Source organism: Amblyraja radiata, chromosome 6 (genome assembly GCF_010909765.2).
Source record: "Amblyraja radiata isolate CabotCenter1 chromosome 6, sAmbRad1.1.pri, whole genome shotgun sequence".
Lineage (NCBI taxonomy): Eukaryota > Metazoa > Chordata > Chondrichthyes > Rajiformes > Rajidae > Amblyraja > Amblyraja radiata.
The window spans coordinates 15,191,807-15,263,895 of NC_045961.1; the positions used below are offsets into that span (position 1 = coordinate 15,191,807).

Here is a 72,089-nt window from a genome sequence, read left to right on the forward strand (position 1 = left end):
CGGGACAGGCAGCATCTCTGGAGAAAAGGAATGGGTAATGTTTTGGGTCGAGACCCTTCTTCAGACTGAGAGTCAGGGGAGAGGGAGACACGGTCCCGCTGAGTAACTCCAGCACTTTGTACCTGTCCGTTTTCTCCAGAGATGCTGCCTGACCCGTTGAGTTACTCTAGCACGTTGTGTCTATCGTCGGTGTAAACCAGCATCTGCAGTTCCTTCCGACACATTCGCACCCCGTCGGATAGCTGTCGGGATTGTGATCAAACTGGAACAATTTGGCTGTATCAAGCAACTTGAAACATCATCACATTTCCAAAGTGTCGGGATGGTTTTCCCTTCGAAGTGTTATACACTTACAACGGAGATACAAGGAGCTGCAGATGCTGGATTCTTCATCAAACACAAAGTGTTGGAGGAACTCGGCGGCTCACGTTTCTTCCGACCCGAAACATTGCTCATTCCGTCCCGAGATGCTGCTGCCTGGCCCACTAGACTTCATCCAGCACTTTGAGTTGGACACAGACAAGTTCTATTTCTTTTTAAAGTCGAACTTATAACTTATTCGGATTTGAATGCCTGCCGTTCTATAAAACCACTTGGACTTTCAGGAATATTACTTTTTTAATAATAAAATTCGCTTTCAAAAACAACAGTGCCGGAGATGCCTGGGGTTCCTGGTGAACCTCGGAGCTTCACTCGGAAGGAAGTAGCGGCGTCAAAGCTCCTCTTATGAATGGGGAAGGCACTGCGCTTGCGGTTCCCACTGACTCCCCGACACCTAGACTGTGTTCCTGGAGGAAACAAGGTCGGCGTTCACTCCTGCACACAACCACGCACTGGGAAAGCAAGTAAGTATCTCCGTAGCAAAGTAAAAGCAGTTCCCTTCTATACGCATTTCTAATAAGGGAAATATTTCAGATGTGTTTTACAGCACCTAGTAACCTAGCTAATAAAATGTATTTTTGGTTTCTCATAGTATGCCGTTTGCCATCATCCAACTTGCACTCGCAGCTCTGCTTATTTATGGTAAGGTGCATTTATTTATCAATTCTACTTATCGTTGTGTTCTGCGGTTCCAGCCACCTTCGTTGAATTATCAGCTGAGTTCATAGGAAACGCATTCAAAGTGGGGCAAAAAGCCTCCGTTCCTTTCTCTCAGCCCAAACCGCCAATGTCGCATATTTCAGGCAGCAAACTCATGGAATATTCACATAAAACGAAGTACAAAAACAAGAATGGAAGGTGTTAAAAAAACTGCATCCGAAGCTTCCTCAGATTGATAATTTCCGTTTTATAAATAATCGATGACTGATATGGATTCATTTACGAGTGATCTGATTTACAGTGAAATGCTGGCAGATCACCACGGCCAACCAATGCATAATGTTTACTTTAGAGATACAATGTGGACACAGGCCATTCATTCATTATTTATGAGCAGATTTACAGGAACTACAATTACTTTACCTGATTAATTATCTGATTTGAACTTCTGAAGAAGGGTCTCTCCCCGAAACGTCACCCGTTCCTTCTCTCCACAGATGCTGCCTGTCCCGCTGAGTTATTCCAGCATTTTGTAGCTATCTTCGGTTTAAACCAGCATCTTTCTACAGTCCCTTCCAACACATGATTTGAACTGTGCTGTGAAGCGGGACCGGCATTTTAAACAAATTAGACTGAAAATCTTGAACTAGCAGCTAATAATGTGTATTTTTTAAGCAAAAGTCAAAATTGTTGTGTGTTTAGTGAACCAGTAAATATATTCAAGGCTGAAACGTACGGAATTTTGGCCAACTGGATAGTGTAATGATCCGGCAGGAATTAGAAGTAAGATCAAAGAAGACCAACCAACATCTCATAAAAAGGGGAACAGCCTCAAATGGGCAGAATTCTTACTTCTGGTGCTGATTTTCTTGTGAGCTTCATGCTTCTTCTTGTGGGCTTGTGTTTCTTGTGGACTTAGTGATTTGGTTTATAGTGAAATGTTGGCAAGGACAAGCGAGCTCTACTGCCAACCTATGTATAGTGTTTACTGCAGTTTAGTTTAGAGATACAGTGTGGAGACAGGCTCTTTGGCCCACCCAGACCGTGCCGACCAGTGATCACTTGTTCTATCCTACACACGAGGGACAATTTACAGAAGACAATTAACCTGAAAAGCTGCACGTCTTTGGAGTGTGGGAGGAAACCGGAGCACCCGGAGATAATCCACTCGGTCACGGGGAGAACATACACACTCCGTACTAACAGCATGGTGTAGTCAGAATCGAATCCGGGTCTCTGGTAGCAACTCTGCCTGTAGCTCATCAGTATGGCAGCAACTACTGTTGTGTCATCGTGCCGCCAATATAAACCAATGCTGGGAGATTGAAAACAATTGAATCCAGAGAAGTAGAAACAAGGAACGAGGAGGGGCGGGGGAAGAAAGCTGGAAGAGGAGGGAGGGGGGGGCAGGACAAAACCTGGGCAAGAACAGCAAGTAAAAGCCTGGATACAGATAAGGGAGGTTGATAGGCAGATGGTTGGACAAAGGCCAGAAATGAAATGACAGAAGGATCGGAGAGTTGTGAATTGTACGATAGCAAGGGGAGGAGGAGGGCAGGGGGGGGGAGGGGAGGGGGTGGGGGGGGGGGGGGGGGGGTTGAAGAAAGGGATGGTGGATGGTGATTGCCTAAAATTTGAGAATTCAACATTCATATCATTAGGCTGCAGGCTGCCATAGAGTGATACAATGTGGAAGCAGGCCCTTTGGCCCAACTTGCCCACACCGGCCAACATGTCCCAGCTGGCAACATTTGGTCCATATTCCTCCAGACCTGTCCTATCCATGTACCTGTCTAAATGTTTCTTAAATGTTGGGATAGTCCCAGCCTCAACTACCTCCTGTGGCAGCTTGTTTCATACACCCACCACCCTTTGCCCAAGAGGAATATGAAGGTCTGTTCCTCCAGTTTGTTCATGGCCTCAACCTGGGAATGGAGGAACTCTGCAAGTCCTTGACTCACTCAGCCCTTCCCTCCCCAGGTACTTTCTCCTGCAACCACAGGAGATGTAACATCTGTCTCCTTCTCTTTCAGGGACTCCAGCAGTCCTTCCAGGGGCGACAGAGGTTCATGCTCTCCTGCACTAACCTCATCTACTGCATCTGGTGTTCCCAATGTAGCCTCATGTGCATGGCGAGACCAAACATGGTGACTGTTTGGCTGAACACTTGTGCTCGGTCCACCAAGGCCTACTGGATTTCCCAGTTGCTAATTATGTTAACTCCCCTTGCATTCTCGTAACAATATTTCACAAGTTCACAAGTTATAGGAGTCGAATTTGGCCATTCAGCCCATATAGTCTACTCGGCCATTCAATCTCTACCATCTAATCCAATTTCCTCCCTTTTCCCCATAACGCTTGACACCAGTTCTAATCGAGAACTTGTCTATCTCTGCCTTAAAAATATCTGACTTGGTCTCCACAGATTAACTACCCTCTGACTAAAGAAGTTCCTCCTCATCTCCTTTTTAACAGAACACCCTTTAATTCTGGGGCTTTGACCTCTGGTCCTAGACTCTCCCATCAGTGGAAACATCCTTTCCACATCCACTGTATCTACCTTTCTGTTCTGAGCCTCGTCCATTGCCAGAGTGAGGCCACAAGCAAACTGCAGGAAAATAATCTAATATTCTGCTTCAGGAGTTTACAACCCAATGGTAAAAATATTCAACTCTCTAATTTCAGAAAACTACCAAACTTTCCACCTGGACTTGCATCTATTTCTCCCCATCCCCTTTCACCTACATTCCTTCCCTTAGCTTTACAATTCACAACTCTTCAATCCTTTTGTTTTACACCTTCTCTCTTTTCATCTCTGGCCTTTGTCAAACCATCTGCCTACCAACCCCACCCACCACCAGTATCCACTTATTATTTGCAGGCTTTGTCCTGCCCCTCCTCTCTTCCAGTTTTCTCCGCCCGACTCCCACAATCAGTTTGAAGAAGGACCCCAGCCAGAAATATGGAGGAACAGCATCTCATATTTCGCTTGGGCAACTTACCACAAAAGTGGTATGAATATTGATTTCTCTAACTTCAAGTAACCCTGGCATTCCCTCTCTCTCTCTATCCCTCCCCCACCCAAATCAGACCAGCTTCTTGTTTTCACCCAACAAACAGCTGTTTCCTTTATGGCCTGTTTCCTTTATCATCATTACTTTTTTGCATATCTTTCATTCATGGTCTTTGTCTCTCTACATCATCGTCTATATCTCTTGTTTCCCTTATCCCTCACTAGTCTGAAGAAGGGTCTCGACCCAAAACATCACCCATTCCTTCTTGCCAGAGATGCTGCCTGTCCCGCTGAGTTACTCCAGCTTTTTGTGTCTATCTTCGGTTTAAACCAGCATCTGCAGTTCCTTCCTACACGTATCACCTCTCCATGTTCTCCAGAGCTGTTTTAATGCACAAAGTTAGCATTTGCAACAGTTTCCTCGTTCAAATCACTTCACTTGTGTCATGTAATGGGCTGTTTCCATGCCAAAACACCCTTGTGGCCACAACCGCTAGTTCAACGTCACGTTTGAGAATGATAAACATATGGCCTTCAGCCCACATAATTTGTACCAAACATGATGAATAAATTGATCTCATCAGCCAGTACATGATCCATATACCTCTATTCCCTGCATTTCCATCTGCCTATCTAAAAGACTCTTCAATGTCACTACCACATCTGCCTCCACCACCATCTCTGGCAATGTTCCAAGCCCTCACTCCACTCTATGTAAAAATAATCTTGCCCCACACATCTCCATTAAACTTTCCCCCTCTGATTTTGTAGCTATACCCACTAGTGTTGGACATTTCCACCCTGGGGAAAATGGTTCTGACTGTCTATGCTATCTGTGCCACTCATAATTTGATATACTTCTATCGTGCTCTCTCAACCACCGATGTTTCAGAGAAAACAATCTAAATCTATCCTCTCCCTGTATCTGAAACCCTCTAATCCAAGCAGCATTCAGGTAAATCTCCTCTGCACCCTCGCCAAAGCCTCCACATCTTTCCTATAATGTGACAACTAAAACTGCATGCAATATTCCTTATACCAAAGTCCTAAAGAGCTGCAACACGACTCTTATACACAATCCCCCTAGTAATGAAGGCACATTTACCATATGCCCTCTTTACCATTCTATACACTTGTGCTGCCACCTTCAGTGAGCTATGAACTTGGACTCCAAGATCCCTTTGCACATTAATGCTGTAAAAGGTTTTGTCATTAACTGTATACTTCCCCCTTGTATTTAACCTGAGAAAATGCAACACCTCACAATTGCTCAGGTTATGCACCATCTGCCATTTCTCTGCACATTTCTGCAGCTGATCTATATCCCGCTTGGTCTTCTGGCAGCTTTCCTCACTGCCTGCAACTCCTCCAATTTTGGTGTCGGCAGCAATCTGACTTACCAACCCGTCTACATTTATGCCGAGGTCATTTACCATGTATCACAAACAGCAGAGGTCCCAGCGTAGTTCCCTGCGGAGCTCCACTGGTCACAGACCACCAACTATAATATCTACCTTTGAACACAACCATCATAAGCCAGTTATGAATCCATACAACCAAGTCATAGTAAATCCAACACACCTTAATCATCCACCTCTGTCTTCTGTAATTCTGACGGCTGACAGAATTCTTCATGAAGTGCTCGTTTTAGGGAATTGAAGAACAATGCGGACATAATACAGACAATGTTAGAGGAGGGCATACAGTCACATATTAGGCAACATTTAAGCTCTCCAACGATTCACAGCCCTCTGAATATTCACCACTTTTTGGTTGTAGCAATTCAACCTCCTATCGAGCCTAAACGCCCTTCCCCTGCACTGAATTCTGAAATACTTCCAATGCTTTTACTTGCTGCCATTTCATGGAAATATATAAGCCTCTGCTCAAATGATATATCATCTATAATTACTTTTGTCAATTGTGAATCGGAAACTTTTCTTGATACCACTGCAAGTCTTAAATAAATATTTTTTGCCTGGAAATTAGGTTGCAGATTAATCATGATATTGATCTGCAAAAACATACTTGAAGGTTAGCATGTTCCTATACATAACTAGAGTACATGCTTAAATTATAACAGCCATACTTTTTCCTCAAGATACTGGTGACAGAAACATCCCAACAAACCCCTCAGCATACTTACCTCATTCATACCTCATTGAAACTTATAGTGAAAGGCTTGGATAGAGTGGATGTGGAGAGGATGTTTCCTCTAGTGGGAGAGTCTAGGACTGGAGGTTATAGCCTCAGAATTAAAGGACTTTCCTTTAGGAAGGAGATGAGGTGGAATTTCTTAAGTCAGAGGGTGGTGAATCTGTGGAATTCGTTGCCACAGGCGGCTGTGGAGGAGGCCAAGTCAATGGATACTTTTAAGGCAGAGAAAGATAGATTCTTGATTAGTACGGGTGTCAAGGGTTATGGGGAGAAGGCAGGAGAATGGGGTTAGGAGGGAGAGATAGATCAGCTATGATTGCATGGGGGAGTAGACTTGATGGGCTGAATGGCCCAATTCTGCTCCTATCACTTATGACCTTATGACCTTAAACACCAACATGCTGGAGCAGAACAAATTGAATTTAAAGAACAAGCTGCTGGAAGAATTAATGGATGGGGCAGTGGAGGGCAATTGTTCACTGATGCTGCTTAGCCCACTGCGTTCCTCCAGCAGTTTCCTCCAACTTCAAGCAACCGCTGTCTCTTGTGTCGCCAGTCACTAATTACAGTGTCTTACCACACCTTTGTTAATTGACTATCAACCCAAACTTTGAAGAGTGCTCTTCATTATCCACAACACCCCCTATCTTGGTATCATCTGCATACTTACTAATCCAATTTACCACCCCTTCATCCAGATCAAGTTCTGCAGGGATCTGTGCTGGGAACGCTATTGTTTGTGATATATATAAATGACTTGGACATAAACCTAGATGGGTTGGTTAGTAAGCTTGCAGATGACACCAAGATTGCTGGGATCATGGACTGTGGGGAAGGCTGTCAAAAATATACAGCGGGACATAGGTCAGCTATGGAAATGGGCGGGGAAATGGCAGATGGAGTTTAATCCAAGCACATGTGAAGGGTTGCACTTTGGGAGGTCAAATGTAGGGACAATATGTACAATTAATGGCATGACCCTTAACAGCTTTGATGAACAGAGAGATCTTGGGGTTCAGTGCGTAACTCCCTGAAAATAACAACACAAGTAGATGGAGTGGTAAAGAAGGCAACTTATCAAATGCATTGATAAGGTAGGCAGTCAGAACCTTTTTCCCAGGATGGGAAAATCAAATACTAGAGGGCATAGCTTTAAGTGGGAGGGGCAAAGTTTAAGGTAGATGTGCGGAACAAGTTTTTTTACACAGTGGACAGTGAGTGCCTAAAATGCACTGCCAGAGATCGTGGTTGACTGAGTAGGACCCGTTGGGCCCTGTCCTCCAATGCGGGGGGGTGGGTGGGGTGGTGGCAGGCGCATCATCACAAGGGAAGGCTTGTCCCCGAACACATCAGCGCTCACCTCTGAGACAGGCGCCCTCGGGAGCCAATCACCCCCATCACCCGTTACCCTAACGTAACCCGTTCGCCCATCACAAAATTCCACCCCTCACCCATAGCCCCCAACTGAGCAGACGCGGCTCATTTCCCCTCATCCCCCCCAACACTCCCTCCCCCTCCTCTTCACCCTTCATCGTCTCTCCCCTCACCTCCTCCCCTCCCTCCTTCACCTCTCCCTCCCTCTCCTTTCACCTACCCTCAGTCACTCCCTACCCTCAATCACTCCCTACTGCCCTCCATAACCCCTCTCCCCTCCCTACACCCCTGACCCATTGGGCCCCGTTTCCCCAACGCAATATTCCCCCATTCACCCATTCCCCCAATGCAACCCGTTCCCCCAACGCAATCAATCCTTCCCACGTGGTGGTGGGGGGGGGGGGGGGGGGGGGGGGGGGGGGGCAGTCAGTACTATCTTGTTACTAATGACCATGGGAAAAAGTGGAGTAAGATTCTGATTTTTTTTTCGCATTATTGTCTACCGTTTTGGCGTAGTTCGTTGATCTGACAGACAGACAGACAGACAGACAGACAGACAGACAGACAGACAGACAGACAGACAGACAGACAGACAGACAGACAGACAGACAGACAGACAGACAGACAGACAGACAGACAGACAGACAGACAGACAAACAAGACAAGACTTTTAATAGTAGGTAGATATACACCAAGCTGCAGTGAAATTCTTTGTCCACATGAAGCATATTCCAGGTTCTGGCTCTCCAAAGCCCTGTAAGAATATGTTCTCACTTGTATCTCGGTAGCAATTGAATGTATACCATATCATATCCCATTTGCTTGTTCTAATGGCATGATAATTTTTATCACTTACGTAGAGCGCTCTCTCTTAACCAGCTCTTAGAAAATAGAGCAGGGCGAGTGACTGTGGTATCAGTGGGTGAGTACTATAGGACCAGCGACCACAGTTTTATTACATTTAAAGTAGTTATGGAAAAGGATAAGGGTGGTCAACAAGTTAAGGTTGTAAATTGAGGCAAGGCCAACATTGATGGTATTTCATAGGAATTTGCAAAAGTTGATTCGAGTAGGTTTGCGGGCAGAGGCAGGATGGGAAGTGGGATGCGTTGAAAAGTGTGATAGTGGGAGTTCAGGTTATGTATGATCCTGTTGGAGTGAAGGGAATGGCAGGCAGAAGTAATGAACCCTGGATCACAAGGGGAAATTAGGCTCTGGTCAGGAAAAAGAAGGCATGGGATCATATGTGTCCTTGGAGGAGTACATGGAATTGAGGGGTACACTAAAGAAGGAAGTCAAGAGAACAAAAAGAGCGCATAGAAACATAGAAACATGGAAAATAGGTGCAGGAGTAGGCCATTCGGCCCTTCGAGCCTGCACCGCCATTCAATATGTTCATGGCTGATCATCCAACTCAGTATCCTGTGCCTGCCTTCTCTCCATACCCCCTGATCCCTTTAGCCAAAAGGGCCACATCTAACTCCCTCTTAAATATAGCCAATGAACTGGCCTCAACTACTTTCTGTGGCAGAGAATTCCACAGATTCACCACTCTCTGTGTGAAAAATGGTTTTCTCATCTCTGACAGATAGGATTAATGGCTCAATGGTACCATGGTAGTTTATTTTCACATGCTTCTAAGTACAGTAAATCTTCTTTATCATGGACAATGGGTGTGGGAGGTGGTGTCCGTTACGCCGATTGTCGCGGTGGAGGTCACCCAAGTGAGACAGGGGCTTAACTGAGCAAGGCATTATCTTTGTATGTAGTTGAAATAAAGAACTACAGATGGTGGTTAATACACAAAAGGACACAAAGAACTGAGTAGGTCAGGCAGCATCGCTGGAGAAAATGTATAGGTGTCACCAGTTTCCTTCTTCAGACCAGTTCAGCCTGCTGAGTTACTCCAGCACTTTGTGTGGTTTCACCGTAAAACTAGGCGCCGTGCCGCTGGTCTGCTGATCATGGAATCCAAGTTTATAGCTCACTGGAGGTGGCAACACATGTACATGGAGTAGTAAGGAAAGCATATGGTATGCTTGCCTTCATTGCCAGGGCACTAAGTACAAAAGTCAGAAAGTCATGATGCAGCTCCGTAGGACCTAATTTGAAATATTGCGTGCAGTTAAGGTCACCTCATTACAGGAAAGATGTGGAAGCTTTGGATAGGGTGGGGAAAAAGTTTACCAGAATGCTGCCTGGATTAGGTCAAGAAGGACAGGCTGCAGGTTTCATCGCAAATCCTAAAGGACAGCTGGCGAAATTACCAAAATACTGTTAAAGAGGCCAAAAGATATTACCTGTCTAATATAATAGTGTCTAAGCGTCACGACCCACGTGTGTTATTCAAAACTATTGATTCTGTTTTAAATGCCCCACAGCCTGTCTGCTTGGAAGCATCGTCCGAATTGTGCAATGACTTCCTGCACTTCTTTATCAATAAGGTTGTTTCTATAAGGGCTCTCATCTCAGCTCCTGCCTCTGACCCCTCTGTTCCAGCCCCATGCCTGGTGGCATTCGATAAGTTTGTGCCTCTGACATTGTCGGGTCTAGAGGATGTGGTTAGGCATATTAAGCCGTCGGGTTCCCCTTGTGATGCTGCCCCTCCTCTTCTTTTTAAAGAGGTTTTCCCGAGTATAGGGCAGTCGGTTCTCGCCATCATAAACAGTAGCTTGTGTTCTGGGGTTGTCCCCATAAATTTTAAACATGCAGTAGTGCAACCACTACTTAAGAAACCAGGCCTGGATCAAACTGTTCTGGCCAATTTTAGGCCGATCTCCAAGTTGCCTTTTATCTCTAAGATCATGGAGAAAGTAGTTTATGCTCAGCTGAAACTCTTCCTGGATGAGCACAATATTCGGGAGGTTTTCCAGTCTGGATTCAAGGCTATACATAGCACAGAGTCGGCTCTGCTAAGGGTCTTCAACGACATCCTCCTGGCAAACGACTCTGGTAATTATGTGGTTCTTGTCTTGCTGGACCTATCTGCCGCCTTCGATACAGTGGACCATGGAATTTTAATTTCCCGATTACAGCACCAAGTGGGCATTTGTGGCAGTGCCCTGGGATGGTTCAGGTCCTATCTGGCAGACAGAACCATGCGTGTAAGCCTTGCTGGCTTTGAATCCTCCTCCACTCCCTTGGTATATGGGGTTCCACAGGGCTCAATTTTAGGGCCCCTGCTCTTCTCTTTATACCTACTTCCTCTGGGCTCAATTTTAAGAAGGCATGGCATCTCCTTTCACTTTTACGCAGATGATAGCCAGTTATATATGCCACTCAGGAAAGAAGACGACTATTCTCTAAAATCACTTCTGTCTTGTCTTGAGGACATTAAGTCCTGGATGGCCTTAAACGTTCTGGGACTTAATGAAGAGAAGACAGAGGTGATTTTGTTTGGCCCCAATGGCTGCCATGAACCTCCCTTTGTTGACTTGGGTCCACTGGCATTGTCTGTAAAGCCAACCGTTTTGAACCTGGGTTTTAGGATGGATGGTGATTTTAAACTAGATAACCAAATAGGCGCGGTGGTTAAGTCCAGCTTCTTTCACCTAAGGAAGCTGGCAAAGGTGAAGCCCATTCTCGAGCGGCAGCATTTTGAAACAGTAATCCATGCCTTTATTACATCTAGGCTGGATTACTGTAACGCACTCTACTCTGGAGTCGCACGAGCTTCATTGGCTCGTCTCCAGCTTGTTCAAAATGCTGCCGCTCGCCTTTTGACCGGAACTCGAAAGAGGGAGCACATTACGCCAATTTTGGCCTCCCTTCTCTGGCTTCCAGTGCACTTTCGAGTTCATTTCAAAATTATTTTATTTGTTTTTAAATCGTTGAATGGGCTCGCCCCGCCTTACCTCTCTGAGCTGCTCCACCTATATGCTCCTGCCCGGTGCCTCAGGTCAGCTGATCAGCTGCTCCTTGAGGTACCAAGGTCTAAGCGGAAGCTCAGAGGGGATAGAGCCTTTTCTGTTGCTGCTCCGGCACTCTGGAACACCTTGCCGTTGCACATCAGACAGGCCCCCTCACTGTCCATCTTCAAATCCTCCCTAAAAACATATTTTTATTCTTTGGCTTTCGACACTGGCTGAGGCATTGCTCCTGTTCTTAGTGCTTTTAATGTCTTTTAATTTTTAGTGTGTTTTTTATAGTCCTTCGTTTTACGGTTTTTAATGGTTTGTAATAGCTTTTTGTCCATGAGTTCTCATGTACAGCACTTTGTGGCAACTGCAGTTGTTTAAAGTGCTTTATAAATAAAGTTATAAATAAAGTTATTATTATTAGAGGGTTTCAGTTGCAGGGTGAGGCTGGATAGACTTGGATTGTTTTCTCCGGAACATCGGAGGTTGAGGGGAGACTTGATAGAAGTATATAAAATTATGAGAGGCATAGACGGGGTAGACAGTCAGAACCTTATTTCCAGGGTGGAAATATCCAACATCAGAGAGCATAGCTATAAGGTGAGAGCAGGAAGTTTAATGGAAATGTGCAGTGCAAGTTGTTCTTTACATAGTTCTTTACAGTGGAGGCCTGGAAGGCATTGCTGGGGGTGGAGGTGGAGGCAGAAGCAGTGCACACACATACATTGATGGCACCGAAATGGAGCTGGTCGATTGCTTCAAGTTCTTAGGAATTAATACCACCAGCAATTTTTCCTGGACCAGCCACATTGATTCTATGGCCAAGAAAGCACACCTATGCATTTACCTACTTAGAAGACTTAGGAAGTTTAGCATGTCCCCATCAACCCTCACCAACGTCTACAGATACGCCATAGAAAGCATCGTATCAGGATGCATCACAACATGGTTTGGGAAAAGCTCAATCAAAAACTGTAAGGAATTGCAGAGGGTTGTGGACATAACAATTTCTCTGCCCTTTTGTATCCCACCGTACACCTTCGCAGCTTTCCTCACAGTCCGTAATGCCAACAATCTTGGTGTCATCTGCAAACTTCAAAGAGTTGAAGGTTCATTTTATGTTCAATATGAGATTCCGATCTACCTAAAAAAGAAAAAATAACTAATATTGGGAGGGCTGTTGTGGATGTAGGGCGAATAAAAAAAGATTAATGTAGGGATAATGTAAATGGGCAATTTATGATCAGTATGGACTCGGTAGGACGAAGAGCCTGTTTCTGTGCTGTATCTCTCTACGTGCAGGAAGGAACTGCAGATGCTGGTTTAAACTGAAGATAGACACGAAAGGCTAGAGTACCTCAGCGGGTCAGACAGCACCTTTGGAGTGAAGGAATATGTGACGTTTTGAGTTGAGACCCTTCTTCAGATGGAATAGGTGAAGTTTCGGGTCAAAGCCCTTCTTCAGACTGAAGAAGGGTCTCATCCTGAAACGTCATCTATTCCTTTTCTCCAGAGATGCTGTCTTCTGTATCATTCTATGACTATGATTCTATGTTTTAAATAATTTGATTGTATTTTGTCACGTGGTCAATGACGGCTGTGTTTTCGCTTTGGCAGGGGTGGTTGCTGCACCATTCCTGGCTGATCAAGAAGCCCATCATTTCATCCGAAGCAAAAGGCAGACGGACGCTATGCAAGGATACTGGGATCCAAATAGTGCAAATAATGTGTGGGGCGTCACCCCAGCAGAGCAGGTAAAACTTCCATCTGCCACTTCTCCGTCCACTCTCCGAACCTATCCAAGTCCTTCTGCAGAGTCCCTGCTTTCTCTACATTACCTGCCCCTCCACCTATTTTCATATCATCCACAAACTTGCCCACAAAGCCTTCAATCCCTTCATACAAATCATTAATATACAACGTGAAGAGCAGCGGCCCCAGCACCGAGCCCTGTAGAACTCCACTAGGCAGCCAACCAGTAAAAACCCCCAATATTGCCACTCTTTGTCTTCTGCCATCCACCCAACCTGTTAGTATCCATGTTAGTACCTGCCCTTTGATACCATGGGCTCTTATCTTCCTTGGCATCCTCCCATGTGGCAAATTATCAAAGACTTTCTGAAAATCTAGGTAAATCTAGGTGTTAGTCCTCAAGCTTGCTTTATGCCTCTTGGTAACAGTACAGGATGCCACAGACTGTTACATCAGAGTGAGGCAGAGGTGTGTGAATGAAAATGGGAAGCTATGTGAAGTTCATGGATACCCCAACGGACTGAGTATATGTGCTTCGCAAAGTGTTCTCCCAATCCGTATTTGTTTCTCCGACATAGATTGGTTTTGAGGGCGGGCAGGTGGCACTAGTGGAGCTGGAACATGTTGGCCGGTGTGGGCATGTTGGGCCGAAGAGCCTGTTTCCATGCTGTATGACTCTATTGTAGATCAGTCACTGTATTCCCAGTCCATGTCGGATGTTCATAGAGACCTTTCCTGGAGGAACTTATCTGACGCATGCGTGTCACCCGGGGGAGGGTCTGGCGGGCAGCTCTTTGTTCGGACACTAGGGCTTTGTAGCCTTGCAACCTCGTGGTCATTAAACTGGATTTGAACTTAAATAACTTGTTCCTATTTCCACAACTTCATACATGGTGTCAGAAATCTTATTCCAGAACTTTAACGGCCTGAGTTTTCTTCAACCAGGATTTGTTTTTTCAAGCGAGGCAAATAACTAGCCTACTAGACGGCAAAGCTAGCAGCCTTTCAGTCAACATGGCAAATGCATTCCAGAGGCCGAACCCACTCATCTTCGACGGTAACATCGGAGAGAAATGGCAGATCTTTGAGCAAGAATATGACACTTTCATCACGGCGGCACACACTTACAAGTCAGCCCGCACTGGAGCATACATTCTCCTCAACCTTGTGGGACCGGAGGCCATTGAACCTGAACGGTCTTTTGTGTATGTGGAGGAGGTGAGAGACCCCGGAGAGGGAGGAAACATCCTCACTCCTGCAGAATCCAGAGGATCCTGAATGCCTCAAGAAGAAATTTTGGGAGATATGCAGCCCTCAAACCGATCTTACTATGGAACGACTCAAGTTCAACACACGTAATCAAAAAGCTGGTGAGACAATCGAATCATATGTCAGTGTTTTAAGGATAGAAGCAAAAAGCTGCAAATTTGGGTATCTCTATGAGGAGCTTATTAGAGATAGACTGGTCTGTGGTATCAATAATGACGATTTGAGGAAGGTGTTACTGCGTGATAGTAATTTGATATTAGTTAAGGCTGTTTCCATCTGTCAAATTCATGAGATGACTGAAGAGCATAACTAAATGTGAGCTACTTCACAGAGATCTGTCACAAATATCGATGCAGTCCAGGCTAGGTTCAGGAGAGAACACAAGCCTGAGATAATGATGAAAATCCAGTCAGAAAAAACTGGGTCATGGTATATTGCTTACTGCAACAACTGTGGAGGTAGTCATGCAGCTAAAAGAGAAAAATGTCCAGAATGCAGGAATTGGGTGTCATCACTCCTATTACAGAGCCAACTGATTGGGTGTCATCTATGGTTGCTACCAACAAAAAGAACAAACAGAAAATCAGAATAGGCATTGATCCAAGAGACCTGAACACTGCTCTTAAAAGGCCACACCACCCTATGCGCACGGTGGAAGAAGTGGCTGCACACATGTCAAATGCAACGATATTTTCTGTCCTAGATGCTGAACTTCTTTTGGCAGATTTCACTTGACTATACATCTTCAATGCTAACCACTTTCAGCACTTCTTTTGGTTGCTACAGGTTTTTAAGAATGCCATTTGGACTCGCCTCTGCCAGTGAGGTGTTCCTGCGCTCCATGGAACAGGTTTTTGTAGGATATCCCTGCACGATCATTGTCGACGACATAATAATTGTAGGTGAGAACATGGAAGAACACAACGCTAATTTGGGAAAAGTGCTCGACCGTGCCAGAGAGGTAAACTTGAAGCTCAATCCTCTCAAATGCAAGTTGCATCTGAACCAGCTCAGCTATGTTGGACACGTTTTCACAAGTGACGGCCTCAAAGCTGACCCTTCCAAAACAGCAATCAGTGAAATGCCAGTGCCAGCAGATGTCCCTGCTCTACAAAGATTTCTGGGAATGGTCAATTACCTTGGAAAATGTATTCCAAACTTCAATCGGCTGTCGGCTGCTCTGCGACAACTTACACACAAAGACACTGAATGGACATGAGCAGCAGCAGCAAAATGCTTTTGAGGCACTAAAGCGGCATATGGCCTGCCCAGCTGTTCTATCTTACTTTGATGTCAGCAAGCCGGTGACACTTACATGTGATGCTTTACAGTATGGTCTCAGTACACCATGTTTGCAGGAAGGATAGCCCGTAGTGTATGCTTCACGGACACTGACTGACACTGAAACCAGATATGCTCAAATTGAAAAAGAGCTGTTGGCGGAGATTTTTGCGTGTACCAAGTTCAACGACTACATCTATGGCAAGCCAGTGACCATAGAAACAGACCACCAGCCAGTGGTCACTATACTGAACAAACCCATACATGTGGCACCAGCAAGACTTCAAAGGATGATGTTAAGACTTCAGAAGTACAGCATCACCATTTACAAATGTGGAAAACCACTGCACCTGGCGGACAAGATCCACAGTTCAGCATGCTGATGAGCAGGACAGTTTTGATGTCACGACAGTCAACTAGTTAAATGTAGTGTTTGTGTTTTTTTAAGCTTGGTTTTAAATGTGTATATGTGGGGGGCGGGGGGGGGGAGGGGGAAACCGTTTTAAATCTCTTCCCTGTACGGGAGACCCGACCTTTTCCCTGTCGGGTCTCCGTTGTCGTTGGGGCCTAGCACCGTGGAGCGGCCTCCAACCTGAACGACCCGGGGGCTCGGGAGTCTGCGGAGCTGTGGAGCTGCGGACTACTCACCATCGTGGGGCTGGCCGGCCTCGGTGCGTGGGGAGCGGTGGTGACTCGCTGCTGCGACTCGACTCCTGGGGCTCGGAGGCTCCAGCAACGCAGCCGCAGGTCCGGTGGACTGGGACATCGGGAGCTCGCGGGTCCGGGGGGAGAGAGAGAGACCGCTTCCCGGAGCTCCCGCAACGCGACTTCTCCAGCCCGTGTCGCGGGGTTGGAACGACCTGGAGCGGGGTCATACATCACCCGGCACGGCTTCATGGCCGTGGGACTCACCATCGCACGCTGGGGCTCCGACCTTGTACTTTCAGACCGGGAGCGGGGCCGTAAATCGCCCCGCGCGGCCTAAAATGGCCGTGGGACTTATCATCACCCGCCTGGGGCTTGGACATCGGGAGAGACATGGAGAGCAGGGGAGAGAAAAGACGTTGCCTCCATCACAGTGGGTTCACTGTGATGGATGTTTGTGTGAACTTAATTGTGTGTATGTCTGTAGGACATTGTCTTTGTTTGTATGGCTGTGGAAACAAAATTTCGTTTGAGTCTCACTGGGGCTCAAATGACAATAAATTGTATTGTATTGTATTGTTGTATTGTATTGTACATATCCTCTTCTCGCTTCGAGGAGTTAGTGTTACACACAGCTGATGGCACAACCCTGCAGACACTCAGCACTAATATCAGACATGGATGGCCCAGCAAACAGCGCGTGCTTCCGCATGCTGTTCACCCTTATGTTCCTTTCAGAGATGAGCTAACTATTGAAGACTGGGTCATCATGAAGGGTCACAAAACAGTCATTCCTTTCTCAATAAAAAAGGCGTACGTCGGCATTATGCACAGATGGCATCCTGGGGCAAAAGCTACTATAAGAAGAGCAAGGGGCATTGTTATCTGGCCTACAATGACAGACGATATCAACTAGGATACAGTCATGATCTGTGTGTAACAGCACAAAGTCACACACACAGAAAGAACCACTTCTGCCGCATCCAGTTCCAGACCTGCCTTGGTCCACGGTGGCAACAGACATTTTTGAATGGCACAGTCAGCAGTACTTGGTGCTGGTGGACTCATATTCTGGCTGGTATGAGATTGACCTGCTTCGTGACGCTACTTCAGCAGCAGCCATTTTTAAACTTAAGAGACACTTTTCAGTTCATGGAACACCACACACCCTCATATCAGACAATGCCAGACAGTTCACAAGCCAGCGCTTTAAAGACTTCGCTACACAGTGGGACTTCACTCATGTTACCAGCAGCCCAGAGTATCCCCAATCTAATGGGTTAGCTGAAAGAGCAGTCCGCAGCGCTAAACAACTCATGGAGGAGTCTCACAGAAACAGAACTGATGTTTTTCTAAACCTCCTCAATCAGAGAAACGTGCAACGTGATACAAAGCTTGGATCTCCAGCACAAAGACTATTGTCAAGGCAAACATGTACTTCGCTCCCAGTCTCAAGGACACTGCTTGAACCACATCGTAAGACTCTGGAAGTACAAACCCAGCTTCTAAACAAAAGAATGTCACAGAAAGTGTGCTATGACCAATCAAGTCGACTACTTCAGCCTTTGATGGAAGGACAGGTTGTCAAGTTACAAGGCTACTACCGAACGGGCATGGTAAAGGAGATATGCCAGGAGCCCAGGTCTTACCTTATTCATTCAGAAGGAAAGCTGTACAGGAGGAATTGCAGACACATTTTGCCTGTAGTCGAGCCTGCCCCAGCACAGCTAAATCCATGTGACACTGACACTGATCACCAGGATACTGGACTTGGGTCAGAAGACGATAACACACTCACAAGAGATGGACGAGAAATAATGGACACTGAGCAGTTTCAGGTTCAGGTGCCTGTACTTGTGGCCAAATTGCCTTTGAACACCACGGAGGGTCTGCTATAGTTACTAGTTATTATGTTATTTTATCTTTATATGGGGCGTGAGCTAAGGAAAGGGGATGTAGATCAGACACTGTATTCACAGTCCATGTCGGGTGTTCGTAGACACCTTTCCTGGACGAACTTATCTGGCGCATGCGTGTCACTCGGGAGAGGTTCTGGTGTGGAAGTTAATCTGGCGGGCAGCTCTTTGTTTGGATACGGGGGCTTTGGCTGCAGCCTTGCAACCTCGTGGCCATTAAACTGGATTTGAAGTTAAATAACATTGTTTTTGCCACAACTTCATACATTTGTGACTCTGGAGGAGATCAGATTATGAACACTAAATATAGTGCACCAAATCGAAAGACATTCAAGGGGGGGAGGTAGCCATTGGGAATGGAAGAGTGAACCAGAGAGTTGTGAAGGTGATCAGTCCTTTCAAAATGTCGTAAAGGGAGGAGAAGGGAAGATGTGACTGGTGGTGGATACATTTGTACACCTCACTTTGGAAAGACACACTTTAAGACATGATTTAAGGGCATCAAAGTCAGGCAAGTGAGGAATCTACATGGGTTTTTATTTTCTTCATGAGGCGTAATCTCTCTCCACAGAATATGCCTCATTTACAGTATCTTGGTTTAGAGATCAGGATACGTTTGCAGATCCACGGCAAGTTCTTTGTATGTATTTACTTCTGGAATTTAAATAGATTGCATCATATGGCTCATCAGCAAAGTAGAGTAGATTTCCTATTCCTTGCTAATCGGGATCAACATTCTCCCTGATACTTTCAGGATTATTTAGAGTTAAATGGGAAGTCTCCCATTCCTTAGGGAATATTTATCCCTCCAGGGTTGACTGGGGAGACAGCATATTTAGTCAATTATCAGGTTGGCGCAGATACATTGGACTGTTTTCTGGACTGAGTCTACCAGCTATTTAATTTAAGGTAGACAAAAATGCTGGAGAAACTCAGCAGGTGAGGCAGCATCTATGGAGCGATGGAATAGGTGATGTTTCGGATTGAGAGACTGATGTCGGGGGGGGGGGAAATAAAAGAAGATGCGGAGACAGTAGGCTGTGGGAGAGCAGGGAAGGGGAGGGGAAGTAGGGAGAAAGCAAGGACTACCTGAAAATGGAGGTCAATGTTCATACCGCTGGGGTGTAAACTACCCAAGCGAAATATGAGGTGCTGTTCCTCCAATTTGCGATGGGCCTCACTCTGGCCATGGAGGAGGCCCAGGACAGAAAGGTCGGATTTGGAATGGGAGGGGGCGTTGAAGTGCTGAGCCACCGGGAGATCAGGTTGGTTATTGCGAACTGAGCAGAGGTGTTGGGCGAAGCGATCGCCAAGCCTGCGCTTGGTCTCACCGATGTAGAGCAGTTGACACCTGGAACAGCGGATGCAGTAGATGAGGTTGGAGGAGGTGCAGGTGAACCTCTGCCGCACCTGGAAAGACTGCTTGGGTCCTTGGATGGAGTCGAGGGGGGAGGTAAAGCGACAAGTGTAGCATTTCCTGCGGTTGCAAGGGAAAGTACCAGGGGAGGGGACAGTTTGGGTGGGATAGGACGAATTGACCAGGGAGTTATGGAGGGAATGGTCTCTGCTGAAAGCAGAAAGGGGAGGAAATGGGAAGATGTGGCCAGTGGTGGGATCCCGTTGGAAGACCTTCCTTCCCTCTAGCTATTTAATTTATGTCCATCAAGTTGCAACTCCTACCGAATGTATATTTGCAACTGACTGGTAGTTTGCAAAGGCAGTTGACCTCCATTCCCTCTGAGCCACACAACCATGTCACCCAGGGGTTGGGGAAATTTCGCAAAACTGCAAGTTGTAAATCATGCATGGTTTAAATATATATTTTTCTTAATGTCTTTCCATTCTGTATGAGTTATATGTTATGCATATTTTAACTGTATGTTTAATGTAATTTAGGCAAGTGAATACTGGACATCGTTGAGAGATTCAGCACAATACTACATAGGTTTGAGTTCGGTTGGTTTTGCATCAGATCCTTCCGTTGTTCAGTGAGTACTAAACAGCTTGTTTGATATATATTGTGCAGATGGTGCAAAAAAGGAACTGCAATGAAAAAATATGTGGAACAAGTGTCCTTTTAATTGTGTGATGCTTCCATAGAACGTAGAATATATATATATTTCTTTGGAGGTCCGTGTCATAACCCATTAAATAGTGATTGCACCTTTCTTATTCCTGAGTTCTAACCACATTGTCTCACCAGACGAGTACTCCAGAGGTCCCCTCCAAGGGAGGTTATCCACTTTGGCGGCAAAAACAAGGGGGAAGATTATTATCTCAATTGGGTTAGGTTAGGCAAGGGGGAGGTACAGAGAGACCTGGGTGTCCTTGTACACCGGTCACTGAAAGTTGGCGTGCAGGTACAGCAGGCAGTGAAGAAAGCTAATGGAATGTTGGCCTTCATAACAAGAGGATTTCAGTATAGGAGTAAAGAGGTTCTTCTGCAGTTGTATAGGGCTCTGGTGAGACCACATCTGGAGTATTGTGTACAGTTTTGGTCTCCTATTTTGAGGAAGGACATCCTTGTGATTGAGGCAGTGCAGCGTAGGTTCACGAGATTGATCTCAGGGATGGTGGGATTGTCATATGAGGAAAGATTGAAAAGACTAGGCTTGTATTCACTGGAGTTTAGAAGGATGAGGGGGTATCTTATAGAAACATATAAAATTATAAAAGGACTGGACAAGCTAGATGCAGGAAAAATGTTCCCAATGTTGGGCGAGTCCAGAACCAGGGGCCACAGTCTTAGAATAAAGGGGAGGCCATTTAAGACTGAGGTGAGAAAAAACCTTTTCACCCAGTGTTGTGAATTTGTGGAATTCCCTGCCTCAGAGGGCAGTGGAGGCCAAATCACTGGATGGATTTAAGAGAGAGTTAGATAGAGCTCTAGGGGCAAGTGGAATCAAGGGATATGGGGAGAAGGCTGGCACGGGTTATTGATTGCGGGCGATCAGCCATGATCACAATGAATGGCGGTGCTGGCTCGAAGGGCTGAATGGCCTCCTCCTGCACCTATTTTCCAGGCTTCCAAGTGGTTTTGTGGCATTCTTCCTGATCATCTCCACTGCCTCTTTTACATCATTATGCAATCTCCAATACCAAAAAGCAGAGAAATTGGAGGATGTCCAGTTGGAGCACAGGGGAGGGGGAGAAAGTGGGGGCTGTGGGGGAGAAAGAGAAGGTGGGATATGCCTATCCAGGAGGAATGTGAGCTGATGCTTCTCCAGTTTGTGTGCGGCCTCACTCTGACAATGCAGGCGGCCCAGGACAGAAAGGTCCGTGTGGGAATGGGAAGGGGAGTTAAAATGGTTCAGAACCGGGAGATCCTACAGGCCTTAGTGGACCGAGTGAAAGTGTTCAGCGAAACGGTCACACAGTCAATGTACAGGAGGCCACATTGGGAACACCGGATGCAGTAGATGAGGTTAAAGGAGGTGCATGTGAACGTCTGTCTCACCTGGAAGGACTGCTGGGGTTCCTGGATGAAGGCGAGGGAGGAGATATAAAGTCAGGTGTTGCATCTCCTGCTTTGCATGGGAAGTTCTTGGGGAAGGGCTGGTTTGGGTGGGATGGGATGAGTCAACCAGGAAGTTGCGGTGGGAGCAGTCTCTGTGGAAGATGCAAAGGGCTGGAGATGGGAAGATGTGACTGGTGGTGACGGAAATGTCAGAGGATAATGTGTTGGATGCAGAGGCCGATGGGATGAAAGATGAGGACCAGGGGTACTCTATCCTTATTCCATCTTGGGGGAGGGGTGGGTGAGAGCAGAACCACAGGACACAGAGGAGACACAGGTGAGGGAGCCTTCTAGGACAGAAGGGGAACACCACGTTGACTAAAGGAAGGTGACATCTCGGGTGTCCTAGAATGGAAAGCCTCAACTTGGGAGCAGAGGGGTGGAGCAGAGACAGAAGAATTGAGAGCCGGAAATGGTGCCTTGCAATGGGCAGGGTGGGAGGAAGTGTAGTCCAGATAACTATGGTAGTTGGTAGGTTCATAATAGATAGCCTGTCCCCTGCGATGGGGACAGAGATATCAAGGATGGGCAGAGAGGTGTCAGAGATAATCCAAGTGAATTTGAGGACAGGGTGGAAGTTAATAGTGAAGTTAGTTCTACACAGGTGCAGGAGGCAGCCCCCATGCTGTCGTTGATACAGCAGTGAAAGAGTTGGGGGATAGGGCCAGTGTATGCCTGAAGCAAGGAGTGTTCGATGCAACTGACAAAAAGGCACGCCAAGCTGGGGCCCTATGCGTGCCCCCATGGCTACACCATTAACGGGGAGAAAGTGAGAGGAGACAAATGAGAAGTTGCTGAGCGTGATGACAAGTTCCACTAGACAGAGGAGAATGTTAGCAGAGGGAAATGGATTGTGTCTGTTTGAGGTATAACCGGAGGGCCTGAGACTTTCAAGTATCAAGTATCAAGTATCCTTTATTGTCATTCAGACTTTTCAGTCTGAACTAAATTTCGTGCCTTGCAGACATAACATAGAATAAAATAGCAAAACACACAATAAACACAGATTTATCATCCACCACAGTGAGTCCACCAGGCACCTCCTCACTGTGATGGAAGGCAAAAGTCTTAAGTCCTTGTCTCTTCCCTCCTTGTTCCCCCTCTGCGCTGAGGCGATCCAGGCCTCCAATGTTGTGACCCCGCCGGGTGATGGTAAGCAAGTCCCGCGGCTGAATCCGAGCTCCGCGAACGGGCCAGTTCAAACTCCGCGGCCCGGGGCGGTCGAAGCTGCCGAAGCTGCCGCCCTCCAGTCCAGTGGACGAAGCTGTTGTTGTGGGAGCTCCGGAAAAACAGGTCACCAACCTGTGACCTGCGAGCTCCCGACGATGTCGTCCACTGGGCCCGCGGCCGAGCCTCCAAGGCTCCGAAGTCGGGTCGCCACCGCTGCAATGCCGCCACAGCCCCGATGTCGGTTCACCGCCGCCGCAACGCCGCCACAACCCCGAAGTTGGGCCGCTGCCGCCGCAACGCCACCACAGCCCCGCAGTCGGCCAGCCTTCGGTTGGTAAGTCCTGGCTGGCTCTGCCTCCGGAGCCTCGAGTTCGGTCCCAGTTGGAGGCCGCCAGCTCCGCCATTAGGCCTCAGCGCAGACGGAAACGGAGACGTGGGATACGACAAGTAAAGGTCGTATCAAGACCAAAATATGTTTCTCCCATCCCCCCCCCCCCCCCCCCCCCAACACATACACAACCTAAATAAACTAAAATTAACTAGAACAGGACAAAAGAAAACATACAAACAAAAAAAAAACACAGACGGACTGCAGGCGAGCTGCAGCTGCTAGGGCAGCGCCACCACTTCCTGGTCGGGGATGGAGGTATAAAGGGACTGGACGTCCATGGTAAAGATGGGGTCCTAGAAATGGAAAGATATTGAAGAGGGGAAGGGCATGTGAGGTGTCTTGGATGTAGGTAGAAAGGGACTGGACAAGGGGGAATAGGATGGAATCAATACATGCAGAGATGAGTTCAATGGAGCAGGAGCAGTCTGCCAGGGCAGTCTTGTTGTGGATTTGGGGTAGATAGAAGCGGGCAGTGCGGGGCTGGGGCATCAAGACCCTTCTTCAGACTGATGTCAGGGGAGGGGGCGGGACAAAGATAGAATGGTGTCGGAGACAGTAAAGGGCCTGTCCCACTTTCATGACCTAATTCACAACCTTTTTTAATCGTGGACATTTTTCATCATGCTAGAAAAACGCCCCGACCTACTTGATGTCACGAGCACCTATGACTAGCATCATGGCCTGCTACAACCTATCTATGACCTCCTACGACCTCCTACCACCTTGTGACAACCATGCTGCGAGTATGAGTCAAGGCCAAACTCGGCAGAGATCGTGAATTAGGTCGTGAAAGTGGGACAGGCCCTTTAGACCAGTGGGAGAACTGGGAAAGGGAAAGGGATGGAGATAGAAAGCAAGGGCTATCTGAAGTTAGAGAAGTTAATGTTCATACCGCTGGAGTGTAAACTACCCAAGCAAAATATGAGATGCTGTTTCTCCAATTTGCGCTGGGCCTCACTCTGACAATGGAGGAGGCCCAGGACAGAAAAGTCAGATTGGGAATGGGAGGGGTTGAAGTGCTGAAACGATGAGATGCATAGATAGGGTAGACAGTCAAAACCTTTTTCACCCAAGATGAAAAAATCAAATACTAGACGGTATAGCTTGTAGGTGAGAGGGGCAAAGTTGAAAAGAGATGTGCGGGGTAACTTTTTTTACACAGAGGTTGGTGAGTGCCTGGAACGTGCTGCCGGGGATGCTGATTGAGGCAGATATGATAGTGGCATTTAAGAGGCTTTTGGATATGCCGAGACTGGAGGGTGATGGGTTAAGTGCAGATTGATAAGTTAAGGCCTTGGCATTATGCTCATCACAGACATTGTGGGCCAAAGGGCCTGTTCTTGTTATGTACCTTTCTATGCTCTAAGACAAAAAAGGGGTAAGGGTAAGAACAGTCAGCCATGGCTCAGTAGAACTATAAAGGATAGTATTCGGCTGAAGGCGAGGGCATATAAGGTAGCCAGAGGTAGTGGGAGGGTAGAGGATTGGGAAGCATTTAAAGGTCAGCAAAAAGTAACTAAGAGATTAATTAAGACGGGGAAAATAGGCTATGAGAGGAATTTAGCGAACAACATAAGAACTAATAGTAAGAGTTTTTATAGCTATATAAGAAGAAAAAGGGTGGCTAAGGTGAACGTTGGTCCATTGGAGGGTGAGACTGGAGAGTTGTTGGTGGGGAACATGGAAATGGCAAAGGCATTAAACGAGTATTTTGTATCAGTCTTCACCATAGAAGACGCAAAAAATATTCCAACGCTGGATAAACAGGAGGCGGTAGGAATGGAGGAGCTAAATACTATTAAGATCACCAAGGAGGTGGTATTAGGGAAATTAATGAGACTGAAGGAGGATAAATCCCCTGGGCCTGATGGATTACATCCAAGGGTCTTGAGGGAGATAGCAGTGGGGATTGTGGATGCATTGGTGATAATTTTCCAAAACTCCCTGGAGGCAGGAACGGTCCCAGTGGATTGGAAAATGGCCAATGTAACACCTATATTTAAAAAAGGAAGTAAACAGAAGGCGGGTAACTATAGACCGGTTAGTCTAACATCGGTGGTGGGTAAAATGTTGGAGACAATTATTAAAGAAACACTAACGGGCCACTTGGATAAACATGACTTCATCAGACAGAACCAGCATGGTTTTGTGAAGGGGAAATCGTGTTTAACGAATCTGCTCGAATTCTTTGAGGAAGTAACAACTCGGGTGGATAAAGGGGAACCGGTGGATGTGGTATACTTGGACTTCCAAAAGGCTTTTGACAAGGTGCCACATAAGAGACTATTGCTAAAAATAAAAAATTATGGGATTGGGGGTAATATATTAGCATGGGTAGAGGATTGGCTAACGAATAGGAAGCAGAGAGTGGGGATAAATGGTTCATACTCGGGATGGCAACCGGTAACTAGCGGGGTTCCGCAAGGGTCGGTGCTGGGACCCCAGTTGTTCACAATTTATATAAATGATTTGGAGGAGGGAACCAAGTGTAATATATCAAAATTTGCGGACGATACGAAAATGGGAGGGAAAGTAGGGGATGAGGAGGATAGGAAGAGTCTGCAAAAGGATATAGATAAGCTAGGTGAGTGGGCAACAACTTGGCAGATGAAATTTAATACTAATAAATGTGAAGTCATTCACTTTGGAGAAAAAAATGATAGGGCAAGTTATTTTCTAAATGAGGAGGAGCTGCGTTGTAATGCAACGCAAAGGGATCTAGGGGTATTAGTACATGAATCACTAAAAGTCAGTATGCAGGTGCAGCAAGCAATCAGGAAGGCCAATGGAGTTTTGGCCTTTATTGCTAGGGGGATTGAGTATAAAAACACGGAGGTCTTGCTGCAGCTGTACACGGTATTAGTGAGACCACATTTGGAATACTGTGTACAGTTCTGGGGTCCATACTTAAGAAAGGATGTACTAGCCCTGGAGGCAGTGCAGCGAAGGTTTACAAGATTGATTCCTGCAATGAGGGGATTGACATATGAGGAAAGGTTAAGTAAGCTGGGACTCTACTCTTTGGAGTTTAGAAGAATGAGAGGCGATCTCATTGAAACGTATAAGATCGTGAGGGGCCTTGATCGGGTGGATGCACCGAGGATGTTCCCAATGATCGGGGAGGCTAGAACTAGGGGACATAGTTGCAGAGTGAGGGGGGGCTCTTTTAAAACTGAGATGAGGAAGAACTTCTTCACCCAGAGGGTGGTTAGTTTGTGGAATTCACTGCCCCAGGGAGCAGTGGAAGCAGAAACGTTAAATATATTTAAGTCAAAAATAGATGGTTTTTTAGCTGCCAAGGGGATAAGGGGCTACGGGGAGAGGGCAGGGATATGGACCTAGGTATGGTTAGTATAGTAGACCTGAGTGATCTCCTGGACAAGTGTCGATCGCCTGGATTGGGGTCGGAGAGGAATTTCCCGGATTTTTTTCCCGAATTGGACCTGGGTTTTTATCCGTTTTTTTGCCTCCCCCAGGAGATCACGCGGTTCTTGGGGTGGAGAGGGGTGATAGCGGTATAAAGGGGAGGGTAGTGTCTTGTGTTCTGTGTCTTGTGTCTACTGTTTGTGGGTAAGTGTGTCTGTTTGGTGTTCAGCCATGAGTGAATGGCGGTGCGGGCTCGACGGACCTGGTGGTCTACTCTCGCACCTACTTTCTATGATTCTATGATTCTATGACACTATTGATATCTTGGAGATAGAAGGAACTGCAGATGCTGGTTTACTATGATATCTTCTTACATTTGATGTCTACCTAAGCCTATGTGTTTTCCATTGTGTTTTTGTAGGGAGCATATCAGGAGCTACATGGACTATCTGCGACAGACAAGCGCTTACCTTCAACATCGCATGAATAAATAAAGAAGCTGATGGATCTAAAAATTCTTGTAATTAATCCAGTCAATTAATTCAGTAAAAATGCATACACCATGCCATGACCAATATTTCTGCTACATAACTCTCTTCTTGTAACAAACCCTCACTGAGTTTGCCAAAAGAAGGGTTGAGCTTTAAACATTGCCTAAAAAATCTTGATCAATAAAAAATTATACACATCTCACTCAGGATTGTGATGTTACGTATCTCAACACGTGATTTTATTTTGAATTATCTATCTAAATTGTTTGCTAATCTTTGAGAATTATATATACATTTCAGAGAAGAGATGGTACTGGAAAACAAATCATTGGGATTTCATTGAGTAAAAAAAGCATCATAGGGCTCAAATTGCTGAAGTAACTCAGCGGGTCAAGCGGTACTCCACTGAAAGTGAAAATTTAAGGGGAGGGGTGTTAGCTGAAGGTAGAAATAGGTGCGATTCAGGTGGGGCAGAGGGAAGGGTAGGAGTCGATGCAAGGAAGAGTGAGGGGGTAGGTTTGGGGGAGAAAGGGAGGGCGTGATTTTGAGAGGTTACCCAAAATTGGAGAATTCAATGTTCATACCCATGTTGGCGTGTAAGCTGCCCCAGAGAGTCTGAGAGAGGCCTCACTCTGGCAATGGAGGAGGCCCAGGACAGAAAGGATTGTGCGGGAATGAGCAGGGAAGTTAAAATGGTTAGCAACCGGGATATTCAGTAGGGCTTGGTGGACCGAGCGCAAGTGTTCAGTTGAACGGTCGCCAAGTCTATACTTGGTCTTGCCGATGTACAGGAAGCCACATCGGATACAGTTGATGAGGGTAGAGGAAGTGCCCATGAAACTCTGCCTCACCTGGAAGGACTGCTGGGGTCCCAATATGAAGGTGAGCGAGGAGGTATAGGGATTGGTATGATATCTTCACCGGTTGCAGGGGGAAGTACCTTGGGAGTAGCGGGTTTGGGTGGAAAGGGGTGTGTACCAAGAAGTTGCAGTGGGAGCAGTCTCTGTGGAAGGCTGAAAAGGGTGGGGATGGGAAGATGTGGCTAGTGGTGGGATCACATTGGAAGTGACGGAAAGGTTAGAGGATGATGTGTTGGATGCAGAGGCTGGTGCGGTGATGGGTGAGACCCAGGGGAACTTTGTGCTATCTGGGGAAGGGGGATCAAGAGCAGATCCATCGGACACAGAGAGGTGGTTGAGGGAGCCAGTTATGACAGAAAGGAGAAACCACGTTTACAAAAGAGGATATCCTAGAATGCAAATCTCATCTTTGCAGCAGATGCGATGGAGACAGAAGAATTGAGTGTTGGGAATAGGGTCTTCACAAGAGGCAGGGTGGGAGGAAGAGTAGTCCCGATAACCGTGGGAATCAGTCGGTTTATAATGTGATGGAGGCAGAAAGATCAAGAAAGGGGAGTGAAATGTCAGTGATGGTCCAGGTGAATTTGAGGGTGCAGGTTGGCAGTTAGTGTGAAGCTATTGAAATCCTTGAGTCCTGCACAGATGCCAGAGGGAGCCTTTTGCAGTCATCAATGTAGCGGAGAAAGAGTTGGGGGATAGGGTCAGTGTACGCCTGAAACAAGGACTGTTTGGCATGCCCCATAGAAAGGCAGTCAGAGCTGTGGCCCAGAAAGTGCCCATGCCTGCCTACACCTTTACTGTCTGAGGGGATTTGAGGACGAGACTCTTGATGTTGTGCCGGCAGTTAGAAAGGAAAAGGTCCCGAGAGAGTAGAAGGCCTGGATGGGGGGGTCCAGAAGAGGGGGGGGGGGGGGTGTATTGGAGAAGGGACGATCACTGGGAGGTGAGGACTCTTTCACGTCCAAGAAGTACTGGAGGAGGAGACAGTGGAAAATGAGCTCTACATCATGGTAGGCCCAGAACTCATTGAGGCAGAGGGGGGCGAAGGTAAAACCTCAGTTGAGGACCATTCGTATCGGGGAAAACAGGGAGGACAGGGGTAATGGTGACAAAACAACGGACGTGTGGGTTTGGATCAGAGTGGAGCAGAGGGCAGGGGAGGGAGGCTCCAGTGAGATGCTGCCTGTCACGCTGAGTTACTCCAGCACTTTGTACCTATCCATGTTCAACTGAGATGCTGCCTAACCGAGAGGTACTCCAGCACTTTGTTCTGATCCATGTTCAACTGAGATGCTATGCTGCCTGTCCCACTAACTCCAGCACTTTGTTCCTATCCATGTTCAACTGAGATGCTGCCTGTCCTGCTGAGTTAATCAGCACTTTGTACCAATCCATGTTCTACTGGGATGCTGCCTGACATTCAGTTACTCCAGCACTTTGTACCTTTCCATGTTCTCCAGAGATGCTGCCTGTCCCGCTGAGCTACTCCAGCACTTTGTGCCTATCCATGTTCTCCAAAGATACTGCCTTTCTCATTGAATTACTCTGGCACTTTGTACATCTCCAGAGATGCTGCCTGACCGACTAAGTTACTCCAGCACTTTGTACCTATGCATGTTTTCCAGAGGTACAGCCCAACATGCTGAGTTACTCCTGCACATTGTACCTATCCATTTTCTCCAGAGATGCTGCCTAACATGTTGAGTTACTCCAGTACTTTATACCGATCCATATTCTCCAGAGATGCTGCCAAATCTGATGAGTTACTCCAGCACTTTGTACCTATCCATGTTCTCCAGAGATACTGGTTGACCCGCTGAGTTACTCCAGTACTTTGTACCTATCCATGTTCTCTGGAGATGCAGCATGTCCCGATGAGTTACATCAACACTTTGCACTGATCCATTTTCTCCTGGGATGCGTCCTGACCTGTTCAGTTACTCCATCACTTTGTACTTTTCCAAGTTCTCCAAAGCTACCTGTCCCACTGAGTTACTCCATAACTTTGTACCTATCTATGACCTCGAGATGCTGCCCCGCCCGCTGAGTAACACCAGCACTTCGTACCCATCCATGTTCTCCAGAGATGATGCCTGACCTCTTCCGTTACTCAAGCACTTTGACCCTATCCTTGCTCTCCAGAGATGTTGCCTCTTCCGCTGAGTTACTGCAGCAATTTGTACCTATCCATGTTCTTCAAAGATGCTGACCAAATGCTGTTACTCCAGTACTTTGTATCCTGTTCTCCAGAGGTACAGCCCGACATGCTGAGTTACTCCAGCACTTTGTACCTATCCATATTCTCCAGAGATGCTGCCTGTACCAATGAGTTACTCCATCACTTTGTACCTATCCTCCATCCCCCACCAGGAGGGTCATAAAGCCCCCCCTTTCTTCCTCAACTGCAGAACCAGCAAATTTCTGTCTATCAATACTCTCCTCCATCTAGGTCCTTACCCTCAACTTCTCCTTCAACTCCTCCCACTTCCAGCCCGATCCAAGGCATAGCTGTGGGCACTCACATGGGCCCCAGCTATGCCTGCCTCTTTGTAGGGTACGTCGAACAATCCGTTCCTGGCATACACTGGCCCTATCCCCAAACTCTACCTCCGCTACATTGACGACTGCATTGGTGCTACCTCTTGCACCATGCAGAACTCACTGACTTCATCAACTTCACCACTAATTTCCACCCTGCACTCAAATTCGCTTGGACCATTTCCGACATCTCCCTACCATTTCTAGATCTCACTATCTGCATCACAGGTACAGTAACAGATTATTGACCGACATCTACTACAAACCTACTGACTCGCATAGATATCTTGACTACGCTACTTCCCACCATGCTTCCTGTAAAAACTCTATCCCCTACTTCCAATTCCTCCATCTAGGCAGCATCTGCGCCCAGGATGAGTTGTTCCATACCAGGGCATCGGAGATATCCTCATTCTTTAAGAAACAGGGATTCCCCTCTTCCATTCCCCTCTCGCACTTGGGTCTCCTTAATATCCCGCAGCTCCACTCTTACTCCCCCTCCCACCATTCTTAACAAGGACAGAGTCCTCCTTGTCCTCACCTTCCACCCCATCAGCCGTCGCATACAGCATATAATCCTCCAACATTTTCGGCACCTCCAATGGGATCCCACTACTGGCCACATCTTCCCATCCCCACCCCTTTCTGCTTTCCGCAGAGACCATTCCCTCTGAAACTCCCTGGTCAACTTGTCCCTTCCCATCCAAACCACCCCCTCCCCCAGTACTTTCCCCAGCAACCGCAGGAGATGCAACACCTATCCCTTTAACTCCCCCCTCTACTCCATCCAAGGACCCAAACAGTCTTTCCAGGCGAGGCAGAGGTTCACTTGCATCTCCTCCAACCTCATCTACTGTGTCCGCTGTTCCAGGTGTCAACTTCTCTACATCGGCGAAACCAAGCGCAGGCTCGACAATCGTTTCACTGAATACCTCCGCTCAGTCCGTCTTAACCTACCTGATCTCCCGGTGGCTTAGTACTTCAACTCCCTCTCCCATTCCCAATTTGACCTTTCTTTCCTGGGCCTCCTCCATTGTCAGAGTGAGGCCCAGCGCAAATTGGAGGAACAGCACCTCATATTTTGCTTGGGTAGTTTATACCCCAGCCGTATGAACATTGAATTCTCTAACTTCAGATAGCCCTTGCTTTCTCTCTCCATCCTCTCCCCCTTCCCAGTTCTCCCACTGGTCTTACTGTCCCCGACTACATTCTATCTTTGTCCCGCCCACTCTCCTAACATCAGTCTGAAGAAGGGTCTCGACCCGAAACGCCACCCATTCCTTCTCTCCAGAGATGCTGCCTGTCCCGCTGAGTTACTCCAGCATTTTGTGTTTACTTTATATCTATCCATCTCATCCAGAGATTCTGCCTGTCCCCCTGAATTAACCCAACACTTTGTACCTATCCATGTTCATCGGAGATGCTGCCTAACCTGCCGCATTTTACTCCTGCACTTTGAACCTATCCATGTTCTCCACTGGTACTACCTATCCTGCTGAGGTACTCCAGCACTTTGAACCTATCCATGTTCTCTGGCGATGCTGCCTGTGCCACTGAACTACTGCAACAATTGGTACCTATCCATGTTTCCCAAACATGCTGCTGATTCCGCTGGGTTACTCCATCACTTTGTACCTATCCATGTTCTACAAAGATACTGACTGACATGCTTAGTTACTCCAGCACTTGGTACCTATCCATGTTCTCCAGGGCATCTGCCTGACCCACTGAGTTACTCTAGTACTTTGCATTTCCCCCTGAGTTAATCCAGCACTTTGTACCTATCCGTGTTCATCAGAAATGCTGCCTGACCCGCCGAGTTACTCCTGTACTTTGTACCTATCCATGTTCTCCAGAGATGCAGGCTGACCAACAGAATTACTCCAACACGTTCTACCTATCCGTGTTCACCAGAGAGGATGCTTGATCCACTGAGTTACTCGAGTATTTTGAACCTATCCATGTTCTCTTGGGATGCTGGCTGACCGGCTGAGTTACTCCAGTACTTGGTTTTTATCCATGTTCTCCAGAGGTACTGCCTGACCTGCTGAGTTACTACAGTACTTTGTACCTATACATGTTCTCCAGAGATACTGCCTGTTCCGATCAGTTACTCCAGCACTTTACATGTATCCATGTTCCCAAAAATGTTATCTGACCTGCTGCGTTACTCTAGCACTTTGTACCTATCCTCAATCTCGAGATGCTGCCCCTCCCGCTGAGTTACTCCAGCACTTTGTGCCCATGTTCTCCGGAGATGCTGTCTAACCTAATGTTACTCTAGTACTTCATACTAATCCATGTTCTCCAGAGATGCTACCCGTCCCACTGAGTTAATCTAGAACCTTGTACCAATCCATGCTCTCCTGGGATACTGCCAGACCCGCTGAGTTACTCCAGCATTATGTATCTATGTATGTTCGCACTAGATGCTGCCTATCCTGTGAGTACTCCAGCAATTTTTACCTATCCATGTTCTCCAGAGTTGCTGCCTGACCCGCTGAGTTACTCCAACACTTGCACGTATCCGGAAACTCTATCTGACCTGCTGTTACTCAGGTGCTTTGTACCTATTCATGTTTTCCAGAGGTACTGTCTGACCTGCTGAGTTAATGTTCTACTGAGATGCTGCCTGCCCCGTAGAGTTAATTCAGCACTTTGAACCTATCCATGTTTGCCTGAGATGCTGCTTGGCCCACTGAGTTCTCCAGCACTTTGTGCGTATTCATCTCTGAGATGCTGCCCCTTCCGTTGAGTTATTCCAGCACTTAGCAGGTATCCATGTGTTAATTCCGGTTCTTTTACACCCCCCCGTCTGGGTCAGTAAAACACTGATTCGAACATTGTAGTCCAAACGCTTTGTTCACCGCATGGTCGATTTCAGATCCACTCACTCGAGCCCGCAGCAGCCTCACACAAACAGAACAGAAGGAAAGACGACGACATGCCCCGCCGAACCGGTCTCCTGTTTATACATATACAGTGGCGGGAAACTAGTGGTGGGAAAGTACAGTGGGAGGCAACCCTTTAGCCCAATCACAGATACCGGCGGGAAAATACATTGGGAAGCAACCCCTTTGCCCAATCACAGATACATAACAGTTGTCGGTACATTGAAACCAAACAGACACTTCTTCAGGGGTCCAGACTTGGTGGCGACAGGTGGGTCACATGATTTCCAGGAATTGGGTCTCCACTCTGTGATGTCACCACCAGTGAAGCCAAGTCTCAACAGATACCTTCCATTCCCAAAGCACCCCAATCCCTGCTTATTCACATTCCCTCATTTTATCATTCTATGACAACTCTTCCCCTGAGAGCAGTATATTGACTCTTAAAGCGCAATAAAGTAAGTCAGACGTTGTGAACTCAAGGAGACAAGCTTTATTAAACAAAAAGGAATTCCAAAACACTAGCAGTGTTGCTGAGCTCACAGTAACTACGTGTCGCTGCAGCAGGGCACACCCTCGACTTCCTTTTTAACTTCCGCCCCTCAGTCACGTGCCTCTTACCACATGATGAACGAGGGTTTGATTAAGCAGTGGCCCTACCACCAGATGGCGCCACACACTCGTGCTTAAAGGATTTACTTGGCATAGGGATCTTGCTCCCTCCTTGCAGGAGGTTCTACTGCAGTTGTACAGGGTCTTGGTGAGACCACACCTGGAGTATTACGTACAATTTTGGTCTCCTAATCAGAGGAAAGACATTCTTGCCATAGAGGGAGTACAGAGAAGGTTCACCAGACTGATTCCTGGGATGGCAGGACTTTCATATGAAGAAAGACTGGATAGACTTGGCTTGTACTCGCTGGAATTTAGAAGATGGAGGGGGGATCTTATAGAAACTTACAAAATTCTTAAAGGGTTGGACAGGCTAGATGCAGGAAGATTATTCCCGATAATGGGGAAGTCCAGAACAAGGGGTCACAGTTTAAGGATAAGGGTGAAGTCTTTTAGGACTGAGATAAGAAAACAGAGAGTGGTGAATCTGTGGAATTCTCTGCCACAGAAGGTAGTTGAGGCCAGTTCATTGGCTATATTTAAGAGGGAGTTAGATGTGGCCCTTGTGGCTGAAGGTATCAGGGGGTATGGTGAGAAGGCAGGTACAGGATACTGAGTAGGATGATCAGCCGTGATCATATTGAATGGTGGTGCAGGCTCGAAGGGCCGAATGGAGTACTCCTGCACCTATTTTCTATGTTTCTATGTTTCTATGTTTGGTATCCATAATGACATGATTTTACACAAGCAAGATGATATGACAGCAGTCCATAATTCTGATCAACAATGATGATTCGTGAGGTTGTGCCAGGAGTCCAAGGCATCCGACAAGTCGAGCAAGTCTCCATTTCCCAAATTCTTCACATGGGTGGTGGATTCTCGTGGGGTCATCATGTCAGCGCACTTTATCTTCACCACCAGCATCCCAAGGTAGACGAGCAGCAGCAGTGTGTCCATGGTGACTCAATCTATCTGTACTAGAAAGAGATTTCTCAAAGAAAAGAAGCGGTTAGCAGTTTAGGTTTTAGGGGCCATACTGACAATCTTACAATGGTGAAGGTGAACCCACGCATTTCTCCCTTCCACCCTGGCAGCAGTTGGGGTTGTGACGAGAACCTGATAAGTCCTTCCCACCGAGCATCCAGTCCCTTTCTTATCCAATTATTGACCATTATATAATCACGTGGTTCAATCTTAGGCAGAGTAGTTAGAGGTGGGAGTTCAATGTACGCCGCTCGGACCCTGGAATGTGAGTCTCTCAATGCCCTGGTTGGTGATAAAATATAGTTAGTCATTTCCGTTGTCATGTGGTGAAAGTGAACGGCCTATGGGGTATTCTGGTTCCATGGGGTTCTGAGTGGGCGGCCATATATAATCTCTGCTGGGCTGAATCGTGCCTTCCCTGCTTGGTAGTGCGCATCTGGAACAGTGCCATAGGGAATAGTTTTAGCCCGTTTCAGCCTGTAATTTGGCGAGTGGTGGTTTTTAGTGTTTGATTAGCTCGTTCAACAAGTCCAGCAGCCTGTGGTCGATAAGCACAATTGTTTTGTTGTTGGATACTCATTTGTGTACAAAATTCCTTATTTACCTGTCCCACAAAATGAGGACCATTGTCCAAACTCAGCCGAGTTGGGATCCCCATGCCTAGGTATAATTTTTTCAATAAGTATTTTCGATCCATTTACTGAAAACATCTACAATCACTAATACATATTTATAACCCTGACATCTTTCCAACTCAATGTAGTCCATCTGGAGGGTCCCGAAGGGACCCATGGGTAAGGATGTTTTCCCATTTTCACAAGTTACACCATTCCCTGGATTATGTTGTTGACAGATTAGTCAACGACTACTAATCCCGAGTCAGAGTCTGCAACTTTGGATGCCACCATGTTGCTAGAAGTGTATCGCCAGTTGCTTGGGCACCACAGTGAGTTGCAAAGTGTATACAATCAATAGCCCACATTGCAAGTTCATCTGACATACATATTTGTCCTGCTGGGGTAATCCACAATCCCGACATACAATCAACTGTACAACCGAGTTGCTTCCACGTTTCTATATCTCGGTCAGGAGCGTCCTCCTGTAATCTAACGACGTCTTGGATAGTTGGCATTGGTTTTTCCGAGGGAGACTTGCCTTTATGTATACTTTTAGTCTGCCTCATCATTTTAGGTACGACCACCCTGTCATGGGAATATCTGTCAAATCTTCCCTAACAGAGGTATCTTCATTGATCACAAATAGGCAGTCGTGCCCTAATTCCATTTGATCCTCCGGTGGTTTGGCGAGGTAAGATGCTGAATTAAGTACAATATTTAAACTACAATTTGGGGTTGTTCAACAGGTAGATGTCGTATTTATTCTGGCGAGCCATAGTGAGGTGTTGAGCCTGCAATTGTCCCAGCAAGGCAGCAACTGAGTGAGAACTATACATTGGTATATCTTGTTGCAAAGTCAAGTTGGCAGTCGATTGCAAGCTGTTGTAGATCGCAGTCAAAATCTGTGTACATATGTGATGTCCTCGTGCTACCGGATCAAGTTTTGAGGAGTAATAGTCTACCGGTCGATGTTTGTCTCCATGTTTCTGAGTAAGAACTGCTGTGGAGCAATCAGAGAGGATTGTGCAGTATATCTGGAACGGTTGGTCATAAAGTGGCCTTCCCAATGCTGGTGTCTGTAATACAGACCTTTTCAGATTATCAAAGGCTTCTTGAGCTTCCTCAGAAAATTGAAACTCACTCTTCATATCAGTGCATGGCGTCAGTTGGGTATCCACTGTCGACAAAAGTTCACCATGCCAAGCCACTGTCTCATTTGTTTCACCTCTCATGGTGCAGGGAATTCACAGATTGGTTAGACTCGGCTGTTCTCCAGACTCCGCTCTGTTGCCGATAGTATCACACCCAAGGAAGTTCACCTTCTGTTGGGCTACCAGTACTTTTGATTGGGAAACTACATATCCCAATGCTGATAGGTGATTCAGTAACTGAGTGGTATATCTTGCTTTGTTCATCCTGGCTGGCTACAAGTAAATCATCCACATATTAGACTAGGGTGGAGCCACGTCAAAAGTTTAAGGTTTGCAGCTGTCCTTGGAGACACCTGGAGAATAATGTTGGCGAATTCACGAATCCTTGACGCAATCCAGTTCATGTGTACTGTTGTCCATTGGAGGTGAAGGCGAAGAGGTACTAACTGTCCTGGTGTAGAGGCAGGGAGAAGGCATGCTGTAAGTCTACTATTGAAAAGATTTGTGCCTGTGCTGGAATTTGGGCTAGAATATAGGCTGGATTAGGCACCAATGTGTGAAGCAGTTCTACTATAGCATTAATGGACCTCAAATCCTGGCCAAATCTATACTGATTTGGTTTCCCTGCCTTGGGGACTGCGAAGATAGGTGTGTTGCAGGAGGATTGGCATTTCACCAGAATGCCTTGTTCTATCAGTCCCTGAACTAACTTGTCAATGATAGGTATTGCCTGCTGCTTCAGCGAGTACTGTCGTATAGAAGGCAGTGCTACATTTTTCTGGAGAGCTACTTGAGTGGGGTTAATCTGAACACATCCTACCTGAGTGGAGTCTTCTGCCCACACCTGTGAGTCCACATACTCTTGTACCTCGCTCCCAACATGATGGCGTAATCGCGTAGTAACCGTCTGTGGTGACTGGTAGAATTGAACAGTACAACCATTGTGTAATTCTTGGTCTTTGCTCTTGTTTGGATTCGCCAGACCGATTGCTTGCTGAACCATAGGTCCCAAGTCTTTTGCATGAGATGGGAAGTTCTCTTTCTTTGTTTTATGTGGGGCGACCCGAGAAGCCTGTTTCGGAGGAACTTCAGCATATTCCGCTGTTCCCTGTCGTCCGGTCACTAAAGCCAGGAGGTTTACATCCCTTCTAGTTCCTTCACGGGATTTGAAAAAGATTTCCAGCTCCCTGTTTCTGCCACTCCGGTCATATGCTAGGGTAATGTGGAGTGGAGGCTCATTTTCCAGGTCCAGTGACCACCATTGGGGATGTCACTGACAAGTAACACTGTTGTTCAGGGGCCCATGGGGTTACAATTATCCCGTTGTCCCCACATTCAATTTCCAACTGGAATGCACATAGCAAATCCCGAGCTAGCAGATTATGGTCCAGGCCCGTGGTGATTACAAACTGATGCTGCAATGTCTCTCTCCAGTATGTTACTTCAACTGGCACAGCGATGGGGTATTGACATACCTGCCCTTCCAGATCCGGACAGTTTCTGGGTTTTGTCAGATTTAGGAAGTTTGTGAATGGAACTGAATAGATGACATGTATGCCCCTGTGTCTACTATAAAGGTGCAACTTTTCCTGCAACTTGCAGTGTTAAAACAGGTTCCTTATCAATGTTGCACCCGTTCACCACTAAATTGGTCGCTACTGTGCACTTGTAGAAGTTCAATAGAATCCTCTTTGACATACCCAATCTCCATAAACTTCTCAGGAAGTAGAGGCACTGATGTGCCTTCTTTATAATTACATCAGTGTGCTGGGTCCAGGTAAGATCTTCGGAAATATGCACGCCCAGGAATTTGAGGTTTTTGACCCTCTCCACAATCGACCTATCTATCCTCATTCTCGGTTTTGTTGCAAAGTCGATAACTATCACAGGACTGGTTCTGTTTCCTCGGTCTACGCTTTGTCCTTCTTGGTTTAGGGGGTTCCTGAACTTGTGGTATGGGCAGACATCTAGTTTTACTCCTGGTATGGATCACAACCGGGGTGTCTATTAATGTCGGGGCCGTTGGGGTTAGGGAACTCGGAGTTGGTGCTGCGGGATCAATATTTGCATATTTGGGGTGGGGGGGGGGGGGGGGGGAGGTAGGTGGGCACTGATGCGGGTTCTACTTTCCCAATCCTGTAAATCTTCATCGTCTCCCTCTTCTAAGCCAGAGCCAAACATTGGATCATGCAATCCTTTTTCCTTATCTACTTCTAACTCATCCAGGGTCGGTCCGGACTTGTATTTCTTGTATTCCTTACAAGCATAAGCACATTCTCTTTTTAGTGCGCGCACAGGTCTGGCCATTCCTCCCTCTGTAAACTCTATTCCTAATCTCAGAGCCGTTTCTTGCAAACTCGCTAACATCGCGGCTCCTTTTTGTTCTTTCAGTTCCTGATAAAGTTGGCTCCAGAGACCAATTAGCTCCTGAGCAGCAATGCTTTTGCTATACCTCCAAACTACCTCCTGAATTCGTTTCACATCCTCCTGGGTTCCGACCCCTCCCTCAGGCCACAATTCACTCCCTAATTTCTTATTCAAAGCTCCTAATAACTGCTTAAATTGTTTTGCTTCATCAGGATGCTTAGCACACAATGTTTGCAAAGGACTCTCAGGATCAGTTCTAGTATCTAGATCAGGGGTCTCCAAACTATGGCCACAACAGCCCGCCACAACATTTTATCCGGCCCGCAACAAGCTCTCAACACATTCCATGCAGCGAGTTATTTAGCGGGTTCTGTGGTAGCCGGTTCTGTGCTAATGAGATAAAACACTTTCCCTGCCCCTCCCGTCTTTACTTGACTGGTGTCAAAATCCTTTCCTCCCCATCAGGGACCCGACAGCCCCACGGGTAAAGTTTCCTTTTCTGCCCCCCCTCTGGGCCAGGCCATCACCATAACCCTGTGTCCGGAGGGAGGGGGGAGTGCGGCGGAGGCAGCGGTGACCATCCTGGAGCTGGGGGAGGGAGAGGCTGAGGGTACCCGCTCCCGATCCCCGCGGGGATACACTGCGCCGGGTACCCACTGCGTCTCCCTCCTGCTCTCTGGGCTCCAGGGACACTCGCCCCCCACCCGACATCATCGGCGCCCTGCTGGAGAAGACGGGGCCCGCGGTAGTTTACACGGTGACAGATATAGAGAGAGACAGAGACAGAGACAGAGAGAGACACAGAGAGACACAGAGAGAGAGAGACAGAGAGAGAGAGAGACAGAAACAGAGAGAGAGGGAGACAGAAACAGAGAGACAGAGAGAGAGACAGAGAGAGAGACGGAGAGATGAGCTATTAGCTATGCTTACCTTGGTCTAACTATTTTAGCATCAGGGAGCTTCAATATGGCAGTGAATGCACTAAAAGAGAAAGCTCAAAGAGCTCTGTATGCAATAAAAAGAAGATTCTACAACATCCAAATTCCAATTAAAATCTGGCTTAAAATATTTGACAGTGTAATCCAGCCTATTGCGCTTTATGGTAGTGAAGTATGGGGTCCGCTCAGTCACCATAGTTATAGTAAATGGGAAAAACATACAACGGAGGCCCTGCATGCGGAATTTTGTCGGAACATCCTCCGTATCCAAAGGAAAATACCAACAAACGCATGTAGGGCGGAACTAGGCAGATACACACTGATAATAAATATCCAGAAAAGAGCACTAAATTTTTGGAATCACCTTAAATCCAGCCCCCCAGATACCCTCCAGTTTAAAGCCCTTCAAACACAAGAGGGGAACCCAGAAAAGAGTTCCCTGTGTCAGTTGGTACTGAGACTAACTACCCCTATTCAGTTAAACCCTATCCAGTTAAACCCTGACCGGCCTCAGATCAATACTGACCCCCCAATCACCAGTTAGTGAACCAAATTATCAAACAATGTAAAGAAACGTATTTGGAACATTGATTTGAAACAGAGGTGCACTTCCTCCTAAAATGCAAAACATTTGACAAAACAAGGAAAGCATACTTTGACAAACTCAGTGTGGCAACCCCTGATTTTAAAGAACTAGATAATACATCAAAACTAAGAATAATCCTTGGCGAAGGAAATATGGCACATCTTGGTGCACAATACATAACAGCATGCCATAACCTGAGAGACGGTGAATGACCAACATGCACATATGTACGCACACACTAATTGACATTAACACTAAGAAATTAATATTGAATTGCTAAACTTGCTATTGTGTTGTACTGCTTACAGCTGGCAAGAACGTGTAGCAATCAATAAAGGACTATAATAATAATAATAATAAATTTTATATTTAATGGGCGCCTTTCATACAAAATCTCAAGGACACCTTACATAGTAATCGGAATAAAAACATATAATCGGAGTAAAACAAGTAATTAAAGACATCACAATGACACAAATTAAAAACAGAATTCAATCCAAAAACAGAAAATCAAAAACACAGTGTGAAGAGAGAGCAGCGGCAACCAATTCGTGCCAGCGTCCACTCTCTCTTCACGGCAGCCATCTTGGACACAGACCTACAAGACTACAGTTAGACAAAAAAACTATAGGCCTATTGCGAGTTTATGTACAGGGACATATCTATCCATGCACTGTATACTTGTATTTATATTTATGCATTTTAAACATGTATGTCATGTTTTATACTTTGGCAATATAACAATGTTTTTTTATCATGCCAATAAAGTTTTTAAAAGGGAGAGGGAAGTTTTTAAAAGGGAGAGGAAGAGGGAGGGGGAGAGGGAGGGGGAGAGATATTAAATTAATAAAACTGACATTATTTGTTCCTACGGCCCACAAAAATGTGCCAAATATATAAGGTGACCCTCATACTGAAAATTTGGAGGCCCCCGATCTAGATAATTAACCATTTCAGCCAAAGGTCTGCACACAAGCTCAATCTACACACAAGATGGATAGAAATGCTATCTGACTTGCTGTTAATCCAGTACTTCGTACCTGGAAATGCTGCCAGTCCCAATGAGTCTCCAGTGTTTTCTACCGATCCATGGTCTCCTGGGATGCTACCTGGCCCGCTGAGTTACTCCTGTCCTTTGTACCTATCCATATTCTCCAGAGATGCTGCTTATCCCAGTTACTTCAGCACTTTGTACCTATCCATGTTCTCATGAGATGCTGCCTGACCCGCTGTTACTCCACTACCTTGTACCTATCCATGTTCTCCAGAGAGGCTGCCTATCCCTCCGAGTTATCCATTCTCCAGGGATTCTGACTGTCCTGCCGTTACTCCAGCATTTTGTACCTATCGATATTCTCCAGAGATACTGCCCGACCTGCTGAGTTACTCTAGCAATACTTATCTACTTACCTTGAGAACTTTGTACCTATCTATGTTCTCGGCAGATGCTGCCTGAACCGCTGAGTAAAGGGCCTGTCCCACTTTCAGGACCTAATTCACGCCCTCTGCCGAGTTCCCCCTTGACTCATACTCGCAGCATGGTCGTCACGATGTCATAAGAGTTCGTAGGTAGGTTGCTGCAGGTTGTGATGCTAGTCGTAGGTACTCGTGGCATCAAGTAGATCGAGGCATTTTTTCAATATGATGCAAAATGTCCACAAGTAAAAAAGATCGTGAATTAGGTCGTGAAAGTGGGACAGGCCCTTTACTGTAGAACTTTGTACCTCTCCATGTTCTCCAGAGATGTTGCCTGTCCTGATGAGCTACCCTAGCACTTTGTTCCCTATCCATGTTTTCCAGAGCAACTGCCAGTCCAGCTGAGGTACTGCAGAACTTTAAACATATCAATCTTCTCCAGAGATGCTGCCTGCCCCATGAGTTCATCCAGCAATTTGTACCTAGCCATGTTCTCCGGAGATGCTGCCTGTCCTGTTGAGTTACTCCAGCACTTTGTACCTTTCCATGTTCTCCAAAGATGCTGCCTGACTGATTAACTCCAGTACTTTGTACCTATCCATGATGCTACCTGTCCCACTGAGTTGCTCCAGCACTTTGTACCTATCTGTTCTCCCTCTCCCTCTCCTGACTGATTAACTCCAGTACTTTGTACCTATCCATGATGCTACCTGTCCCACAATCAGTCCTTTGTACCGATCCATATTCTCCAGAGATGCTGCCTATCCCACTGAATTACTCCAGCATTTTGTACCTCTCCATGTTCTCCTGAGATGCTACCTGTCCCGCTGAGTTACTTGAGATCTTTGTATCTCTCCATGTTCTCCAGAGATGCTGACTGACCTGCTGTTACTCCAGCACTTTGGGCATATCCATGTTCTCCAGAGGTACTGCCCGACCTGCTGAGTTACTCTAGCAATACTTACCTCGAGAATTTTGTAACTTATCTATGTTCTCCGCAGATGCTGCCTGAACTGCTGAGTTAATGTAGAACTTTGTACCTTTTCATGGTCTCCAGTGATGCTGATGGACTGAATGAGTTCCTCTGTAACGTTGTACCTCTCCATGTTCTCCAGAGATGCTGCCTGTCCCACCGAGTTGCTCCAGCACTTTGTACCTATCTGTTCTCCTGAGATGCTGCCTGACCTGCTGAGTTACTCCATTACTTTATACTGATCCATATTCTCCAGAGATGCTGCCTGTCTCAATGAGCTACTCTAGCACTTTGTACCTATCCATGTTCTCCAGAGCAGCTGCCTACCCTGCTGAGTTACTGCAGCACTTTCAACATATCAATGTTCTCCTGAGATGCTGCATATCCATGTTCTCCAGACGTACTGCCTGACCTGCTGAGTTACTGCAGCGCTTTGTACCTTTAGTTTAGTTTAGCTTAAAGATACAGTGCGGAAACAGGCCCTTCGGCCCACCGGGTACGTGTCAACCAGCAATCCCCGACATTAACATTATCCTACCCCCACTCGGGACAATTTTTACATTTACCAAGCCAATTAATCTACAGACCTGTACGTCTTCAGAGTGTGGGAGGAAACCGAATATCTTGGAGAAAATGCACGCAGGTCACGGGGAGAACGTACAAACTCCGTACAGACAGCACCCGCAGTCGGGATCGAACCCGGGTCTCCGGCGCCCTAAGGCAGCAACTCTACCACTGCGCCACCGTGACTTATCCATATTATCCAGAGATGCTGCCTGTCCCAATGAGCTACTCCAGCACTTTGTACCTATCCATGTTCTCCAGAGATGCTACCAGTCCCGCGGAGTTACTCGAGAACTTAGTATCTATCCATGTACTCCAGAGATGCTACGCGTCCTGTGAGTTACTCTTGCAATTTGTGTCTATCTATGTTCTCCTGAGATGCTGCCTGCCCCGCTGAGTTACTCCAGTACTTTGCATCTATCCATGTCCTCCAGAGAAGCTACCTGTCCCGCTGAGTTACTCGAGATCTTTGTACCTATCCATGTTCTCCAGAGATGCTGTGTATCCCGTGAATTACTCTCGCAATTTGTATCCATCGATATTCTCCAGAGATGCTGCCTATCCCTCCGAGTTACTCCAGCACATTGTACCTATCCATATTCTCCAGAGGTACTGCCTGTCCCCACTGAGTTGCTCCAGCACATTGTACCGATCCTTATTCTCCAGAGATGCTGCATGTCCCAATGATCTACTCAAGCACTTTGTACCTATCCATGTTCTCCAGAGCAGCTGCCAGTCCCAATGAGTTACTCCAGCACTTTATACCTTTCCAGGTTCTCCAGAGATGCTATCTGTCCCGCTAAGTTACTCAAGAATTTTGAGAAACTCAAGAATATCGAGTCGCTGCCTCAAAAAGGCTGCCAGCATCATCAAGGACCCACACCATCCTGGCCACACACTCATCTCTCCGCTGCCATCAGGTAGAAGGAACAGGAGCCTGAAATCTGCATCATCCAGGTTCAGGAACAGCTTCTTCCCCACAGCCCTCAGACTATTAAACACGACTTCAAACAAACTCCGAACTATAACAGCCTATTGCACTTTATCTGCTTATTTATGTGTGTATATATATATTCTATGGTATATGGTCACACTGATCTGATCTGTATTTATGCCTACAATATTCTGTTGTGTTGCAGCAAGCAAGAATGGTCATTGTCCTATCTGGGACAGATGACAACAAACTCTCTTGACTTGACTCTTGAAGAACTTTGTACCTATCCATGTTCTCCAGATGCTGACTGACCTGATGTTGCTCCAGCACGTTGTGCTTATCCATGTTCTCCAGAGGTACTGCCTGACCTGCTGAGTTACTCTAGCAATACTTACCTTGAGAACTTTGTAACTTATCTATGTTCTCCCCAAATGCTGCCTGACCAGCTGAGTTACTGTAGAACTTTGTACGTTTCCATGTTCTCCAAAGATGTTGCCGGACAAAGTTCCTCCAGTACTTTGTACCTCTCCATGTTCTCCAGAGATGCAGCCTGTCCTGCTGAGTTACTCCAGCACTTTGTACCTATCCATATCCTCCAAACATGCTGCCTGTCCCACTAGTTACTCTAGCAATTTGTACCTATCCATCTTTCTCTGGAAATGCTGCTTGACCCGCTGAGTTACACCAGTACTTTACACCAATCCATATTCTCCAGAGATGCTGCCTATCCCACAGAGTTAAGGGTCTGTCCCATTGCAGGGACCTAATTTGCGAGTTTAGAACAGTTTGCGCTTGACTCAAACTCGCAGTATGGTCGACACGTGGCCCCCAGGAGGTTTATGTAACTCTCCTTCATGCTCGAGAGAAGTTCCCGCATACTCGAGGCCTCAGTTAGGTCAGCGAGTAAAAATTGGTCAGCATGGGGAAAAAAATTAGATTTTTTATTACTTGTAGGTTTAGTCGAAGTAGGTCGTAGTCGGTTGGCATGTTATTCATAGGTGATCAAAGGCAATCGAAGGTAGTCGGAGGTAGTCAAAGGTAGTCGAAGGCAGTCGAAGGTGGTCGCCTTCACTCTCCACTATTCGGTGTCCAATTTTCCTGAAGCTAGTCGAAGTAAACGCTAGTCTTCAACATAGTTGGTCGAAGGAGGTCAAAGGAGATTGAAGGAGGTCTTCTACATAGTCGAAGGAGGTTCTCTACATAGTCGAAGGAGGTCGGAGGAGGCGTTCTACTTCGGTGATACAACAAGACCATGACACTTTTTTAAACTCTCCTAAACTCGCAAGTTAGGTCCCTGCAGTGGGACAGGCCCTTTCCTCCAGCACTTTGTACATCTCTAAAAACAATCCAGTGACGGCATTAGGGGTTCAGTATAGATGTGGATAGAGAACTGGCTGGTAAACAGGAAGCAAAGAGTAGGAGTAAACGGGTCCTTTTCACAATGGTGGGCAGTGACTAGTGGGGTACCGCAAGGCTCAGTTCTGGGACCCCAGCTATTTACAATATATATTAATGATCTGGATGAGGGAATTGAAGGCAATATCTCCAAGTTTGCGGATGACACTAAGCTGGGGGGCAGTGTTACCTGTGAGGAGGATGCTAGGTGACTGCAAGGAGACTTGGGTAGGCTGGGTGAGTGGGCAAATGTTTGGCAGATGCAGTATAATGTGGATAAATGTGAGGTTATCCATTTTGGTGGCAAAAACAGGAAAGCAGACTATTATCTAAATGGTGGCCGACTAGGAAAAGGGGAGATGCAGCGAGACCTGGGTGTCATGGTACACCAGTCATTGAAAGTAGGTATGCAGGTGCAGCAGGCAGTGAAGAAAGCGAATGGTATGTTAGCTTTCATAGCAAAAGGATTTGAGTATAGGAGCAGGGAGGTTCTACTGCAGTTGTACAGGGTCTTGGTGAGACCACACCTGGAGTATTGCGTACAGTTTTGGTCTCCAAATCTGAGGATGGACATTATTGCCATAGAGGTAGTGCAGAGAAGGTTCACCAGACTGATTCCTGGGATGTCAGGACTGTCTTATGAAGAAAGACTGGATAGACTTGGTTTATACTCTCTAGAATTTAGGAGATTGAGAGGGGATCTTATAGAAACTTACAAAATTCTTAACGGGTTGAACAGGCTAGATGCAGGAAGATCGGGACGACAGATGGCACAATGGGTTAAGTGTTCGGCTGGCAACCGGATGGTAGCCGGTTCGAATCCCGCTTGGAGTGCATACTGTCGTTGTGTCCTTGGGCAAGACACTTCACCCACCTTTGCCTGTGTGTGAATGTGTGTGAGTGATTGGTGGTGGTCGGAGGGGCCGTAGGCGCAGATTGGCAGCCACGCTTCCGTCAGTCAGCCCCAGGGCAGCTGTGGCTACAGAAGTAGCTTTCCACCACCGAGTGTGACTGAGGAGTGAATGAATAATGCGATGTAAAGCGCCTTGAGTATTAGAAAGGCGCTATATATATCCCATCCATTATTATTATTATTATTGTTCCCGATGTTGGGGAAGTACAGGACAAGGGGTCACAGCTTAAGAATAAGGGGGAAATCCTTTAAAACCGAGATGAGAAAAACTTTTTTCACACAGAGAGTGGTGAATCTCTGGAACTCTCTGCCACAGAGGGTAGTTGAGGCCAGTTCATTGGCTATATTTAAGAGGGAGTTAGATGTGGCCCTTGTGGCTAAGGGGATCAGAGGGTATGGAGAGAAGGCAGGTACGGGATACTGAGTTGGATGATCAGCCATGATCATATTGAATGGCGGTGCAGGCTCGAAGGGCCGAATGGCCTACTCCTGCACCTAATTTCTATGTTTCTATGCCGCCTGTCCTGCTGTTACCCTAGGACTTTTCTTTGTCGGGTCTCCGTTGTCGTTGGGGCTGCAACGAGGAGCGGCCTCCAACATGAAGACCGGGGACTCTGGTGCCGACTACTCACCTCACCGTCGCGGAGCTGGCCGAGTCCAGAGCGGGCGGAGCTGTGGTGGACGCTGCTGCGACCCGACCCCCGGAGATTCGGTGGCTGCAACTGCGGGTTTGGCGGACAGTGACACCAGGAGCCCACGGGTCCCTGGAGAGAGACCGCTTTTCCGGGCTTCCGCAACGGCGACTTCTCCCGCCCGAGTTGCGGGTTTGAAGAGCTCCTGGAGCGGGGCCTACATCACCGCCCCGCGCGGCTTGGAATGGCCGCGGGTCTCTGCGAGCGCGCGCGCCGGGGGCTCTAACACCAAGACCCGGTGTGCGACCTTGCATCACCCGACGTGGCTTAATGGCCACGGGACAATCGCCATCGCCCGCCGGGGGCTTTGACTTTGACTCTGACATCGGGGGGGGGGAGTGCAGTGGAGAGAAAAGTTTTTTGGCCTTCCATCACAGCAATGTGATGGATGTTTATATAAATTATGTTGTGTCTTGGGTCTATTTGTTTGTAATGTATGGCTGCAGAAACGGCATTTCGTTTGGACCTCAAGGGGTCCAAATGACAATAAATTGAATTGAATTGAAAAAAAAAAAAAAACTTTGCACCTTTCCATGTTCTCCATAGACGGTGGCTGACTGAATGAGTTACTCCAATACTTTGCCCCTTTCCATATTCTCCAGAGATGTAGCCTGACCTGCTGTGTTGCTCCAGCACTTTGCACCTCTCCATACAACACGTGCCGCGGGGGGGGTCGCCTAGCAACCGCTTTATTGAGCGTCGCAGCGATGGTCGCGCCCGCCCCTCAGATAGGGTAACAGCGGCTGCACTCCTTTTGTAAAAAAATATTTAAAATCCACGCCATCCTATGTTTGGAATAAAGATCCGTTAATTAAGAAGAACAGTACGCATTTTCCTCCCCTTAGTGTCGCGAATCTCAATGAAAGGTGGGTTTATAAGTGGGCCTGGCCTCCCTTTCCCCCCTGTTACAAATGCCGGCGGTGGGCTGGCCCGTCCATACGTCACAGCGGGGCAGGCTGAGCGGGCCGTTACGTCACAGCGGGGCAGGCTGAGCGGGCCGATACGTCACAGCGGGGCAGGCTGAGCGGGCCGATACGTCACAGCGAGGCAGGTTTGGGCATGGTTGCGCAAGCGCAGCTGCCGCTCACAGTTTGCTTTGGCTCGCGGAGCCAACGGTTGTTTGATTGAAGTGTCCGCACGTCCCCCAGTTTTTCCCTCTCTCTGCCTATCCCCCGGTCGCTCTATTTGCTCTATTTCGTTGACGATTCGAGCCGCTAGCTGAGAGTCTGCAATTCAGAAGATTGCATACAATTTTCCGGCGGTGGGTAGGGCGTTGCCTCACGGACGGTGGTCGAGCCGCTCGCTGCCCGTGAGGCGCTGGCCGGTCGGCCCTCACCGACCCGCCCGGCGCCATGATCGCCGACCTGCTGCAGGTCTTCGGGCTGGCGGCTGTCAATGAGCCGCCCGCGTCGTGGTGGAGGCAGCTGCCGACCTCGGCGCCGTCCAAGCCGCGCTTCGCTCTGCTCGGCGAGCTGCTCTACAAGTTCCTGTCGCTGCTGTGGACCACCAACCTGGGCTTCGCCACCTTGGTGAGCGTCTGCACGGTGGCCGTCACCTGCATCGTGGCCGTGCGCCTGATGCGCTGCATTCGGCGCCGCTGCAACTGGGCGCTGGAGCCGGTGAAGCCCGACAGAAGGAAGAGACGTCGGTGGCTGCATCAAAAGGTGCGTTTCTGCAGAACAGCCGCATGGCATTAATAGGTGTGAGAAGTTACTCCAGCTTCTTGTGTCTATCGTTGGCATTAATAGGTGACATTCCGTGGCAAAGTCCTTGTATGTGAATACTTGGCCAATAAACTTATTCATTCATTTCGAGACGTGATCCTTGCAGTCTGAAGAAGGGTCTCGATCCGAAACGTCACCCGTACCTTCTCTCCAGAGATGCTGCCTGTCCCGCCAGAGTTACTTCTGCATTTTGTGTCGTATCTTCGGTTTAAACCGGTATCTACAGTTATTTCCTACGCATGGAATTTGCACAATAAAGTGAAACCTGGTTTAAATTTCACTGGGGGGCAGGGAGCATCTGTGGAGGATGAAACAGGGATAACGATTCACATTGAAGATATACACAAAATGCTGGAGTAATTCAGTGGGATAGGCAGCATCTTTGGAGAAGGAATGGTGACCTTTCGTCAGATTAGGAAAAAGTGAGAAGATTATTGTGCATATGTGACTGAGGGGTGGAGGAAACACAGGAAATGCCTGTGTATAGGATGGATGTCAAGGCAGCTTCAGGTGGTAGAAACTTAGTCATATTGTGATAGTGATGAATAGTCCATCTTATAAACTATCAGGAGTTGTGCATATAGACAATAGGTGCAGGAGTAGGCCATTTGGCCCTTCGAGCCAGCACCACCATTCAATGTGATCATGGCTGATCATCCACAAATCAGTACCTGCCTTCTCCCCATATCCCATCGCTATCTTTAAGAGCTCTATCCAACTCTCCCTTGAAAACATCCAGAGAACCGGCCCCACTGCCCTCTGAGGCAGAGAATTCCGCAGACTCACAACTGTGTAAAAAAGAATTTCCTCATCTTTCTAATTGGGTTACCCGTTATCCTTAAACTGTGGCCCCTGGTTCTGGACTCCCCCAACATTGGAAACATGTTTCCTGCCTCTAGCATGTCCAAAACCTTAATAATCTTATATGAAAGTATTTAAGTAAGGATTTCTGAAATAAAGGAGGATGCTGGAAGTACTTAGCAGATCAAGTAGCATTTGTGAAGCGAGGAAACTGGTCAATATTACTGATTGATGATTTTGCATCAGAACTCACGGGAAGGCATAGTAATCTGATATTGTTCAATTCAATATTGAGTACCAAGGGCTGAAGGTTGCTTGAACTTGATGCTACTGTTTGTTCATATATGGCTTTGTTGGAGCGTCAATGTAAGCCAGAACTAGTCAAAGTAGGAAATGATGGGCAACCAGAACCCTTGCAACTGAATGGTGCTGTTTTCTAGATGCTTTCTATTGTAGGGGAGACAATATCATGAACAGTAAATGTATACTAAATTGGAAGAGATCAAAGTGAATTGCTACTTTACCTGGAACGACAGTTTGGGTTGGTGGAAAGAGAATAAATGTGCACAAATGTCATATGTCATTCCACATAAAATGTAGTGAAAAGGGAAATTGTTGGTGGAGATGGAAAAGTGAACAAAGAAGTGATGGACAGAGCAACTCATTCAGAATACTGAAAAGAGAAAGTGATGCTTCAGAATCGAAGTCCTTTGCAAGTGAGTCTGGGGGCTCAGACTTGAAACGTTAACTCTCTTTCTAGATATGCTTGACCTGCAGGGTGTTTCTAGCTTTTGTTTTAATTTCTATTCTTTAACATTGGCAGCAGTTAGATTTTCATATTTGAGAGTTCCATCACAATGGTAGAAAGGGAGCAAAGTAATAGAAAGCCTCTTCGACTATGGTAAAACATAAGTTAACTGGATGGATTCCATAGTTCATGAGCTGAGGCATAGTGTATAAGCGGGGATGTAATGTTGCAATCACCGGAAGTGGCGCGGAGCTGGAGACGCGGCCAAACCGAAAGCGGAAATTCTGATACTGGCAGAGGAGAGCGACCAGTTACTGATTCCAACCCCCCCAAGGCTGTGAGTCCCCATCGCACCGCCCCTCAGCTCCAGCCCCTTCCCCTCTGGTCCCCCTCGCTGGTTCCTGCCCCTCACCCCCGTGATACCACCCTCTACCCCGTCTTTTCTCCGAGCTCTATCCACATCCCCCCGCCCCCTCACCATCTCCGCAGGCCCATGCCCCACAGCACCCCACGCTCCCAACCACCTGCCCCCACACCTCCCTGCCCCTACCCCCCTCGCGGTCCCCCGCGACCCTCCCGCCCCCTAGCGACCCTCGCGCCCCTCACACTTGGATGAGTGACAACTCGAAAGAACAAGGAGATCTGAGTAATCTGATAATAGCCAGAACTTGGATGAGTGAAAGCTTGAAAGAACTTTTTTTAAATGAGCCTTTGGTTTTAACAAATACTAATCTTCGAACATTGTAAGAAAACGGGTACAAAAACAGGTAAAATATACATCAGGTGTCCAAGAGGAGTTATCTAATGTGGCGTTGCCCCCCTCGTTTCCAAGATCGTTCAAAACAAATGAGACGTCTCTGTATTAATGTTCCATTTCCCTCCCTCTGACAAAAGCCGTTCTGTTTAAAAAAAAATCTTTGTTTCTATGGGAACCAATGATGCTGAATTAGCAAGCTAGGAAATTCCCCTGGTAAATTTTGTGAACTAGGACTGGGAGGTATGCAAAAGTCGTCATCTTTGTTGGAGTGAGAATTTAAAATGAACAAAGGGTGTAATTCAATGTAATGGTGGGCGGGCTAATGTTCAAAATGGGAGTGGTCTGAGCTGTGATTGGACAGTGACCCAGATTGTGGTTGGCCACCTCCCCCTTCTTCTTTTGACAGTCGCCATTGCCAGACATAGGGTCTCGAGAGGACCTCGAGAAAACTTACTGATTGTTCACTGGTTTGTTCACCGAACTCATATCAGCGCTTTCTTTCTCTGCCTTAGCCCTTATCTCCTATTCATTTGCCCACTGAAACTCCATCTGAAGTACTTTCCATTCTTTTAACAGTTCTGTCTTTATTCCACAATTCAATTCCTCTTTTACAAGCGTAATTCATCCAACCACCATCTCGTGTCTCCACCCACTTCTTAACTCTCTCTCTGTCTCTCTCTCTGTCTCTCTCTCTGTCTCTCTCTCTGTCTCTCTCTCTGTCTCTCTCTCTGTCTCTCTCTCTGTCTCTCTCTCTGTCTCTCTCTCTCTGTCTCTCTCTCTGTCTCTCTCTCTCTGTCTCTCTCTCTGTCTCTCTCTCTGTCTCTCTCTCTCTCTCTCTGTCTCTCTCTCTGTCTCTCTCTCTGTCTCTCTCTCTGTCTCTCTGTCTCTCTCTCTGTCTCTTCTCTCTGGTCTCTCATCATCTATTCTCCTCTCTACCTCTCTCTCTGTCTCTCCTTCATTTCTACTCTCTCTCTCTCTCTCTCTATCGCTCGTCTCTCTCATCTCTCTATTCTGCTAATCTGCTATCCTCTCTGTATCTTCTCTCTGCGCTCTCTCTCTCTACTCTCTATTCTCTCTACTCTCTCTCGTCTCTGTCTCTGTCGCTGTCATCTGTCTCTGTATCTGTCTCTGTCTCTGTCTCTGTCTCTGTCTCTGGTCTCTGTTCTGTCTCTGTCTCTGTCTTGTCCTGTCTCTGTCTCGTCTTCTGTCTTCTGTCTATTCTCTGTCTCTTCTCATCTCTCTCTGTCTTCCGAGAGACGAGAGAAGAGAGAGATGGGAGAGCCCGAGCGAGAGCAGAAGGAGAGAGAGGGAAGGAAAGAGAGCGAGAGAGAGATAACGATGAGAAGGAGCGAAAGAGATGAGAGATATCGAGAGCGGGGAGGAAAGTAGAGAGGGAGAAAGCGAGAGAGCATCCCACGAGAGCCGGAGGCCACTTAGAGAAAGAAAATACAGAGCGCTGGCGAGAAAAGCGATCTTTCGTCGACGAGGAGCTATCTCAGCACGTCTGCGAACTCGCGAGACAGAAGTGAGCGCTAGAGAGCCGCTCATCTCCCCTCGCTATAGCGAACTAGATCAGCGCACCACCTCCTTCTCTACGCAGAGAGCCCAGATCTCCTCTCTCACCCCCTCTCTTTTCTCCCCTTCTCTCTCAATCTGCTCGCTCCCCCCCCTCTCTCTCTCCCCCTCTCTGTCTCTCCCCCTCTCTGTCTCTCTCTCTCTCTGTCTCTCTGTCTCTCACTCTCTCTCTGTCTCTCACTCTGTCTCTCTCTGTCTCTTTCTCTCTCAATTTTCAATTTTTTCAATTCAATTTCAATTTTAAAACTTTATTGGCATGATAAAAAAAACATTGTTATATTGCCAAAGTATAAAACATGACATACATGTTTAAAATGCATAAGTATAAATACAAGTATCCAGTGCATGGATAGATATGTCCCTGTACATAAACTCGCAATAGGCCTATAGCCCTTTATTGATTGCTACACGTTCTTGCAGCTGTAAGCAGTACAACACAATAGCAAGTTTAGCAATTCAATATTAATTTCTTAGTGTTAGTTAATGTCAAGTAGTGTGTGCGTACATATGTGCATGTTGGTCATTCACCGTCTCTCAGGTTATGGCATGCTATTACATATTGTGCACCAAGATGTGCCATATTTTCTTCGCCAAGGATTATTCTTAGTTTTGATGTATCATCTAGTTCTTAAAAATCGGGTTGCCACACTGAGTTTGTCAAAGTATGCTTTCCTTGTTTTGTCAAATTTTTTGCATTTTAGGAGGAAGTGCACCTCTGTTTCAACCTCATCTGTCAAACAGTGGCCGCATATTCTGTTTCTCTTGGTTGCCAGAATCTCTTCTGTCTTCCTTTTTCAACTGCCAAATAGTGGTCACTTAACCTGTATTTGGTGAGGGTCTGTCTCTGCTTTATGTCTCTAACAGTTGAGAGATAGTCTGCCAATTTATAATCTCTTTTTAGGGTACGGTCACATTCTAATCTGCTTTGGCTTTTGGTTTCTTTATCCCAAAGTTCCAAATGCGTTTCTTTACATTGTTTGATAATTTGGTTCACTCTAACTGGTGATTGGGTATTGATCTGAGGCCGGTCAGGGTTTAACTGAATAGGGTTTAACTGAATAGGGGTAGCTAGTCTCAGTACTAACTGACACAAGGGACTCTTTTCTGGGTTCCCCTCTTGTTTGAAGGGCTTTAAGTGGAGGGTATCTGGGGGGCTAGATTTAATGTGATTCGAAAAATGTAGTGCTCTTCTGGATATTTATTATCAGTGGTTCTCTCCCCCCCTCTCCCCCCCTCTCCCCCCCTCTCCCCTCATCCCCCCCTCCCTCTCCCCTCTCTCTCCTCCCCCCCCCCCCCCCCTTCTCCCTCCCCTCTCCCCCCCCCTCCCCTCTCCCCCCCCCCCCTCCCCTTCCTTCCCTCTCCCCCCCCCCCTCCCCCCTCTCCCTCCCCCTCCCTCTCCCCCTCTCCCCCCCCTCCCCCTCTCCCCGGAAGGCACAGATCGGCTGCTCCCCCGCTGCTTTTCGCCGTCCCCACAGGCTTTCACTCTCCGAAAATCCCGCGCGTCAACGGCCTGTCGGCCTCGACGGGTGTACGCAGCGTCTTGAAGTCGTACGCAGCGTCTTGACGTCGTACGCAACGTCTTGACGTCGTACGCAGCGTCTTGATGTCGTACGCAGGGACTTGACGTCGTACGCCTAGCGCGTGGCGTTGCGTGATGACGTCAGGCCACCCCCCCCCTTGCAACCGCGCATTACGTGAACAGAACCGACGGGTCTGCACTTGGTCTAGTAACTAATTAAAGTGTGTGTGTGTGTGTGTCGCCGGCCGCCTCGCTCGGGGTCCTTGGGTCGGTGCCTGGTGGGGAGGCTGCTGTTCGGGTCGACGACCGCCCAGGGCCTCCCTTGAGTCCACGTCCGCCCGCTGCCCTTTCCCTGTCTTTTCCCTCTCGCTCTGTCCTCTCCCTCTGTCTCTGCCCTCTCCCCCCATCTCTGCCCTCTCTCCCTCGGCCCCCCTCTGTCTCTGCCTTCTCTCGGCCCCCTCCCTCTCTGCCCCGCCATCTCTCTGCTCCTCCCTCCCTCTCTGACGCCCTCCCTCTCTGCCCCACCTCCCTCTCAAGGGAGTGGTGAATATTGGGACCTATGGGTGAGTGGTGTATAGCGTTTGTGAACCAGCACTCCCCTGTGATGCCATGAAAAAGGCTTAGTGTTGGTGCATACATCTTGAAGAGTTCTGTCCACCGCTCTCCCTACTAATCATTGGGCATTTGTCGCAAACAATGAGTTTACCTTGCCTCTCCAAAACGTGCCGTGTTAGAGTTCTCAATGTTGCAGAATGTATCCTCGGTTACTTGGATGGTTATCTTGAATCGAGAATGTGCAGTTCTTTCACTAGGCATTAATTTAGTTGCTATCCTAGGGGATGCTATAGCAACAGCCACATCACCTTGGCCTCTAACTTTGGAGAGGATCATTGGTGATAAATGTTTTTTCCCATTCCTCCTGGTGAAAAACATTGAAGGAAGCTTCCTTTTCAAGCAGTTGCTCACCTGGTCATACACTGCTCTCTGCTCAGCATTCAGCAGCGGCTCATTCTCCTGTACAATACAATACAATACCATTTATTTGTCATTTGAACCTCACATGAGGTTCAAACGAAATTTGGTTTCTGCAGCCATACGGGCGATGTAAGGCCCTGCCCCGGGTCTTGATGTTGGAGCCCCCGGCGGGCGCAAGCAAGTCCGCAGCCATTCAAAGCAGCGCCGGGCGATGCAAGGCCCCGCTTCAGGTCACTCCCAACCCCGCAATTCGAGCGGGAGAAGTCGCCGCCGCCGGTGCCCCGCAAAGCGGCCTCCCACCGGGGACCCGCGAGCTCCCGGTGTCATCATCCACCGAAGTCGGGTCGCAGCCGCGTGCCACCGCAGCTCTCCACGCTCCGAAGCTGGCCAGCTCCACAATGGTAGGTCCGCAGCTTCGCCGGCTCCGTGACTTGAGCCTCCGGGTCGTTCCGTTGGAGGCCGCTCCATGGTGCTAGGCCCCAACGGCAACGGAGACCCGACAGAGAAAAAGGTCGGGTCTCTGTGCAGGGAAGAGATTTAAAAGTTTCCCCCACCCACCCCCCACACATATACATTTTAAAGCCCACTACAAACTATACCTTCAACGGGACGTCGGCCCACCCAAGAACTGCAATTCCTGCATCAATTCTGGATTGTCATCAAGATGCATCCTTCCAATTCTTGGTTGTGGGAAATGAAAGCAGTCCATTGTTTTGTTGAAATTCTCAAGCTAATCTTGAATACACAACAGAGCCTCATCATGATGCTTCTCATCAATCATGATATTAGGATCACTCATTGTTCTCCGTTCTTCGTACTTAAGGCAGGTGGGTGTGTGCGTCCTGCAGCCGGGGGAGGGGGACGGCTTGAGGCAGGGGCTGTATGGGGTGGCAATCATCCTGCAGCCGGGGAAAGGGGACGGATTGAGGCAGAGGCTGTTGGGGGTGTCCTGTAGCCGGGGGAGGAGGGCGAGCATCCTGCAGCCGGGGAGGGGGATGTCGGTAGGTGCGGGCTGTCGGGGGGGGGGGGGGGGGTGAATGTCCGCCAGGCGGGGAGAGGGACAGCTACAGGCGAGGGCTGTCGGGCGAGCGTCCTGCAGCCGGGGGAGGCAAAGGCATCAGGCGGAGGCCTTCAGAGGCAGGTGGGGGGGGGGCGAGTGTCCTGCAGCTGGGGGTGGGGGATGGCAGCAGGCTGGGGCTGTCAGGGTAAATTTCCTCCAGGCGGAGGAGAGGGACGGCTTCAAGCGGGGGCTGTCGGGGGGAGGGGCGTCCTACGGCCGATGGAGGGGGACCGCTTCCGGCGGGGTCTGTAGGGCCATGGGGGGGGGGGGAGCTGGGGGCGAGGGGTCCTGAAGCCTTCAGGCAGGAGCTGTCGGAGCCACTGGGGGATCATCCGGCTGCCGGGAGAGGAGGATGGCTTCAGGTGGGGGCTGTCGGGGCTGATGGCGGGAGTGTACTGCAGCGGGGCAGGGTGACGGCTTCAGAAAGGGGCTGCCAGGGGCGAGGAGGTGGAGCGTCCTACAGCGGGGGGCGGGGACGACTTCAGGCAGGGGCTGTCGGTGGGGGGGAGGGCGTAGAGCGTCCTACATACAGCCGGGGGGGGGGGGGGGAGGACGGCTTCAGGCGGGGCTGTCGGGGCACAGTGCTGGTGGGGGGGAGGAGGGAGCGCTGCCGTGGCCTGCCGCTACCCTGTCCTCCCGCTGCCATGACCTGCCGCTGCCTTGGCTTTCCACTGCCATGGCCTGTCACTGCCACTCCCCACCGGCTTCAGGAGGGGGCCGGTAGAAAGCATCCTGCAGCTGGGGACAGGGGCAGCTTCAGACGGGGGCCGGTGGGGAGGCGAGAACTGTTCTGCAGCTGGGGCCAGCTTCAGGCGGGGGCTGTCAGGAGCATCCTGTAGCCAGAGGAGGGAGACGGATTCAGATGGGGGCCAACATGAGCGTCCTGTAGCCGGCAGTGGGGGGAGCGTCCTGCAGTGGGGGATGGGGATGGCTTTAGAATGGGGGCTTGCGAAGCGGGGGGGGGGCGTGTCCTACAGCTGTGGGGAGGGGCTTCAGGCGGGGGCCAGAGTTGGGGGGGCGGCTTTCTGAAGGGCTAGTACAGGTGTTGTGGGCTGAAGGGACGGGTTACTGGAGGGCTAGTAGGTCATTGTGGGCTGAATTGACTTTTCTTGGGCTAGTCCTGCAGCTGGGGACGTGGAGGGGTACTGCTTCTGGTGGGTGCCAGCGGGATTGTCCTGTAGCCAGGGAAGGCGGACAGCTTCAGGCAGGGGACGGCTCGAGGCAGCTCCTGGGCTCCCCGACTCCGCACCGGCTCCGGGGAAACCCGATTGCGCGCCGGCTCCGGGGAAACCTGACTGCGCGCCGGCTCTGGGGAAACCCGACTGCGCGCCGCCTCCGTTGAAACCCGACTGCGCGCCGGCTCCAGGGCTCCCTGACTCCATGGCGGCTCCGGGTCTCCACGACTCGTCGCCGGCTCCGGGACTACCCGACTCGGGGCGGCTCCGGGGCTCGCCGACTCGAGGCGGCTTCGGGGCTTGCCGACTCGGGCCGGCTCAGGGATGGCTTCTGGGCTCACGGACTCAGCCCGGCCTCCGGGGCTTTATTCTCCTCACCCTGGTGATTGACAGCGGGTGCCAGAATGACAGTGGGTGCCAGATCCCGGCGAATGACAGGAGAGAAGACTAATCTGCTGATCTTACGATTTTTAAACCTTAATAACTTTTGTAATGTTCCACCGATCGGAACATAACCTGGTGTGCTTGCAGCACAGGAGAACAGCGAGTCAGGTGGCAAACCATCTTGGCGCTATTCAGTACCGTTTTTGTGCAAATGTAAAGAGAACGAGATGAGAGTTTTAGTTAAGGACTAGACCAAGGGGGACTCGTGGGTCCCGTCCCCTCAACGCACGGATGTATATGCGGCCAGATGAGATCAGTTCAGCTAGGCAACACGTTCCCTACAAAATTGTGGATCAGAGGGCCCATTTCTGTGCTTTACTGTTCTATGTTTTATGAGGGGGAATTTGAGATAAATGAGATGGAAAAGAGAGGGGAGAAGGAAGAAGGATGCATAAGGTTTAGGATGACAATGACCAATGGCAGATATGGTATTGGTTTTGAAAAGGACCATTTCAGGGCTTGTCTCCCGTTCCAATACCATGATTAGATCGGGTGGTGAGTTGGGTATTCAGTTTCTGTGTAGGTTTTATTTTCTTTATAAGTCACTTGGTTCCTGAAAAGTTTTTTATTGAGGTTCAAAACAACTTACCTTCAGTGACGCTGCAGTTCTGTCACTGCCCGTGTGCGCGACTTTGGCGCCTTTGAGAGGGGGGCGGGTTTAAAACGCCGTTTCCTCCAGGCTGTTGAAATCGATGTTGTTCAGCCTGTTTAGTTGCTGACAAAAAATCGCTGCAACATTCGTTCTCTGCAGTTATTTTTAAACTACGTGGATCATTTAATTGCTATAGTAAATTAAAAATCATCTTCTAAAGCCGCGAACGCCGACAACGGGACGGATCTCACGTAGGGGACAAGGCAAGGTACGCTGTTTATTTTTACATTAAAAAGTGCTTCTTAAGATCCCTTTAATCAAAATTTTAAGTTGCGAGAAGGTGACTTGGAGCCCATCCGAACCGGCAGTATTTTTCCTGCCGAGATGGGGTTTAAATTCACTGCAACCGCAACGTTCCAAATGATCGCGTTCCAGAAAAACCCACTCGCAAGATGATTTAAATGGCCATTAATTTGCAGGTAAATTCTAAATTCCTTCCATTTGGCCTATAAATCCATGACAATGAGATTTAAAAATCATGTTATATTGTGAATTCTTGTGTGTATGTTATTTGGACACTTAGGCTATTTAAAAATGTTGATCTTTTCTTAAGAAATGGACAGATGTTTAGATCTAGTAATTGAATTATGTAATTAGCTACAATTGGCAACTAATTATATGCTTTAATTTCAGGTCATCCAAGTAAGATTGTTTTATATTTGTTTCAGAATGCTTCAATCTATAATAACTGAACATTTCTTTCAGTTCTCTTAATTTTTAAGAAAGTTAAGCCCCTGTCCCACTTAGAAAGTTAAGCCCCTGTCCCGTTCAGTTTTCCTAAGTGGGACAGGGGCATTATGGGCTTTTGACTGTCCTCGATCACAGCTTTTGTGTTAAGTCAATGGAAAAGCAATAGGGAACAAGATGCTAATTTCCGAGTATGAAAATGGCCATAACTTTTTTTAATACTGAAGATATGAAAGTGAATTAGGTGTCAAATTAAACTTATTTTTATGCTTTATCTGTTGGGATAAATTGCAGATTTGATTTTTTAAATCTCAAAATGTTGTAACATTGCTAATTTTTCTAACAGCAATTGGAAATGTTTTGCCTTTCATAACCACAGAGGAAAATTATAGGTAGCAATACAGACCAAATACAATTGCGGAGGAGTTAAGTACTTTAACGTTCAGTTGCGTTTATCAGATAAATTACATTTGGAGGCTGACTGCCTTTTTGAAACCATTTTGTGTCACTAAGATACAAATCTGGTATATTAATCAATAGTGGCTTTGGGTTAAGTTACAGCAAAATAATTATTGAGGTATCTAATTGCAACCCCAACGACTAATATCGCAGGGCCTTTTAGGATAATATTGCTCCCCTTCAGACATTATTGATAATACAGATAAATATTGCCATTTTTAACAATTTGTTTTGTCAATGCTATCACCTGTTGTAAATAGCTCATATAGAAATGGAACTGATTTGGTGATTTCAATATTTCAATAGAAGTGAGCAGTAACAGTGTGAGGATTGTGTGTGTACAACACATAATCATATTTATATTTTTAAATTAATATTCCCGTCACAATTTCTTAGGCGCACATTCTATTAATGAATTAGTTTATTTTTCATTTTCCTTGCTAAAAACATAACATTTGTTTATTCTTAGTGCCGTTTACGTCGAGAGGGGAAGAAATCTCGACGTAATTGGAAACCTGGAATTAATGGTAATTTTGGATTAAAATGAAACATCTGACATGTATGTTACTCAACCAATTTCAGTGTGTAAAGAGCATTTTGGATGCATTAATAATGTTGTTATTTCTCTCAATTATTTTCTGAAGAATCAACTGAGACTGAGCAAGAAATGGAAAAGGATAGTCTTGTGCTTTTTCACAATGCTGAACAAGGCTTTTGTTGCATGAAGACGTAAGTGTTTTGTTTTTTAAAAATTGAAAAAATGTCAGTTAAAAATTGCTCTACAAGATACATGATACAAGATAGTTTATTGTCATGACTAAGTCTGCTCTACATATGCTAAAGTCTGGTGTTCCACTCGGTCATCAAATGTCATTTCTAGTTCCAATGGGGCTTCACAGGGCAGCATTGTTCAATGGTTGCTTTTGTTGTACACTGGTCTAAATAACAGTCAGGTGCTGAAAGCTTTACGGATGCCACCATCTTTGACATGACTCGCATTTAGTTGTCATCTGTAACTTACCCAATAAGATGGTTGTAGACCTGTGAATTGGTTGGATATAACCAAGTGGCTTGACTAGATACTTTCGAGAACTGTTGAGTTACACATTTTATGGAATATCGGCGTAAAAGCTGGAATAGACTAAGAATGCAGACTGCTTTCCTTGGCGAACATCAGGGAGACAAATGGATGTTGTTGATAATCCTACAAATTCCTAATCATCTTTGCTAAAGATGGTTCATTATGCCCACATTTAAAAATAAAACTTGACTAAGTGGGACCCGTTGGATCCCATTTCTCACATGGGGGGGGGGGGGTCCTGGTCCCCCAACGCAATATTCCACCACTCACCCATAGCCCCCAACTGTGCAGGCGCGGCTGACGGGTTCCCGTTGTGACGCTGCTGATCCCCCCTCACCCCCTCACTCCACCCGTTGCCATTCTCCCCCCACCCCACGCACGCACTCCATCCCCCCTCAACCTCCCCCCCCCCATCCATTCTTAGCGGCTCTCCGGCGGCGCAGCCATTCCCTCCCGTTTGGGTTCCCATTGTGACGGAGAACATGCAGGCATTACTGCACAGGCACAGCTGACGGGCACGGCAAGTGGAAAAGGGATTTATTAAAGCTTAAAATGTGAATAACTCTTAAAATATACCAACAATTTAAATGTTGAAGATGAGATTTATTCAGTTCAGTTCTTTCTTCTTGTATCTCTTGTTGCGTTCTGCTGCTCACTGCCTGTTCATGAAAAAAAGGACACACAATTTTAATATAGTGTGGTGCGTAGGTCTCGAAAGGAAAGAGAGGAGTCGGGTATTTCGAGAGGCACCTTTATTTGTGTTCCTCCCGGTTGTAGGGAAGTCCACACGAGAGAAAGATGGCACCCAAACCCCTGCCTTTAAACCCTCTGGTTAAGCGGCCTTTTCACGGGGCGACTTGACGCAAGAGTTAACCAGAGTTTAACATCGTGGGAACCTCGTGCGATAACAGTACGGCATTCGTGGACCACCGTGGACCACCGTAGCGCTAACGGCAGGTAATCGTGTATCTTGGTAACTCGGGAGAAAATTCAAGAAAGTTTGAATTTCTCCAAGAGTGACTTATACACTTGTGGTTGAGCATTGCAACATTATATGGACGTAGTGGCCAGTGCGATATCCGTAATAACTCTTGCGGGTACCGTGGGAACTCCTGTGAACGGTGAACCCGGAAGCTGGACAGAGGGGACAGAAGGTGAGTAAAAAAGATGGTCTCAATATCGACAAGGGAACATGTGTCCTTCGAGGACGTCCCACCTAATTGTCATTGTTGGATAATCTTTTTAACAGGAACACTTGCAGAGATGGCTCCCAGAAAATCTCAAAGAAAGGGGGTAAAGCGTGTCAGAGATGTTTTTGCCATGTTGCTCTATTCAGTTTCTATATTGTTTCAGTTTCTATATCTATATTGTTGCTCTATTCAGTTTCCCAGGGGGTCGGGACGGGACTGGAGTTGGGAGGGAAAGGTGGGGGAGTCGAGGGAGAGGAGGGGGAGACAGATGGGGGTGTCTTCATTTACTGGCGGCGAGTGTCTGTCACTGAAACAGGCAGGTGAGATTTCACATCCACCTTGTGTGTGCCTCTCTCTCTCTCTCCCTCCCTCTTACACAGGCTGAGAGACTCTGCCTCTGTGAGTGTACGTCTCTTTCTCCCCCTCTCCCACACACAGTAAGACCGAGGTACTGTGCTCAGTCCATCTGTGTCCAGGGCCAGCGTTAAGCCGATTTGACCGATTGCTCCCAATTGGGCCCCGCGCCTAATGGGGGCCCCGCACTAATGTTCAGTATTTCGTACGGAAATACGAATTCTCTTTGTTAAATAAAGATTTTTTTAAATTCGCCATCCGGATTTTTTTTAAACGAACATGCATAACAACCGCTGCACGGCCATCATACACAAACTATTTGTTAACTAGTGCTGTTAGCACTTCTTAACGGTAAGTAGTTAACACCTTGTTATGCGATGTCATGAATCTGCATCTATCCACATTCCTCAGTAAATGTTATAGTGTTTTGAACAAGTATTAATGACGCCTTGTTCAAAAGGGAACTGCAGATGCTGGAATATCGAAGGTACACAAAATTGCTGGGGAAACTCAGCGGGTGCAGCAGCATCTATGGAGCGAATGAAATAGGCGACGTTTCGGGCCGAAACCCTTCTTCAGACTCATTTAATGACGCCGTGTTCCTTTGAATAAAATTCACGCGGCGTCATTAATACTTGTTTAAAACACAATTACATTACTGAGGAATGTAGATCGATGACACGTTGAGAATTTCATTTAACTCACCATCATGAGTGAGGGCCCCGGACCGCGAGAAGGGGCATCTTCCTGGTGTGCAGGTTAGTCATTCACCTACCGACCCACGTTGTGTCTCTCTGTCTTTTGCTCACTCCCTCCCTCCCTCTTTCTCTCGCGCTCTCTCTCCCGCTCCCCGTCTCGTCTCTCTCTAGCTCTCCTACTCCCTCTCTATCACCCTGTCCCCTCAGCATTCCCGGAATCATTGATGTTTAGCGGTAGACAAAAATGCTGGAGAAACTCAGCTGGTGAGGCATTCGCCTGGCCCGCTGAGTTCCTCCAGCACTCTGTGTTTTTTGTTTGGCTCTGAAGTTGAAGGTGGCTCAGCGGGACGGGCAGCGGCTCTGGGGAGAGGGTTGTGTTTCTGGTCGAGACCCTTCTTCAGACAATCACAAGTACTCTCACCGACGCGAGTTCAGTTCGGTCTGAAGAAGGGTCTCTCCAGAGTCGCTGCGCTGCCTGTCTGCTGAGTTACTCCAGCTTTATGTCTATCTTCAATTTCAGAGAAATACAATTTCTCACGGGGGGGCTTATAACGTCTCTAAACCCCTCTGGGACCCTCTGAACACCTCTAAACCCCCTCTAGCCCCCCCTATTTCCCTCTAAACAATTGTAAACACACCTGAACCCATCTGAAGCCCTCTAAACATCTCTAAACCGTTTAAACCCCCTAAGGCCGGCCATGCACGCACACACACAGACGCATACACACAAACACACACACTCAGTCACACAGACACAGAGACACAATCGCATACACTCATAAACACACACACACACACACACACACACACACACACATTCAATCTTTCAAAGTGCCGCTCATTTTATTAGATGTGTGACACTTTCATATAGTTTTTCAAAATTTTAGTATATCAAGCATTTAATGTTTTTTTTTGGTTAAAGATGAGCATACTACACGAAATATAAACATACATAATTTTTTACTTTTCTAGAGTAGGGGCCCCGCCATCAATTTTCTAATTGGGCCCCGCAATTCCTAGCACCGGCCCTGTCTGTGTCTCCCACATACACAGTAAAACATGTCTCCAAATGAGCCAATTCAACCAAGGGAGGATATTTATTGTGTGTGAAAAAAAAGTTACATCATTTGTGTCACATGTAGTTCACGATGTTCATTCAAGATTTAACGCGAAAGCTCGGGAGACGGACAAGTCACTCGCACAAATAACAGAAATGTCGAGTACCGTGGGAACTCTTTATCTACCCCCCGTTATATCGTGCGAGACTCGTGCTGGACCACGACCACTTCACTCTGGTGACATCTTGCGTCAACTCGCCCCGTGAAAAAGCCCCATTAAGGGCCGCCTCCGGACTGAACCACTCCCGTGCCGAAGGGTTCGACAGTTAGGATGGCACGACCCTTGGGAGCCGCCACAGGACCCCCCCCAGAACCCGAGGCACGAAAAGCACCGGCGGGCGCACCACCCAGCCGGATCGCGTGCGCAAGTCAGCCGATCGTGGGGCTGGCGGAGGCATAGGTCGAGGGATAGGTCGTGGGACCGGCGGGAGGACAGGTTAAGTGACAGGTGGAGGGAGCCGTGAAGGGGGGCTCCCTCGAGGCCGAGGTTGGAGAACCAGCACCGGCTGGTCAATGTCCAGGTGTGCCGGCTTCAACCGTTCGATCGACACAGCCTCCGGCCGGCCCCCCATGTCCAGCACAAAAGTCGTCTGCCCGTGTTCCAGCACCCGGAACGGGCCCTCGTACGGCCTCCGTAGTGGCGTCCGGTGGGCATCACGGCGCAGGAAAATGTATGGGCAGTTCCGGAGGGCTGATGGCACATGCGGGCGAAATGTTCCATGTCGGGACGGGTGCGAGCCTGCCAACTTGCTCGCGAAGGAGCATTAAGGTGGATGCGGGCGTTCCCTGCTGCCCCGGCGCCGATGGCACGAACTCCCCGGGCACTGTGAGTGGCGACCTGTACACGAGCTCCGTCGATGATGAGGCCAAGTCCTCTTTGGGAGCAGTCCGAATGCCCAGCATGACCCACGGCAACTTGTCCATCCAGTCCGGGCCAGAGAGTCGTGCCTTCAGCGCTGCCTTGAGCTGCCGGTGGAACCTCTCCACCAGACCGTTAGCTTGCGGGTGATAAGCCGTGGTGTGGTGCAGCCGCACCCCGAGCAAGCGAGCCATGGCCGACCACAGCTCGGAGGTGAACTGTGGCCTCCGGTCTGAGGAGATGTGCACCGGCACCCCGAAGTGAGCAATCCAGTGCGCGGACAACGCACGAGCGCACGTAGCTGTTGAAGTGTCGGCCAGCGGTATGGCCTCCGGCCACCGCGTGAAGCGGTCCACCATCGTGAGAAGGTGGGTGATGCCCCGGGACGGCGGAAGAGGCCCCACAATGTCCACGTGGGTATGGTCGAATCGCCGGTGAGGTAGACCGAACTCCTGGAGAGGCGCACGACATGGCGCTGGATCTTCGCCGTCTGGCACGGAATGCAGGTGCGAGCCCAGTGGCCAATCTGCTTGCGCAGACCGTGCCACATGAAATGAGCGGCCACTAGTGCCGTTGTCGCCCGGATTGATGGGTGAGACAGTCCGTGGATAACCTCGAACACCCTCCGGTGGCAGGGATGATGGGGCGCAGCTGACCGGACGATACATCGCACAGGATCGTCTCTCCTCCAGGACCGATAGGGACATCCTCAAGGCGGAGGCCGGAGATGGCAGTCCGGTAGGCGGGCATCTCACTGTCCTTGAGCTTTGCCTCTGCCAGGGCAGAATAGTCAATTCCGGGCGCCACCTCGAAAACGGCGTTGATAACGGGGCAGGACAATGAGTTGGCCACCCGGTTTTCTTTCCCCTCGACATAGCGGATAGATGTAGTATATTCCGAAATGTAGGCCAATTGCAGCTGCTGTCGTGCAGACCAGGGGTCGGAAACCTTCGCCAGGGCGAAAGTGAGCTGATTGTGGTCCGTGTAGGCGGTGAACGGGCGGCCCTCCAGGAAGTAGCGGAAGTGGCACACTGCCAGGTACAGAGCCAGGAGCTCGCGATCGAACGCGCTGTATTTGGTCTGCGCGCGGTTGAGGTGCCGGCTTAAGAAGGCCAGGGGCCGCCAACCTCCGTCCGTCAGTTGCTCCAGCTCGGCACCAACCGCCGACTCCGAGGCGTCCACCGTGAGAGAGCAGTCGGGGCACCAGCAGTACGGCCCGAGCAAGGGCCTCCTTCGTGCCGCCAAATGCTGCCACTGCCTCGTGGGTCCATTCGACGTTCTTATGCTGCCCACCCGCCAGGAGTTGATACAGCGGCCGCATGATGTGGGCCGCGGATGGCACGAAACGATGGTAAAATGCCACCATGCCGACAAACTCCTGCAGGCCGCGCACCGTGCGTGGGCGGGGAAACCGACCGATGGCGTCGACCCTGTCCGGCAGGGGAACCGCGCCTAACGAAGTCACGCGGTGGCTGAGGAAGTCGATCTCCGTTACCCCAAAACGGCACTTGTCGAGGTTGATAGCCAAACCATGCTCACTGAGCCGCTGACAGAGCTGCCTGAGGTGGGCGCAGTGCTCCTGCTGCGAGCGGCTGGCCACCAGGATGTCATCCAGGTAAACAAACACAAAATCGAGTTCGCGACACACCCCGTCCATTAGGCGTTGAAAAGCCTGTGCAGCGTTCTTGAGGCCGAACGGCATCCGCGTGAACTTATAAAGTCCGAATGGCGTGATGATCGCCGTCTTGGGTACATCATCCGGGTGGACCGGGATCTGATTATAACCCCGTACCAGATCCACTTTTGAAAATATTGTAGCCCCAGCCAAATGGGCGGTGAAGTCCTGGATGTGGGGTACGGGGTATCGATCTGATGTTGTTGCGGCATTCAGCCATCGGTAATCCCCGCAAGGTCGCCAGCACCCGCTTGCCTTAGGGACCATGTGGAGTGAGGACGCCCATGGGCTGCTTGAAGGGCGGACGATCCCCAAGGACTCCATCGTGCGGAATTCCTGCTGTGCCAGACGCAGTTTATCCGGTGGCAGTCGGCGTGCTCGTGCGTGGATAGGTGGGCCGGTAATTTGTATAAAATGTACCACTCCGTGACTGGGGGTCGATGACCGAAACTGTGGGGTCAGGATGTCCGGGAACGCGGCCAAGATCCGTGCGAAGCGGGAATCCACCGACGACGGGATGTCCCACCGGCTGATCCAAACGTAACGTGATCGGATCCATCGTAGCGGCGTTGACCAAGCGCTGACGCCTGACGTCCACCATGAGGGAACGCGCCCGGAGGAAGTCGGCCCCGAGCAACGGCTGGGTGACATCAGCAATGGTGAACCGCCACGAGAAATGGCACAGGCCGAACACGATCGGAACCATGCGCGCTCCATACGTGCAGATGGGGCTGCCATTCGCCGCGGTGAGGACGGGCCCCCGCTTACCGGAACGAATGTCGGCCAGCGAAGGGGCCAGGACACTGAGCCCCACTGCAGTATCATCGAGGAAGCGGGTCCCGGAGCGCCGATCCGAGGCGAAGAGGCGGTGAATTTGGCCGGCCGCCGCGGGGACTATTGGCAGCCGGCCCAGGCATTTCCCAGTAACGTGCACGGCTGGCGGGATTGTCGTGCTGCAGCACCCCACCGCTGATGGTAGTAGCATCAGCGCCTCATGTTGGTGGTACTTGGAGCTTGCCGGCTCCTGTTGGTGGCACTTGCAGCTTGCTGGCGCTGGACTGCAGGTGCAGTACCCGACACGGCCGCGGGGGGGGGCGATCTTACGGGCCGTCGGGCTGGAGCTGTCACTCCTTCCACAGCTCCCCCGCCCCACCGGAGGAAATCGGGAGCTGCCAGGGTGACGTCATCGGCGCACATGCCGACGGCCAGCGCGTTGACGTCATCAGGGCGCGCCGTCCTCAGTGCGTCCCCGTGGCTACTGACGGCCAGCGCGTTGACGTCATCAGGGCGCGCCAATGCACAGCGCGTCGACGCGCCTCCTGAGGGCCCTGATGTCGGCGAAGGAGACGTCCGTGAGCTGAAGACGGATGTAGGCTGGCAGCAGATGGAGGTAGGTGTACTCGAACATCAGGCACGGCTTGTGCCCATCCAGGAGAGCAACCATCTCCTTTAGGAGGCTAGATGGCCGTCGGTCGCCTAGGCCCTCCATATGAAGAAGCCTAGCAGCACGCTCCATCCTACTGAGTCCATAAATTTGGAGCAGGAGCTCTTAAGGCCGAGATATTTATAGGTGGCCGGGGGGGCTGCGAGGAAGTCCGTGACCTCCTCGACCGTGTCCTGGTTGAGGGCCCCCACCAGGTAATAGAAGCGGGTGGCATCGACTGTGATGCCCCGCAGGTTGAATTGGACCTCCGCCTGCTCGAACCAGATGTGTGGCCGGGTGGTCCAGAAGTTGGGCAATTTTACCAAGACCGCGTCCAGAGACAGGGCCTGGCCGGCCTGTGAGGTGGCAGGGCTTTCTCCTTTCTCCATCATGACGACAATGGAGCGTCGGGGTCACCAATGTGGTGCGTAGGTCTCGAAAGGAAAGAGAGGAGTCAGGTATTTCGAGAGTCACCTTTATTTGTGTTCCTCCTGGTTGTAGGGAAGTCCACACGAGAGAAAGATGGCACCCAAATCCCTGCCTTGAAACCCTTGGGTTAAGGGCCGCTTCCGGACTGAACCACTCCCGTGCCGAGGGGTTCGACAGTTAGGATGGCACGACCCTTGGGAGCCGCCACAATAGAGACATTATTGAGTGGTCAAATTTTAACTTGAAGAAAATCTGAGAATTTACCACAGAAGTCATCGTTCAACCAAGCATGCGTTTAATGACAACATTCTTGGTCGATGTTCCATCCTTCAGGAAAACTTTGACATTTTCCTTCATCTTTCCTCGGCTAAGAGCCACATATAGTTGTCCATGCTGAAATACCGGTTTCTCGAGGTATATCAACACTTCTCCATGGTTTGTCCTTGCGCTTTATAGATCGTCATAGCATATCTTGACTGAATGGGGAATTGGGTCCGCGGAAGGGGAATGTCTTTGCCTTCTGTCAAATTGAGCATTATCCTAGGAATGAGAACAATGTCATCTTTGAAGGCTCCCGTGTTGATTCTTGCAACGATCAGATGGTTGTGTAGCTCTCTAACAGTCATCCTCGTTCCATTGCATAGCTTTGGGAGTTCCAAGTTTCTCATTAACATTGGAGATCCTTTTTTCAACTCCAATTTGTGTGGTGGTAATCCAGAGATCTCGAGTGAATCGAGGAATTCTGTTGGGAAGCGAGTAGCATTAGTTCCCTCATTGACAGCATTGAAAGGAAAGTACTCTTTAATGATTCCAGGGAAGCGCCTGATGCATGTTGGAATTGATCCTTCACATTGTATTGTTGTGCGGAACCAAAATATAATTGTCGGAGAATAATTCTGCAGGATTGTCAAATGCGGGATAGATGAAATGAAGACAATCCTCCAGTGTTTTTACTGATAGAACCATGTCTTGTGGCATTTTAATTTCATCATCTTCATTCCTTAAAATGTCATCTTCTCCAACTTTCAACAAAATTTTCAATCGTATCTTTGTGTGCAATGAAACATGGTGAAAAGTGTCCACGAGTAGGATTTCTTGACGCAGGAATTTGCAACATCAGCATAATTTCTCCTTTTCACTACAGGAAGGAGTTGTCGAAAATTGTCTCAACAAATGGTTAGAATGCCGTCAAAAGGCTTAGTGTTGCTGCGTACATCTTGAAGAGTTCTGTCCACCGCTTCTAATCATTGGGCATTCATCCAAAACAATGAGTTTCACTTGCCTCATCAAACGTGCAGTGTTAGAGTTCTTGTTATTGTTGCAGAATGTATCCTCGGTCACTTGGATGGGTATCTTGAATCGAGAATGTGCAGTTCTTCCACCAGGCATCTGGTAGCTGCTATCCCAGAGGATGCTACAGCAATAGCCACATCACTTTGACCTCTAACTTTGGAGAGGATCAAATTGTTGATAAATGTTTTTCCCGTTCCTCCTGATGAATCAAAGAAAAACATTGAAGGAAGCTTCCTTTTCAAGCAGTTGCACACCTAGTCATACACTGCTCTCTGCTCAGCATTCAGGAGAAGCTGAACAAATTGCTGTTGTTCAGTCCTATCGTATTGCAATTCTTGCAACAATTCTGGATTGTCATCATCAAGGTGCATCCTTCTATTTCTTGGTCATGACAAATGAAAGCATTCCATTGTTTTGTTGTAATTCTCAAGCTTGTCTTGAATATACTACAGAGCCTGATCATGATGCTTCTCTTCAATCATGATATTAGGATCACTCATTGTTCTCCGTTCTTTTTCAAGACAATCTTCCGACATTGAAGTGATCCCATAATTGTTGAGGATTGTTGATCTCAGTATTCGTCATCAAAACAAAAAACAAATCTCTCATTGCACAGAGGAGTCTTGTCTTCTCAGCATCTTCCATTATTTGTTGCCAATGGTCATCAGTCTGCAACAAACCTCTTTGTCTTCAGACGTCTTTGAAGGAAAGATGCGTCTCCATCATATGTCTTCAATGAATCGAAGGATACTGGCTCATTTACGTGATGGAGAAGCAGTGTTAAGTAGTAGAGGTCACCACATCTTGGAGACAAGGTATACATTCGACCCAGATCATTGGCTTCAAAAAGACCTGGTAGATCTTCCACTCTCTTCCCAACCTTCCTTCTTTGCCATCTCTTATTGTTCCATGTGTAAAATCGGGGAACATCAGCGCAGTAGAATGTTCTTGGAAATGGCACATGAGAACACGATGCCAAGAATTCAGTTAAAGTCGTTCTCGCCATATCATAATTGCTCACTTGCTGAGCAACATTGACTGATAACGACTCGTTGTTGTGGTAGATGTACCTGGAGTCGAAAGACAGTGTGCTGTCTCTCATGAGTTGGAAATCCAATGATTGATGCCACTGCTTCTGATGGAACAATGTATCTGCCAGTCAAGTACTGTGTAATGTCGTCATCCCTATTAACTCTAAAAGCTGCTTGATCACTTCCTTTCATGGTGTACTTGATGACGTATTTGACTGACTTTACAGAGGAGCATATCTCAACATTGATGTGAGATTTGATCTTCAATAGTTGAGCAATATAGGGCACCACCCAATCAGAAGTGATAGGTCGATGCTGGCGTCCCTCTTGATGTCCCTGAAATCCTCCCATGTCTGAAGATCTTCTCCTGTTGGGTGGGTGGGTGGGAGAGGGGGGGGGGGAGCATCCGGCAGTCCGGGAGAGGGGGACGCCTTCAGGCGGGGGCTGTCGGGTGGGGTGGGGGGGTGGGGGGACGAGCGTCTTGCACAGTTGGGGGGAGGCGAAGGCAGGGGCTGTCGTGGGCCGACGTGGGGGAGCGGCTTCAGGGAGGGGGGCGGCTTCAGGTGGGGACCCAACCGGTCTTTTCAGGCGAGGCAGAGGTTCACTTGCACCTCCTCCAACCTCATCTACTGTATCCGCTGTTCCAATTGTCAACTTCTCTACATCGACGAGACCAAGCGCAGGCTCGGCG

General features: G+C 48.2%; 1 protein-coding gene across 1 annotated transcript; it reads left to right on the plus strand.

Annotated features, from left to right (window-relative positions):
* The first annotated feature begins 711 nt into the window (after window positions 1–711).
* Window positions 712–27,442, plus strand: c6h3orf85 (chromosome 6 C3orf85 homolog). The gene is made up of 5 exons (XM_033022216.1): window positions 712–845; window positions 974–1,023; window positions 13,060–13,196; window positions 20,202–20,293; window positions 27,171–27,442. The coding sequence occupies exons 1-5, from the start codon at window positions 727–729 to the stop codon at window positions 27,241–27,243; spliced, it is 471 nt and encodes a 156-aa protein (XP_032878107.1). The 5' UTR covers window positions 712–726; the 3' UTR covers window positions 27,244–27,442.
* The last annotated feature ends 44,647 nt before the right edge of the window (window positions 27,443–72,089 follow it).

Coding starts and splice junctions, on each gene's coding strand:
- c6h3orf85 (XM_033022216.1), top strand. CDS start 727: ATGAATGGGGAAGGCACTGCGCTTGCGGTTCCCACTGACTCCCCGACA. Junction 1,024..13,059: donor CGCAGCTCTGCTTATTTATG/GTAAGGTGCATT, acceptor TCGCTTTGGCAG/GGGTGGTTGCTGCACCATTC. Junction 20,294..27,170: donor TCAGATCCTTCCGTTGTTCA/GTGAGTACTAAA, acceptor GTGTTTTTGTAG/GGAGCATATCAGGAGCTACA.